This window comes from Sminthopsis crassicaudata, chromosome 6 (genome assembly GCF_048593235.1).
Source record: "Sminthopsis crassicaudata isolate SCR6 chromosome 6, ASM4859323v1, whole genome shotgun sequence".
NCBI lineage: Eukaryota > Metazoa > Chordata > Mammalia > Dasyuromorphia > Dasyuridae > Sminthopsis > Sminthopsis crassicaudata.
In genome coordinates, this window is record NC_133622.1 from 16,911,843 (window position 1) to 16,983,526 (window position 71,684).

General features: G+C 39.2%; 2 protein-coding genes and 2 long non-coding RNA genes across 4 annotated transcripts; all 4 read left to right on the forward strand.

Moving 5' to 3' along the window:
* Positions 1-15,848: 15,848 nt before the first annotated feature.
* LOC141546344 (uncharacterized) lies at positions 15,849-16,732 on the forward strand. Its single transcript, XR_012483275.1, has 3 exons — positions 15,849-15,960; positions 16,053-16,202; positions 16,610-16,732. It is a non-coding gene; the product is annotated as an uncharacterized LOC141546344 (long non-coding RNA).
* A 449-nt stretch (positions 16,733-17,181) lies between these two features.
* On the forward strand, positions 17,182-22,470 carry LOC141546379 (sodium-dependent phosphate transport protein 2B-like). Its single transcript, XM_074274151.1, has 10 exons — positions 17,182-17,200; positions 17,573-17,716; positions 18,205-18,316; positions 18,667-18,862; positions 19,437-19,532; positions 19,907-20,027; positions 20,303-20,470; positions 21,059-21,175; positions 21,299-21,423; positions 22,044-22,470. The coding sequence occupies exons 1-10, from the start codon at positions 17,182-17,184 to the stop codon at positions 22,161-22,163; spliced, it is 1,218 nt and encodes a 405-aa protein (XP_074130252.1). The 3' UTR covers positions 22,164-22,470.
* Positions 22,471-23,883: 1,413 nt separating this feature from the next.
* Positions 23,884-33,865, forward strand: LOC141546990 (uncharacterized). The gene is made up of 5 exons (XR_012483485.1): positions 23,884-23,964; positions 30,223-30,525; positions 32,341-32,455; positions 32,548-32,712; positions 33,259-33,865. It is a non-coding gene; the product is annotated as an uncharacterized LOC141546990 (long non-coding RNA).
* A 13,209-nt stretch (positions 33,866-47,074) lies between these two features.
* Positions 47,075-55,439, forward strand: LOC141546558 (sodium-dependent phosphate transport protein 2B-like). Its single transcript, XM_074274489.1, has 13 exons — positions 47,075-47,303; positions 48,991-49,105; positions 49,198-49,347; positions 49,894-50,022; positions 50,857-51,000; positions 51,475-51,586; positions 51,936-52,131; positions 52,706-52,801; positions 53,177-53,297; positions 53,574-53,741; positions 54,328-54,444; positions 54,568-54,692; positions 55,309-55,439. Exons 2-13 carry the CDS (start codon positions 48,994-48,996, stop codon positions 55,426-55,428), a joined length of 1,590 nt encoding a protein of 529 aa, XP_074130590.1. The 5' UTR covers positions 47,075-47,303; positions 48,991-48,993; the 3' UTR covers positions 55,429-55,439.
* Positions 55,440-71,684: the final 16,245 nt, after the last annotated feature.

Consider the following 71,684-nt stretch of genomic DNA (forward strand, 5'->3'; position numbering starts at 1 on the left):
AGAAGAAAAGGCAAAGGGACAAACAAAAATGAGAAAATACTATGCTTCAATCCACATTCGGTGTCCATGGTTGTTTCTCTGGACATGGATAATTTATTTAACCCATTTTTAAGTCCTTCTTGTAATTGAAATATTTTGAATAAATAAGTTTTTCTAGAAATAATTTTTTAAGGATAGGAGAAAAGCCTGTGTTGTAGGATAGAGTAAAATGTGTTCTTTTTTATCATCTTTATTGATAAACTATATAGTACATATTCTAAATATGCATTTCAAGATTCTGGATTACAAAAATAATGTATGTTATGAAAACTTATTACGCTAAATGAAACTTCAGAAAACTTTAAAATTAAATTTCAAAAAACACAATATCTGATGGTCAAGAGTAGATAAATCATGACTTTATATACAAATTACTCAAGCATTAAGAAAATAGCTGCTTTAATATTGCACCGTGTGTATATTCTTAAACAATTGATAAACATATATGGAATCTTTTATAGGACAGACCACCAATGAAAAAGTATTATAAACCACTTTACTAATAAAGTTTGAAGAAAACTCCCAATGTAATTGTGGGGTAAACAATAGAAAACACCTATTTTATTACTGTGACTTTTTCAGTTGTATCTCAACTCTCCATGACTCTGTTTGGGATTTTCTTGGCAGAGATAGAGGAGTGCTTTGCCATTTTCTTCTCCCGTTCATTTTTTGTACTATCTTTTAAACTTGTCCATAAGCATACTATAAATACAGAAATTTAGTGCCTCTTGGCTCTCCTTTACACTTTCTATGTCTTTTTTTTCCATTTGGATTGGTCATGTGATCTGTGTACTTGGTGTGCTTTGACATATTTTCAGAAAGACAGATTGTTCTTGAACTAATTCAAAAGACTGAATTGCAGAGGTTATTTGACTATTTTTTTCTCTTAGAGTTCAGATATCCCTGAAGGACTGTAATTTTTGACATGAGTTGTCTTAAATGTAGTTTTAAAGGTGCACAGACATTGATATTTAGAGGAAATAGGAAGTTCTCTTCCTCAATATGAAAAATAATGTCATGTGATCAAGGAAGAGGCGAATAAGACATTTTTAGATCCAAAAAGGAGTTGAAATGAGAATTGTCAAGCTCGTCTCAGGAGGAAGAACACTCCTAGATGGTTAGAGGGAGGAGGAACTCTAGCTGTATTTGTTGGTTGACACGTGTAATCCTTGCTCCTAGGGAGCTGAGGCTGGTGGATTCTTGGAGCCCTGAAGTTCTAAGATGTTACAAAGTTAATGAGCCCATCAGGTGTCTCCACTAAGTCTGGCATCAATAGGATGAGCTTCCACACATGTGGGAAACCACCAGGGTGCCCAGGGAGGGCCAACAGGCTCAGGTGAAGAGTGAGTGGTTGTTACACTTCCAATGTGAGTGAGATAGGATAACTCTCTGGTATGGAGGAAGGAAGCCAGGAAAGAAAATAAAGAAGAAAGGAACTTCAGAGATGATATAGTATCTTCCTTTTTTTTTTTTTTCACTTACTATTTTGATCAGGACTTATCCTTTACAATAGATGAACAGGAATTCAAACATTTAGTTAACAGATAGCCAAACCTGGAGTAATTATACTCTGACATATCATTACTTTTAAAAGTTTATTTATTTTAATACACATTGTTTTATGAATTATGTTGAGAGAAAGAATGAAGGAAAAAAAGGGGGAAAAAAGGAGAGATAGAGAGAGAAGGAGGGAAGGGGCTTTACAGATGATCCTTTTCCTCCTAAAAGACAAAAAGAAAAAAGAGAGAGATGGAAAGAAGGAAGGAAAGAAAAAAAAGGAAGGGAGGAACTTCATAGATCTTGTCCAGTCCTCTGATTTTATAAATGAAGAATCTGAGCACCACAGATGAAAAAACTGCATGAGGTCCCATGGTATGTAGCAGAGCTAAAATCCGAATTGTGTTCTTTTGCCTTCTAGACTAGTGTCTTTCTCTAACAATACCTTACCTAGAATTGTGATTCTTTTTTGTTTGTTTGTTTTGGATATTTGGGCGCAATAGGCGTCAAGTGACTTGCCCTTGGCTTCCTTAGCATGGCCCCTGTCCTACTGCTTGGACAACTACTTGGTTTCCTTTTCTCTCTCCTTTTTCCTCTAGCATTCTAGGAATTATCTGAGATAAGATTTGAACTCATGTCCTCTTGAGTGTACTTTGTCACCTTGCTTCCCCTTGAATCAGCCATTCTTAATCATTTTGTGTTTTATGGACCTTTGGGGCAATGTATGGATTCTGTTCCGAAGAATACTTGAAAATATATAAAATAGAACGCATAGAATTACAAGAAAAATCAATTACATTAAGAGGCAGTGACCCAATAATTTATTTTATTTTAGAAATTCACAGACCCAGAATAAGAACTGCTGGAGGAAAATTAGTGGTGAAATGTGTGGCTACTTTAAGTGAAGGAATAGAAAAGGTTGTTTTTTTTAAAGTCAAAATTCATAACAGAATTTCATTAGAATGGAAACTCATTGAGTGAAGGCCTTTTTATTTTCATTTCATTTTACTTTTATTTACTTTCATTTCTCATTTTACTTTGGTTTTCCCAGTGTCTGATAGAGGGTTTTGCACTTATGTTTAAGTAATTCTTTGTTGAATTGAAATCAGTTAAAGGTAACAAGTATAAAACTATGAGAACATTTTCATTTCTTTCTTGGGGCCAGTGCTAAATGTAAAGAGATTTAATTCTTTCTTTATTCATTCAACTATATTTGTCAAGCACCTACTAAGTGCTAACCTACTGTGAGCCCTGCAAGTGACTGAGGCATCAGAGAAAGCAGGGTTACATCACTAGTAGAATCATAGAATTTCAGAGCTGGGAGAAACATTGTAAGTCATCTAGTCCCTGTAAGAATCTGTTTTTTTTTTTTTAATATGAACCTTGCCCAAAGGGCTATAAAATCATGTATATCTTTTAACCTAGCAATACCACTAGGAGACATGAATCCTGAATAAAATTTTTAAGAAAGAAAAGGAACCTATAGGTCCTACAAAAATATTTTCAGCAGCTTGTAAAGAGCAGCAACTTTGGAGAAATATACTTAAGGCTCAGTAGGATGGATTTAATCCTACAACAAAGTGTCAACTTGTAGAACTATACTAAGTACATGTAAAGTAGGTAACCATTGTCTTCTCAATTCCACTGAGTTAACACCTTTTTGTGCTCTCATTTTGGGGGTTCCCACCTCCCTGAGAAGTTAGGGAGGGCATGCCTACCTATGTTCGAAAACAAAGGAATGTGGGTGATGTAGTGAGCCAGAACTTTAGAGAAATATATTCAAAATAAGGTTTAACACCTCAGTGGAATTGATAAGATAAAGGTTATTTACTTTACCTGCACTTAGTATACTTCTACAAGTTGACACTTGGCAGTAGAATTAATTCACTCATACTGAGCCTTAATTATATGTCCCCAAAGTTCCTGCCCTTTACAGCAGCTCTCTTCTCAGAACAAAAAACTGGAAACTGAGGGGATACCCCTCAATTGGGGGATGGATGAATAAATTATGTCATGTGATTCTGATAGAATATTATTGCTCTATGAAAAATGATGAGCAGGATGTTTTCAGAAAAACCTGGAAAGTCGTCCACAAATTCAAGCAACGTGAAAAACAGTGAAGTAATAACAAACTTTAAGCATGATCAGATGGGAATGACTTTGGGATTTTGTAACAATCAAATTAGATGTTTGTAAAGTTTTTAAAACAGTGCCTAGAACATAGTAAATGCTGTATACCTGTTAGCTATAACTGTTCTCCAAAGTCACAGAGAAAGTTAGGAACAAGTGCTCTAACTTTAGATCCAGAGTTTATTCTCCCATTCCACAGAGAGCCCCCAAGTTCATAGTTCCTGTCCACTTTTTGCCCACTTTTACTCTGCCAATAATATTGTTGTTTTTCCAGTCATGCCCAACTCTTTATCACTTCATCTGGGGTTTTCTTGGTAAAGATCCTAGAGTGGTTTGCATCTCCTCTTCCAGCTCATTTTATAGTTAAGGAACTGAGGCAATCAGGATCCCAAACTATTATGTGTCAGAGATTAGATTTGAAAGCCTTCCTCATTCCAAGTGCAGCATTATTTGCAGTGCAGCACCTAGATTTTCCTAATAATAGTATTTGTACTTTGTTAGAGATTCATGTCTGGGGCAGCGAGAGATGGAGGGAGGGGACAGAGAGAGAGAGAGAGAGAGAGAGAGAGAGAGAGAGAGAGAGAGAGAGAGAGAGAGAAAGAGAGAGAGACAGAGACAGAGACAGAGAGACACACACAGAGAGAAAGACAGAGACAGAGAAAGTTCAGGGAAAGTTTCAAGTAAAAGGCTATTTTTGAGCTGACCTTTGAAGAACTATAGTGATTATGTGCAAGAATAGAAAATAGCACATCCATAGTCCTTAGTTAATTTAGTTAACACAGTGCTGAAAGAATGATAACTGATGGGTAAATGGGGAAAAATGGCTTCCCATCTGAAATGATGATGTTTAAAGGAAAAGTTGTTGATTGATTAGTTGGGTGACACTTCACCTCACATACTCATCCTTCCTCCCCCTCAAATTCTCTCTGAAATTGTTATTGAAGGGTTAAGACAAGTACTCAAATTCTAAAAGTCCACTGTTCCAATAGAACAATAATAGCACTCAATCAAGTTCTCTTCTCAATATCAAAGTATGGTCTACAATTTGCTGGAGAGATTGTCTTCACTAATTGAGCCAAGGTCACCACTGTGTATTTGAATGTTGGAGGTCCCATTTCCCAGTCTGGAATAATAATGTGGAAAGACAGTAGGTGCAGATCAGGCCCAGTGAGGGCTTTCTGGTTTATCACTGGGGATTCCCTCCAGAATTGGAAGATGATAGATTGGTCCTGCAACTCCTTGAGGAGAAGGGAAGCCTCTACTGACCAGGACAGTTTGGTCCTTTCTGAAGCTGTTGGGTAGGGAATAAGTACATATGATAGAAGTCCCATGGAAGCTAAGAAGATACTTCTGTTGCAACTCTTGATTCCCTCTCCAATATTTATTTTTTCCAATGACATGTACAGATAATTTTCAACATTCACTTTTTTAACATTCTGAGCTACATTTTCCCCTCTGCACCTCTCCCAGATGACAAGCAATGTGATAGAGTTTGCTATCTAGGTGCAGCATTTCTTTTCCGAGTCTGTTTTTGTTTGGGTTGTTTGGAAGGCTGTTTTGGGAGTAGACCTGTGAACTCATCAATAAAGGGAATGGAGGATGAAGGACATGCCCACCAAGGCTAGTTGACACCTCTTCAACTTGGATAGTTAGGCAATGGTGAGGGCCACTAGGAAGTTCAGTGATGTGCCTTGAGTGAAAAAGATACTAAAGTGAAAGGTGAACCAAGTGATCAGCCCAAAGTCTTGAAATTCTTGATTGAGCCCCACATGAACACCAACAGATTCTCATTACACATAAACCTTTTAATATACTGGACCCCCTGCTCTGCTTCTCTCTAGTTTGCATATTTATAACATTATACAATAAAAATCTGATCAATTCAATCCACATTCAGTGTCCATGGTTTTTTCTCTAGTTATGGATGATATTTACTTCTTTTTTTAGCTATACTTTTCAGGTGCAAGGTGTAAGGTATAAGTTTTCAAGAATATGAGAAACACCTATGTTGTAGGATAGAGTAAAATTTGTTTTTATCATCTTTATTGATAGAGATTATTTACATATTCTTAATATACCTTTCAAGCTTTTGAATTACAAAAATAATGTACCTTATGAAAAGTTATTGCACAAAGTGAAACTACAGAAAACTTTCTTTTTCCCCCTGAGGCTGGGGTTAAGTGACTTGCCCAGGGTCACACAGCTAGGAAGTGTTAAGTGTCTGAAACCAGATTTGAACTGGGGTCCTCCTGAATTCAAGGTGGGTGCTCTATCCACTGGGCCACCTAGCTGCCCCTCCAGAAAACTTTAAAATTAAATCTCAAAAAACACAATATATCTGAGGGTCAAGAGGAGATAAATTAAATCACAACTTTATATACAAATTATTAAAACATTAAAGAAAATAAGATGCCTCAATATTGCACCATGTATATATTCTTATACAATTGATATATATGATAAATGAAACCTATATGGAACATTTTATAGGACACACCACCAATGAAAAAGTATTGTAAACAAGTTTACTAATAAAGTTTGAAGTAAACTCCCTATGTATTTGTGGGGTAAACAATAGAAAACACCCATTTTGTTACTGTGACTTTTTCAGTTGTGTCGCAACTCTCCATGAGTCCATTTGGGATTTTCTTGACAGACATATTGGAGTAGTTTGCCATTTTCTTCTCATGTTCATCTTTTATACTTGTTCGTAAGCATACTATAAATACAGAACCTAAGTACCTCTTTGATCTCCTTTACACTTTGTCTTTTTCCATTTGGATTATTCCTGTGATCTGTGTACTTGGTATGCTTTGACATACTTTTGGAAAGACATTGTCCTTGAACTGATTGGTCAAGAAGAATGGATCACAGAAGTTATTTGATTTTTCCCCCCTTAGAGTTCCATGCTCAGATATCCCTGAAGGATTGTAACTTTTTTTTTGCTTTTCAAGGAACTTTATTGGAACTTGTCAGTCTGATATTTCAAGTTTAATCTTTTCTCTAAAAATAGAAAAAAAAATAACAATCACAACAAGACCAAACCCCAAACTTTGCTTATTTCCAGCTTCTTTAGAGTGACTGTGAATAGTTGACAGTGTCCTATACAATGGAAAAAAATATTAAACATCCATATGTTTTCTTACCCTTGTATGGAAGAAAGCAATAAGTCATGGGCCTGTTTCCATTCACACACATGCCCATTGTCACCCTCAAGTACCAAATCAAAAAATTTCATTAAAAACATTTTTAAGCATAATCATGTTAAGAAAGTTGCGTTTTTCCTAATGAAAAAAGCCACAATTATATTAGAGAAATAAGTAATCACTGAATTAAATGACAATTTTACTATGAAAGATTGTTTTGAATAAAGCTATAAAAAGTAGTTCATTAAAAGCATCAGTAATACAGAACAGAAGGAGTGTAATTTTTGACAAAATTTATCTTAATTTGCTATTTATGTAGTTTAAAGGTGCACAGACATTGATATTTAGAGGAACTAGGAAGTTCTCTTTCTCAGTATGAAAAATAAGGTCATGTGATCAAGAAAGAGGCAAGTAAGACACTTTTAAGTCCAAAAAGGAGTTGAAGCTCATCTCAGGAGAACTAGCACTCCTAGATTGTTGAAGGGGAGAGGAACTGGCTGTGTTTGTTGGTTGACATGTGTAGTCCTTGCTCCTAGGGAGCCGAGGCTGGTGGATCCTTGGAGCCCTGAATTCTAAGGTGTTATAAAGCTCATGAGCCCATCAGGTGTCTCCATTAAGCCTGGCTTCAATAGGATGAGCCTGCAGAAGTGGAAAACCACCACGCCTAAGGAGGGACACCAGGCTCAGGTGAACAGTGAGTGGCTGTTACACTTCCAATCTGAGTGAGATAGGATAACTCACTGGTATGGAGGAAGACAGGAAAGAAAAAAGAAGAAAGGAACTTCAGAGATGATAGAGTATCTTCCTTTTTTTTTAACTTTCTATTTTGATCAGGACTTACCCTTTATTATAGATGAACAGGAATTCAAACATCTCCATTTTAGTTAACAGACAGCCAAAGCTGGAGTAATTAAACTCTGACATATCTTTACTTTTAAAAGTTTATTTATTTTTAATATACATTGTTTTATGAATTATGTTGAGAGAAAGAATGAAGAAAAAAAGGAAAAAGGGAGAGACAGAGACAGAAGGAAGGGGCTTTACAGATGACCTAGTCTGCTCCTAAAAGAAAGAAAAAAGAATACAGGGAGGGAAGGAAAAGAAGGAAGTAAGGGAAAGGAAGGAAGCGAGGGAGGGGCTTCATAGATCTTGTCCAGTTCTCTGAATTTATAAATGAAGAAGCTGACCACCACAAATGAAAAAACTGCACGAGTTCCCATGATATGTAGCAGAACTAAAATTGGAATTCTGTTCTTCTGCCTTCTAGTCTAGTGTCTTTCTCCAACAATATCCTACCTGGAATTGTGATTGTTTTTTGTTTGTTTTGGGTATTTTGGGGACAATAGTGAGCAAGCCACTTGCCCTCAGCTTCCTCAGCATGGCCCCGGTCCTATGTTTCAGACACCTATTTGGTTTTCTCTTCTGTCCCTCCTTATTATTTCTCCAGAATTATGGGAATTAATTGACATAAGATTTGAACTCATGTCTTCTTCATTGTACTTTGCCACCTTGCTTCCCCTTAAATTAAGCCATTCTTAATTTTTTTGTGTTTTATGGACCTTTTGGTCAATCTTTGTATTCTTTTAATAATTCAAAATTTCAGCAAAGTGGCAGGATACAAAATAAATCCACATAAATCCTCGGCATTTTTATATATCACTAACAAAATGCAACAGCAAGAGATACAAAGAGAAATTCCATTCCAAACAAATGTTGAGAGTATAAAGTATTTGGGAATCCATCTACCAAAGAAAAGTCAGGAATTATATGAGAAAAATTACAAAACACTTGCCACAAAAATAAAATCAGATTTAAATAATTGGAAAGACATTCAATGCTCTTGGATAGGCCGAGCGAATATAATAAAGATGACAATACTCCCCAAACTAATCTATTTATTTAGTGCTATACCAATCAGACTCCCAAGAAACTATTTCAATGACCTAGAAAAAATAACAACAAAATTCATATGGAAGAATAAAAGGTCGAGAATTGCAAGGGAACTAATGAAAAAAAAACTCAGAGGAAGGTGGTCTAAGTGTACCTGATCTAAAGCTATATTATATAGCAGCAGTCACCAAAACCATTTGGTATTGGCTAAGAAATAGACCGGTAGATCAGTGGAACAGATTAGATACAAAGGACAAAAAAGGGTACATCTATAGCAATCTAGTCTTTGACAAACCCAAAGATACCAACATTAGGGATAAAAATTCATTATTCGGAAAAAACTGTTGGGAAAACTGGAAATTAGTATGGCAGAAATTAGATATGGATCCACACTTAACACCATATACCAAGATAAGATCAAAATGGGTCCATGATTTAGGCATAAAGAGGGAGATAATAAATAGATTAGAGGAACAGAGGATAGTCTACCTCTCAGACCTGTGGAGGAGGAAGGAATTTATGACCAGAGGAGAACTAGAGATCATTATTGATCACAAAATAGAAGATTTTGATTACATCAAACTAAAAAGTTTCTGTACAAATAATACTAATGCAAACAAGATTAGAAGGGAAGTAACAAATTGGGAAAATACTTTTAAAAACAAAGGTTCTGACAAAGGTCTCATTTCCAAAATATATAGAGAACTGACCCTGATTTATAAGAAACCGAACCATTCTCCAATTGATAAATGGTCAAAGGATATGAACAGACAATTCTCAGATGAAGAAATTGAAACTATATCCACTCACATGAAAGAGTGTTCCAAATCACTACTGATCAGAGAAATGCAAATTAAGACCACTCTGAGATACCACTACACACCTGTCAGATTGGCTAAGATGACAGGAACAAATAATGATAAATGTTGGAGGGGATGTGGGGAAACTGGAACCCTGATACATTGCTGGTGGAGTTGCGAAAGAATCCAGCCATTCTGGAGAGCAATCTGGAATTATGCCCAAAAAGTTATCAAACTGTGCATACTTTGACCCAGCAAGCAGCGCTACTACTGGGCTTATATCCCAAAGAAATACTGAGGAGGGGAAAGGGACCTGTATGTGCCAAAATGTTTGTGGCAGCTCTTTTTGTTGTAGCTAGAAACTGGAAGATGAATGGATGTCCATCAGTTGGAGAATGGTTGGGTAAATTGTGGTATATGAAGGTTATGGAATATTATTGCTCTGTAAGAAATGGCCAGCAGGAGGAATACAGAGAGGCCTGGAGAGACTTAAATCAACTGTTGCTGAGTGAAATGAGCAGAACCAGAAGATCACTGTACACTTCAACAACAATACTGTATGAGGATGTATTCTGATGGAAGTGGAAATCTTCAACATAAAGAAAAGCCAACTCACCTCCAGTTGATCAATGATGGACAGAGGTAGCTACACCCAGAGAAGAAACACTGGGAAGTGAATGTAAATTGTTAGCACTAATATCTGTCTACCCAGGTTGCATGTACCTTCGGATTCTAATGTTTATTGTACAACAAGAAAATGATATTCACACACATGTATTGTACTTAGACTATATTGTAACACATGTAAAATGTATGGGATTGCCTGTCGTCGGGGGGAGGGTAATAGAGGGAGGGGGGGTAATTTGGAAAAATGAATACAAGGGATAATATTATAAAAAAAATCTATGTATTCTTTCTCCAAATAATATTTTGAAATAGATAAAACAGAACACATAGGATTACAAAAGAAATCGATTACATTGAAATGTCATGAATCAATAATTTATATCATTTTTTAAAAATTCACCGACCCAGAGCAAGAACTGCTGGAGAAAAATTAGTGGTGAAATATGAGGCTACTTTCAGTGAAGGAATAGAAAAGCTTGTTTTTTTTTTTTTTTAAGTAAAAATTCATAGCAAAATTTCAGTATTATGTAAGCTCATTGAATGAAAGCCTATTTATTTATTTATTTATTTTTACCTTCATTTCATTTTACTTTAATTTGCTTTCATTTGTCATTTTACTTTCATTTACCCAGTGTCTAATAGAGGACTTTACACATAGCTGATTCTTACTAACTCTTTGCTGAATAAATTAAAGATAACGTGTATAAAACTATGAGAACATTTTCATTTCTTTCTTGGGGCCAGTGCTAAATGAAAAGACATTTACTTCTTTCTTTATTCATTCAACTAATATTTGCCAAGAACCTACCAAGTGCTAACCTACTGTGAGCCCTGCAAGTAACTGAGGCATCAGAGAAAGCAGGGTTACATCACTACTAGAATCACAGAATTTCAGAGCTGGGAGAAACATAAGTCATCTAGTCCCTGTAAGAATCCCCTTTTTAAAAACATGAACCTTGCCCAAAGGGCTATAAAATCATGTATATCCTTTAAAACTAGCAATACCACTAGTAGGCATGAATCCTGAATGAAATATTTTAGAAAAGAAAAGGAACCTCTAAGTTCTACAAAAATATTTTCAGCAGCTTGTAAAGAGCAGCAACTTTGGAGAAATATACTTAAGGCTCAGTAGGATTGATTTACTCCTACAAGGTGTTAACTTTTAGAACTATACTAAGTACATGTAAACTAGGTACCTATTGTCTTCTCAATTCCACTGAGTTAGCACCTTGTGTGTAGTATATTTTGGGCTCTCATTTTGGGGGTTCTCACCTTCCTGAGAAGTCAGGGAGGACATGCCTATCTATGTTCAAAAACAAAGGAATGGGCGTGATGTAGACAGCCAGAACTTTAGAGAAGTATACTTAAAATAAGGTATTATTGTTTTTTGTTTATTTAGTCAAAATTCATAGCAAAATTTCATTAGTATGTAAGCTCATTGAATGAAAGCCTTGGAATTGATAAGATAAAGGTTATTTACTTTACCTGCACTTAGTATATTTCTACAAGTTGACACTTTGCAGTTGAATTAATTCACTCATACTGAGCCTTAATTATTTGTCCCCAAAGTTACTGCCCTTTACAGAAGCTCTCTTCTCAGAACAAAAACTGGAAACTGAGGAGATGACCATCGATTAGGGAATGGATGAATAAATTATGGCATGTGTTTCTGATAGAATATTATTGCTCTATTTAAAATGATGAGCAGGATGTTTTCAGAAAACCCTGGAAAGTTGTACACAAATTCAAGCAAAATGAAATACACTGAAGTGATAGCAAACTTCTAGGATGATCAGATGGGAATGACTTTGGAATTTTGTAAGAAACAAATGAGATGTTTGTAAAGTTTTTAAAACAGTGCCTAGAACATAGTAAATGCTGTATACCTGTGAGCTATAACTGTTCTCCAAAGTCACAGAGAAAGTTAGGAACAAGTGCTCTAACTTTAGATCCAGAGTTTATTCTCCCATTCCACAGAGAGCCCCCAAGTTCATAGTTCCTGCCCACTTTTTGCCCACTTTTACTCTGCCAATAATATTGTTGTTTGTCCAGTCATGCCCAACTCTTTATCACTGCATCTGGGGTTTTCTTGGTAAAGATCCTAGAGTGGTTTGCATCTCCTCTTCTAGCTCATTTTATAGTTAAGGAACGGAGGCAATCAGGATCCCAAACTATTATGTGTCTGAGGTTAGATTTGAAAGCCTTCCTCATTCCAATTGTAGCATTATATGCGGCGCAGCACCTAGATTTTTCTAATATTAGTATTTGTATCTTGTTAGAGATTCATGTCTGGGAGAGGTACAGGTGGAGGGAAGACAGAGAGAGACAGAGAAAGACAGACAGAGACAGACAGATATAGAGAGAAAGACAGAAAGTTCAGGGAAAGTTTCAAGTAAAAGGCTATTTTTTGAGCTGACCTTTGAAGGACTTTAGTGATTATGTACAAGAATAGAAAATAGCTCATCCATAGTCCTTAGTTAACTTAGTTAGCACACAGTGCTGAAAGAATGATAACTGATGGGTAAATGGGGGAAAATGGTTTCCCATCTGAAGAGGATGTTGTTTAAAGGAAAAGTTGTTGATTGATTATTGGGTGACACTTCACCTCACATACTCATCCTTCCTCCCCCTCAAATTCTCTCCTCAAATCTCAAAGTATGATCTACAATTTGCTGGATAGATTCTCTTCACTAATTAAGCCAATGTCACCACTGTGCATTTGAATGTTGGAGGTCACATTTCCCAGTCTGGAGGAATAATGTGGAAAGACAGTAGGTGCAGATCAGGCCCAATGAGGGCTTTCTGGTTTATCACTGGGGATTCTTCCAGAACTGGAAGATGATAGATTGGTCCGGCAGCTCCTTGAGGACAAGGGAAGCCTCTACTGACCAGGACAGTTTGGTCATTTCTGACTAGTGGCTTGAAGTGAAAGAGGAATCGGCCTGGAAGTCACAGATAGTTCCAGCATTCCCGGCAGAAGCTCTGAGCTGCAAAGCTTTTGGGTAGGGAGTAAGTACATATAATAGAAGTGCCATGGAGGCCAGGAAGATACTTCTGTTGCAACTCCAGATTCCCTCTCCAGCCCCCTTCTCCCCCATAGTAGTTTATTTTTTCCAATAACATGTAAACATAATTTTCAACATTCACTTCTATAAGATTTTGAGCTACACTTTTTCTCCCTTCCCCTCTCCAAGATAACAAGCAATGTGATAGAGTTTGCTATCTAGGTGCAGCATTTCTTTTCCGAGTCTGGTTTTGTTTGGGTTGTTTGGAAGGCTGTTTTGGGACTAGACCTGTGAACTCATCAATAAAGGGAATGGAGGATGAAGGACTTACCCACCAAGGCTAGTTGACACCTCTTCAACTTGGATAGTTAGACAGTGGTGTGGGCCACTAGGAAGTTCAGTGATGTGCCTTGAGTGAAAAAGATACTAAAGTGAAGGGTGAACCAAGTGATCAGCCCAAAGTCTTGAAATTCTTGATTGAACCCCAATAAAGACCAATGGATGCTCATTAGACATCAACCTTTTAATGCACTGGACCCCCTGCTCTGCTTCTCCCTAGTTTGCATTTCTTTCTGCAAAATGAATGAAAACCTGAGGAAAACGTTGGCTTGGAAATGTGCTGATGGTGGGTGGGGGGTTCTAGGAGGTGAGAACAGGAGCCTGATTAGGTAAACAGTTTTGGCTTTTGTCCAGAGGGCTCCAATCAGCCAGCCTTCCCACCCACTCCTTCTCAAATCCTGCTATAAAAAGCTGTCCTCCAGGCTCATGAAGCCAGATCAGAAGAAGAAGCTCCTTTGGCGTCACCTTCCCTTCTTCTGAAGGAACGTTCCTGGGCCTCCGGGGAGACTCGCACCGAAGTATCCACAACTCTCAGTGGGCCGAATTGAGCTCCCAGCTCCTGTGGCCGGGCTAAGGGTTGGAAAGAGAAGGGACCCTGGTGACCGAGAACGAGGGTGAGAGTCTGCGGGCCCCTTCCCTGGACTGCCCCCCCTGCCCTGTGCTGAGAAGCCAGCTCCCACTACAGCTCACATCTGGGCCACTTTAAGCACCTTGGACAGATCCTGCAGACCTCAGGTAAGCTTGGCTGGAGTTTGGCGCTCCTTCAGCTGCCCCTAGCCATCGTGGGCCGTCCCTGCTGGCCTTCGCCAGGGAGAAAGCTTTTCTTTTCTCTGCCAGTCATTGAAAGGTTCTCTCTACTTTTTTTTTTCTCCACAAAGCTCTACTTCTTGCTGGCCGAGACCGTACGGGGTATTTTCTAGCATTTCTGGGGAGCACGAAGGGAGGTTTAAAAATTGTAGCCCAATTGCTTTTTGTCCGATCTGAGCGTTCTTTCACCCATCTGTGGGTTTTATAGTAAAACTACTGCAGGGTGGTGTTCCGTTTCATTTTCCAGCTCAATTTACCGATGAGGAAACTGAGGCAAACAGCATTAAGTGACTTGCCCAAGGTCACAAAGCTGGTGGTTGGAACTACATTTGAATTCAGGAAGTTGTCTTCCTGACTCCAGGCCTAGCATTCAATCCACTGTGGCACCTCCCTACCTCTTTTTTAATCACCAGATTTCTTTTTTTTTTTTCCCTGAGGCAATTGGGGTTTTCACTAATCAGTTTTCACTAATCACTAAATTTCAGCTTTTGATTCTTTAGGTTTTGAGATTAAAGAAGCACAGGCTATTTATTAGACATCCACATATTTCTCTCTGCTGTCTATTGAGTGGGCAGATTGTGCCCACAGCCCAGATCCCCAGGGATTTCACAAGGTTATCCTGAGGGGGGATCAGGGCTTGTGGGGAAGGGATGGTTGGCTATTTGCTCTCCCTGGAAGGAGGGTTTTTTTCTGAATGGAAGAATGGCAGCTAGGAGGCTCAGTGGATCCAGCACCAGCTCTGAAATCAAGAGGATCTGAGTTCAAATCTGACCTCAGACACTTAACACTTCCTATCTGTGTGACCCTAGGCAAGTCCCTTAGTCCCAATTGCCTCAGCAGGAAAAAAAAATGGAGTCATAGAGCTATCACTTTTCAGTAGCTTTGGGGCTTTGATGTGGGTCAATTATCAGACTTATGGGGAGGCAGTTTTTATAGGGGAATATGCACATGGGAAGGATTGATCCCCTTGGTTGTTAGAAGGGTGCAGAAGCTCCAGGCTTCTGTAGGTGAGGGCAGTGGGCTAATTAATGCCAAGAGAGAAAGGATCCAAAATTTTAATGCAGTGTTGATGACAAGGATGGCCAGAGGGAGCAGAAGTTAGGAGTAGGAATGGGGCTGGCTGTGGAGGCAGAAGATCTGTTATTTCCCATCTGGAAGATATTGGGACTCCTTCTGCAGTAGCCTCAGTTCCTTCATCTGTAAAATGATACTTGAATGAGACACTTACACGTTAGACATTAATGAGGAAGAGTAGAGGAATCCAGGAAGGCAATGACTAAGACCAGGATTAGTGATTTATTATGAAGTTGGGGCAGGAGGAAAGAAAGAATGAATGCAGGGAGAAGGGATGATTTAATAGCAAAGCCGAATGTATGGATGAAATTTACAAAATGGCCCCATGAGTTCACCCTTTGTTTCTTTGTTTTTTAATGAGTTTTAATGAGCTCTAGAACTTATTTTTTGGTTTTTGTTTTGTTGATGCTATTATTGTGTGATTAATTGTCCTGCTGTCCATGGTGATCTAAAATGGTGATGCATATTTTGTTTTAAATTTCATTATTCAGACCATGGCAACTCCACCTCTATCTCCATTGGAAAACTCCCACTGTGATGCTAAGAAGAGCACTGAAGATCCACTATATCTGGAAAAGACAAAGTTAGATAAAAGAAGCCCTAGCAGTGAGTACTGTTCTCTCATGACATTGCCATCTTCCACTCCTCCCCTGGGGAAATAGACCTTATTCCTGATGGTTTTTTACTTTCTTTGGCAGATAATGCCCATTCTCCTATAAGTAAGATAGAAGTTCTGTCATCTTTTTGTGAAATTGCATTGATGGAAGAGCCAGTGGTGGAAGAGCCAGTGGTGGAGCAAGACCTACAGGATGTTCCTGACTTTAGGGACTCAGGGATGGAGTGGTCAGGTATCGCCAGCTCCCCTTCTGTTATTGTTCAGTTCTCTCTGCAATTTTCCTAACAGAGCCTAGAATGCTTTGCCATTTTCTGTAGATTAACAGCAGCTAAGGGCTGAACCTCCTAGACCTGGCTAGCATCATTGGGAACATTTACAAAAGCAAAACCCCAGCCTGCCTTCCCCTGGCTAGCAAGAGATGGGACAAGATTCCAGAAAATGCCAGATCCTTTGTGTGTGTGTGTGTGTGTGTGTGTGTGTGTGTGTGTGTGTGTGTGTGTGTGTATGTGCACCTGCACAAGAGCAAGCTTTACATATATGGACACAATAACTAAAGCAATTTGTATAGCTTTTAGCACAGGGGCTGGCACAGAGTAAATGTTGAATAAAAGCTTATTCTCTTCCTCTTTGTTTTTGCAGAGAAAGACACCACAGGGAAAATAATTGCTGTCTTCAGAGAGTTCGGAAAAGGGATCCTCCTCCTGGGATTTCTCTACTTCTTTGTATGTTCCTTGGATGTTCTCGGCAGCGCTTTCCAACTGGTTGGAGGTATGAGACGCGATATCAGCACAGATCAAAAGTTTGTGCGTGGCTTTTGTAGCTTAAGAGTTGCTTTTGGTTCAGCATGTAGCCAACCAACTGGCCAACTCAACCCAAGTAATGTCCCCTTTCTTAAACTCTTCCTGGCCAAGATGTCTCATCTTTTCATCCACTCCAGAGACATGGATGCTTCTCCATTCTTTCTGCCCTTCTCTCTTCCCTCTTCCCTACTTACACTCTAATCTTTGGGGAAAAGACACTTTAGGGAATAGGAATCAAAAATTTGTGTGGAAGAATGTGATAGTTGGGCACCTTAGGTCATCAGATAAAAGTTGTGTTGAGGGTGACCCTCTGTATCTTTGCATTGATGTCTGAATCATAGCTTTGGATTCAGAGATTGGCATCTGTGTTAGATGCATATTTGGATGTTAGATGTTGTGTTGGCAACAGAAATGGTTTCAAGTGGAAAGAGTGAGAAGTCAAATTTGTCCCCGGAAAGCAACTAGAAAATTGGGGTCGTTTTGGTCCAAATCAGCCTCCCGGAGACCTTCCTTAACCCCCTCTCCACAGATTCTTCCCAGTCTCCCTCCCTTTGTGTCTGTCTCTCTCTTTCCTCTAATAACCCATATCAGGAAAGGGAATAAGCATTTCTAGATCATTTATGTGTCAAGCCCCGCTCTAAGCAAATTCAGCCCTCACTGTCCTCTGCCACATTGCCTTCCTCAGCAGCCAGTGACTCTTCTTCACTCCTCCTTCCCCCACAGGGGCCTCTAAATTTGGTCTATGGCCCAGAAGTCCCTAATATAACCACATATAATTTAAAATTTTCCATTCTCTTTGCAGGGAAAATGGCTGGGAAGATTTTCCAAGATGGTTCAGTGTTGAACAACCCTGTGGCTGGCTTGATGATTGGCATGCTGTTGACAGTCCTGGTGCAGAGTTTCATCACCTCTACATCCATCGTTGTCAGCCTGGTATCCTCTTCACGTGAGTCAGCAGGGTCCCCTCTCCCCCAGTGCCCCAGTCCCTATGCCAAACTGGATCTCTTGAAAGAACTTCATGCCAAATTTTAGAACTGTGAAATTGTTCCCTATGTGCCCCAGAGTCATCATCTCCCCGATTTTCCATCCTTCCAAGCTTGGGACAGAGCTCTTGCTACAGTCTCGATCCGAGCCATGCCCACATATCCCAACATTGCTGCCAGTGGTCTCGTTTTTTGCTATGGGTAAAGGTCCAGTTGCCCTGCCCCACTTAGAGCCGTGGGCACCTGGTTGCCGCTGTAGGGAGTTGTTCTTCACCCAGATCTTCAAGCAAAGACTGGGTGACTGACTGGTTGGAGACATTGTAGAAAAGATTCCTCTTTCTTGGTCTTCATAGTTTCCCTAACTTTTTGCTAAGTTAATTCCTTGGCTTGTTGAAGCTTTTCCCTACGAATTTCCCTAGTTTATTTTCATTTTCTTTTTTTCCTTTGACAGTGCTGACAGTAAAGGCAGCCATTCCCATCATCATAGGAGCCAGTATTGGGACTCCAGTGACCAAGACCATCGTGGCCCTCATGCAGGCTGGAGACAGAAATGGGTTCCGAGGGTATGAAGCTTTTTTTTTTTTTTTTTTAATCACTGCTGTAACTGTATTTTATAAAGGTGAGAATCTTTACTCTGCTCTAGATACTCATCTTGCTCTTCCAGTGGTTCTTTCAGAGTGTGGAATAACTACTCAGAAGTTCACATAATTCAGCTGAGTTTTCAATAACCTTGAATTGATAATGATTTCATTAAGATTAAGAAGAATAGTTAAAATCTGGCCTCAGACATTCTTTATGTCATATGATTGTGATGGAATGCTATTGGGCCATAAGAAAGGATGGGGGGGGGTATAATTTCAGAGTGAAAAAAACCCATCCCATTAATTGCTTTGTTTTTTTCTCCCTGCTTTAGGGCTTTTGCTGGAGCGACTGTCCACGATTACTTTAACTGGTTGTTAGTGCTGGTGCTGCTGCCCGTGGAGGTGGTCACTGGCTACCTCTACCACCTCACCGATCCCATCGTGGAAACCTTTAATATCAATAGCGAGGAAAATGTCCCTGACCTCCTGAAAGTCATCACCGATCCCTTCACCCAACTCATTATCCGGGTGAGCATCAAGACTCCCTCTGATTTTAATATGAGAATGAAATGGTGCCAGTGGTGGACTAGGTTCCTGTGAAAGCAGAGCTCTAAGTCTCTTCCCCCAATCTGTAGTGCCGGTTAGACATGCCTTTCCTTGCTCTGACTCCCCCATTTTATTTGAGGGAGTGGAGCTAAGGGGCTTGCTTGACCCTCCACATTGGCAGTTGTGTTCTTCAGAACCTCCATTCTGCCATTTGGGGCCCAATCACTGTTTTGTTGGTTGCTTTGTTGCCTTTCTGAACCAGGCACTGGGAGATATGATGACCAAATGCGAGCCCCTTCAAGGCTTCCAGGAGCTGGTGGTACTGGCCCCCCAGAATAGGGCAAAAGGGTCTATCTGGCCTGATGCGGGTCAGGTTAAGATGAGACAGTCCCATGTAGAAGTGAGGTCCTTGGGGAACGAGACCAATTTGTGTCCCTTTTATGTACATCAGGGTTTTGTCTTCTGTGCACTGGAGCCCCTGGGAGAGTAACTTTTCAGTCACAAATTATAGGTGAGGAACAAGCTAACTCTTTCCTCATGTGTGTTGCTTTTCCAGCTGGATAAAAAAGTCATAAATGAAATTGCTATGGGAAATGAGGCAGCCAAAAACAAGAGCCTGATAAAGACTTGGTGTAAAACAGTAAAATATGTGGTAAATATCAGCCCTATACCAAAGCTCTCCTCACCCTGCCTTAGTTCTACCTCAGACTCTGTGGAGCAGAATGCTTCTCTAAGACAGAGCTAAAGCAAGTGATGCTCAGGTCCCCATTCCAGGGTAACAGTGCTCAGGCTGAGCACAGCTGGGCTGACCTTCAGAAGTAACCCAGAGTCTGGACTTTAGATGCTCCATGGTCTATGGACCAAGCACAGAGACAGAAGGCCTTTTCTAAGCATTATGGGAAAGGTGGAGTAGAGAAGACGGGGAAAGTGAGGATTCATTGGCTAGTACGCCATGTGCAATGAAATCGAATTTTCCAAAATGCCATTTTCAATAACAAGCTTTTTTTCCTTTATTGTGTCATTTAGGCATTAAGAAATGTTACTGTTCCCTCACCAGAAAACTGCACCTCTCCCAGCTTCTCCTGGACCAATGGGAACATGACCTGGACCGTCATGAACACAACATCTAAACAGAACATTGCAAAGTGTGAGTAGGAAATCGTTCAGTTAACCCTCATGTCCTCACATTTTAAGTCTTTTTAGAAATCCAAAATGGCTTTTTATAAAATCTGTGTGGGACCAGGGTTAAATGTTATTTGTATTTAATTTCAATATCTCCTGAGATCTTTTGGGGGGAATTATATAAACCTGTGAATTACAACCACTTTCTGTAAGAGCTTGTGCTCTATAGAACGCTCTGTATCTGGGTTAAGTGATGAAGAAGAGAGAGATGATGACGGGTGGCTGCTCTGGTTCCCACAGGCAAACACGCATTTGTGGATGTCGGTCTCTCTGACCTGACCATTGGACTCATTCTCCTGGCCCTCTCCTTGCTGGTCCTGTGCACCTGTTTGATCCTGATGGTCAAGGTCCTGAACTCTATGCTCAAGGGACAAATTGCTTCGGTGATTAAGAAGACCATCAATACAGGTAGAATTCCTCCCTTCCTGGGCCTTCCTCTGGTCCTCTACTTTTTCTGTCTCTAAGTTTGAAGATTCTATGTTCTGATAAAATGAATTTGTAAATAAAGAAATCATCGCTAAGGTCATTGTAAATACAAAAGGGCTCTAGAAATGTCACTGTCCTCAGTAGTTGGCCAGGGAAGATAGTCCCATGCTGCTCCATCTCCCTCCTACCTTATACACAAACACAGAAGAAGAATGTCCAAGGAAAAGGAATCAAGCGGGCAGAGCATGGCTGTGGTGGCCCTCTCTGGCCACCCAAAATAATCAGAGACATTCTCATTAAAATCCTAAAAATCATCAAAGTTATTAATAAAATTAAAGAGCAGTTATTAGGCAAGAAGGAATGGGCTGACTGTAAGAGATAGCACAGAGGGCCTAGAGAAAGGAATATGAATTCAAATCCTACAAGTAAGTCACTTGACTTCTGTTTACCCCACTTTCCTCCTCTGTTAGGATGAGGATAAAATCTACCTTCCAGAGTTTTTTTTGTTAGGATGAAATAGCGATTTGTCAGGACACTTGGACAAACGGGGCCTTTTCTTCTTTCCCCCAGATTTTCCTTTTCCTTTTGCCTGGCTGAAGGACTACCTCACCATTCTTGTAGGAGCTTGGAGTACATTTCTGGTGCAGAGCAGCTCTGTGTTCATGTCTACCATCATTCTTCTGTTTGGTGAGTTCTCCCTTTTCCCCCCATTTCCCCTTGCCCATGTCCATGTCTCCATTTTTACATTGGTCTTGCCATGCTGAGTCATTCCCAGCCAGGACTGAACCTGTATTCCCTCTCCCCCCTTAGGCATCAGAGTGATCAGCCTGGAGAGAGCGTACCCCTGGACCCTGGGCTCCAACTTCGGCACCACCACCACGACCCTCCTGACTACTCTGGCCAGCTCTGGAAGCACTTTGCCAGATTCCCTCCAGGTCAGAATGCACAGTTGGGACCTTCTGTTCTTTCCTCAACTTCCCACTCCATCCTTCCCATAAGCACCGGGGTTCCTTTTTTGAAAGATCCTCCATATCCCAAAGGGTCGCTGGTTGCTGCCGAGGTCTCAGCTGCCTCTGAACAGTGACTTGGGGGCTAGAGAACCATCCCTAGCTCTTGTTCTCACAAGCTGAATTTCCTAAGAAATGACCAGATATCTACAGCTTGTGTCTTAATAAACAAATGAGGATGGTGAAGTTTCACCCCCATCTGCAACTAGTCCCCTGTCCCCCACATAGATTGGTATGGATAACTTCCCCCTTTGCCCTCCTCTGAGTCAGAAAACGAGAAAAGGTGGAAACAATGTCTGACTTGTTTGAAGTTTGAGTATGAATCTCAGCTGTTACTTGCTAGGTGACTGGTATAGATCCAAGCTCTGTGTGCAGTGGGGGGGGGGGGGGGGACAAAGGTCCCGGGAATATGGCAAGTGAACGAGCATCTTTTTAGATTCCAGTGAAGCTGGCATGGTGATGATGGCAGTACATACTTTTCTTCCCTCTGATTCCCTCCCACCTAATTCCAGCTAACTGCTCTCTCCCCAAATTTCCCATTTCCACAGAGTATGAAGGAAAGGGCCACCTGGACTGAGGAAGAACAAGCATTCCTCCAATCCCCTGTCACCTATTTGAGGACATATGGACCCTTATCCTGGTCTTCCACTGTATGTAACTCTACCTGAACAGATGTATAGTCAGCGAATTGTATAGTTTTTCTATTGGATAGTAAATAACGTGTATGAGTCAGATTTTATATTGCTCACCTTTGGAAGGAAATATTTAATTACAAAATATCTTTATCTAAATAGTCAATATAAGCAAGAACATCTGTATATATTGTCAATTTTGTCATGTTTACAATAATTTTATTAAAAAAATTTCAACAATCACTACCATTCATTCTTTTTGCTTAGTAGAATGTGTCATATAGGAAAAGTCCTCAGCCAACTCCTTTTTACTTCATTTCTTTCTTTTTTGTTTACATGTATAATTCCACATATATTTCCATATTTGTAACATTGTGCAATAAAAATCAGATCAATTCAATCCACATTCAGTGTCCATGGTTTTTTCTCTAGGTATGGATAACATTTACTTATTCCTTTTTTAGGTGTACTTTTAAGGTGTAAGGTGTAAGTCATAAGTTTTTCTAGAAAAATTTAAGATTATGAGGAAACACCTGTGCTGTACGATAGAGTAAAATGTGTTCTTTTTCATATCATCTTTATTGGTAGAATTATGTAACATATATTCTAAATCTACATTTCAAGCTTCTGAATTACAAAAACAATAGGTTATGAAAAGTTATTACACGAAGTGAAACTGCAGAAAACTTTAAAATTAAATCTGAAAAACACAACATATCTGATGGTCAAGAGGAGATAAATCACAACTTTGCATACACATTATTAAAACATTAAAGAAAATAAGATGACTCAACACTGCACCATGTATATATTCTTAAACAATTGATATATATGATAAATGAAACCTATATGGAACCTTTTATAGGACAGACCACTAATGAAATAGTATTGTAAACAACTTTACTAATAACGTTTGATGTAAACTCCCAATGGAATTGTGGGGTGAACAGTATAAAACACCCGTTTTATTACTGTGACTTTTTCAGTTCTGTCCCAACTCTCCATGACTCTATTTGGGATTTTCTTGGCAGAGATATTGGGGTGGTTTGCCATTTCCTTCTCCCGTTCATTTTTTGTACTATCTTTTAAACTTGTTCATAAGCATAGTATAAATACAGAAGCTAAGTACCTCTTTCATCTCCTTTACACTTTGTGTGTCTTTTTCCATTTGGATTATTCATGTGATCTGTGTACATGGTGTGCTTTGATATATTTTTGGAAAGACATTGTCTAAGAAGACTGGATCACAGAAGTTGCTTGATTATTTTTTTCCTTTAGAGTTCCATGCTCAGAGATCCCCAAAGGACTGTAATTTTTGACCAAAGTTATCTTAATTTGGTATTTATGTAGTTTTAAAGGTGCACAGACATTGACATTTAGAAGAAATAAGAAGTTGTCTTCCTCTGTATAAAAAATAATGTCATGTGATCAAGAAAGAGGCGAGTAAGACACTTTTAAGTCCAATAAAGAGTTGAAGTGAGAGAATTGTCAAGCTCGTCTCAGGAGGCGACTCCTACATTATTAAAGGGGAGAAGAACTGGCTGTGTTTGTTGGTTGACATGTGTAGTCCTTGCTACTAAGGAGCTGAGGCTGGTGGATCCTTGGAGCCCTGAAGTTCTAAGGTGTTACAAAGCTCATGAGCCCATCAGGTGTCTCCATTGAGGCTGGCTTCAATGGGAAAAGCCTGCAGAAGTGGAAAACCATCATGCTTAAGGAGGGGCACCAGGCTCAGGTGAATAGTGAGTGGCTGTTACACTTCCAATCTGAGTGGAATAGGAAAACTCACTGGTATGGAGGAAGACAGGAAAGAAAAAAGAAGAAAGGAACTTCAGAGATGGTATAGTACCTTTTTTTTTCACTTACTATTTTGATCAGGACTTACCCTTTATTATATCTGAACAGGAATTCAAACATCTCCATTTTACTTAACAGATAGCCAAGGCTGGAGTGATTAAACTGTGACATATCATTACTTTTAAAAGTTTATTTATTTTTAATATACATTATTTTATGAATTATGTTGAGAGAAAGAATGAAGAAAAAAAAAGCAAAAAGCGAGAGACAGAGACAGAAGGAAGGGGCTTTACAGATGATTCAGTCTGCTCCTAAAAGAAAGAAAAAAGAAGACATGGAAGGAAGGAAAGGAAAAGAAGGAAGGGAGGGAAGGAAAAGAAGGAAGGGAGGGAGGGGTTTCCTAGATCTTGTCCAGTCCTCTGATGTTATAAATGAAGAAACTGAGCACCACAGATGAAAAAACTGCATGAGGTCCCATGGTATATAGCAGAGCTAAAGTCAGAATTCTGTTCTTCTGCCTTCTAGCCAGTGTCTTTCTCCAACAATATCCTACATGGAATTGTGATTCTTTTTTGTTTGTTTTGGGTATTTTGGGGAAAATAGGGAGTGAGTCACTTGAACTTGGTTTCCTCAGCATGGCCCCTGTCCTATGTTTCAGACACCTATTTGGTTTTCTCTTTTGTCTCTCCCTGTTTTCCTCCAGAATTCTAGGAATTGAGATAATATTTGAACTCATGTCCTCTTCACTATACTTTGTTTATCTTGCTTCCCCTTAAATTAGCCATTCTACATCTTTTTGTGTTTTATGGACCTTTTGGGCTATCTATAGATCCTTTCTCCAAATGATATATGTAAATAGATAAAACAAAACACATAGGATTACAAAAGAAATCAGTTACACTGAAATGCCATGATCCAATTATTTATTTTATTTAAAAAATTCAGAGACCCAGAGCAAGAACTGCTGGAGAAAAATTAGTGGTGAAATGCGAGGCTATTTTCAATGAAGAAATAGAAAAGCTTGCTTTTTTAAAAAGTCAAAATTCATAGTAGAATTTCTTTTTTTTTACATTAAATTTTTTAAAATTAATTTTTAAAATTATATCATTTTCTTTGACAGTACATATGCATAAGTAATTTTATTTTTTACAACATTATCCCTTGTACTCCCTTGTATTCTGAATTTTCCTCTCCTTACCTCCACCTCCTCCCCTAGATGGCAGGCATTCCCATACATATTAAATATGTTATAGTATATCCTAAGTACAATATATATGTGCAGAACCGAATTTTGTTTTTGTTGTTGTTGCAAAGGAAGAATTGTATTTGGAAGGTAAAAATAATCTAGGAAGAAAAACAAAAAAAAAAATGCTCACAGTTTACACTCATTTCCCAGTGTTCCTTCTCTAGGTGTAGCTGATTCTGTCCATCATTGATCAATTAGAATTGCATTAGCTCTTCTCTATGTTGAGATATCCACTTCCATCAGAATACCTCCTCATACAGTATCATTGTTGAAGTGTATAATGATCCCCTAGTTCTGCTCTTTTCACTCAACATCAGTTGGTATAAGTCTCTCCAAGCCTCTCTGTATTCCTCCTGATGGTCATTTCTTACAGAACAATAATATTCCATAACATTCATATACCATAATTTACCCAACCATTCTCCAATTGATGGACATCCATTCATTTTCCAGTTTCTAGCCACTATGAAAAGGACTGCCACAAACATTTTGGCAAAGACAGGTCCCTTTCCCTTCTTTAGTTAATTTCCTTGGGATATAAGCACAGAAGAAACACTGCTGGCTCAAGGGGTATGCACATTTTGATAACTTTTGGGGCATAATTCTAGATTGCTCTCCAGAATGGCTGGCTTTTTTCAGAACTCCACTAACAATGCATCAGTGTCCCAGTTTTCTCACAGCCCCTCCAACATCATCGTTATTTGTTCCTGTCATCTTAGCCAATCTGACAGTTGTGTAATGATAACTCAGAGTTGTCTTAATTTGCATTTCTCTGATCAGTAGTGATTTGGAACCCTCTTTCATATGAGTGGAAATAGTTTCAATTTCATCCTCTGAAAATTGTCTGTTCATATCCTTTGACCATTTGTCAATTGGAGAATGGCTTGATTTCTTATAATTAAAGTCAATTCTCTGTATATTTTGGAGATGAGGCCTTTATCAGAACCTTTAACTATAAACATGTTTTCCCAATTTATTTTTTCCCTTCTAATCTTGTTTGCATTAGTTTTGTTTGTGCAGAAACTTTTTAATTTGGTTTAACCAAAATTTTCTATTTTGTGATCAATAATGGTCTCTAGTTCTCCCTTGGACACAAACTCCTTCCTCCTCCACAAGTCTGAGAGGTAAACCATCCCATGTTCCTCCAATTTAATTAAGATTTCGTTCTTTATGCCTAAATCTTGGACCCATTTTGATCTAATCTTAGTATGTGGTGTTAAATGTAGATCCATGCCTAGATTCTGCCATACTAATTTCCAGTTTTCCCAGCCATTTTTGTCAAATAATGAATTCTTATCCCAAAAGTTGGGATCTTTGGGTTTGTCAAACACTAGATTGCTGTTTTTATTCACTAAGTGAGTTTTTTCCTTCTATGGAATTTTTTCCCATTTTATCCATTTTATTTTTTAGAGAGCTGTTTTCTTCATCCAGCTCACTAATCCTGTTTTCCTTAGAGTTGTTAACTTTTCCAATTCACTAATTTTGTTTCTGAATGATTTGATCTCTTTATCCACTCTGGATAACTTCTCCAGGCTCTCTTGCCAAGCTTCCCTTTCCTTTTCCCATTTCTCTTCCAGCTCTCTTGTGAGAGCCTTTTTGATTTCCTCTATGAGATTCTTTTGTATTGAGGAGCAGATCATATCCCCTTAAGGGATTCCTCTGGGGACAGTCTGTTTTTAGTCTCCTCAGTATTTGAAGTCTACTCTCTCTCCATACAGAAGCTGTCAATGCTTAAAGCCCTTTTGAATTTTTTGTTCATTTTGTCAGAGGGGAATCGAAGAAAACAAATTGACAAGACAAACAATTGATCTGTTTTTGGGGGATGGGGCTGGATGGTGTTAAAGGGCTTCTTCTACAGACTGGGGGGGGAAGAATTTCAATATAATGTAGGCTCTTTGAAGGAAGACTTTTTTTTACTTTCATTTATGTTCATTTTTCATTTTACTTTCATTTACCCAGTGTCTAATAGAGGACTTTGCACATCGCTGATTCTTAGTAACTCTTTTTTGAAGTAAATAAAAAGTAACATGTAAAAACTATCAGAACATTTTCATTTCTTTCTTGGGGCCAGTGCTAAATAAAAAGAGATTTAATTCTTTCTTTATTCATTCAATTAATGTTTGCCAAGCACCTACCAAGTGCTAAGCTACTGTGAACCCTATAAGTAAATGAGGCATTTACAGGGTTACATCACTACTAGAAGTATAGAATTTTAGAGCTGGGAGAAACATTATAAGTCATCTAGTCCCTATAAGAATCCCCTTTTTAAAAATATGAACCTTGTCCAAAAATAATATAAAATAATGTATATCCTTTAACCTAGCCATAGCATGAGTAGACATGAATCCTGAATAAAATTTTTAAGAAAGAAAAGGAACCTATAAGTCCTACGAAAATATTTTCAGCAGCTTGTAAAGAGCAGCAACTTTGGAGAAATTTACTTGAGGCTCAGTAGGATTGATTTAATCTTCCAAGGTGTTAACTTGTAGAACTATAGTAAGTTCATGTAAACTAGGTAGCTATTATCTTCTCAATTCCACCGAGTTAATACCTTTTTTGTGCTCTCATTTTGGGGATTCCCACCTCCCTGAGAAGTCAGGGAGGGCATGCCTACCTATGTTCAAAAACAAAAGAAATGGGGTGATGTAGAGAGCCAGAACTTTAGAGAAATATATTCAAAATAAGGTTTAACACCTCAGTGGAGTTGATAAGATAAAGGTTATTTACTTTACCTGCACTTAGTATAGTTCTACAAGTTGACACTTGGCAGTAGAATTAAATCACTCATACTGAGCCTTAATTATATGTCCCCAAAGTTCCTGCCCTTTACAGCAGCTCTCTTCTCAGAACAAAAAACTGGAAACTGATGGGATGCCCCTCAATTGGGGAATGGATGAATAAATTATGTCATGTGATTCTGAAAGAACATTATTGCTCTATGAAAAATGATGAGCAGGATGTTTTCAGAAAAACCTGGATAATTGTACACAAATTCAAGCAAAGTGAAATACACTGAAGTGATAGTAAACTTCTAGGATGATCAGATGGGAATGACTTTGGGATTTTGTAACAATCAAATGAGATGTTTCTAAAGTTTTTAACACAGTATGTAGAACATAGTAAATGCTGTATACCTGTGAGCTATAACTGTTCTCCAAAGTCACAGAGAAAGTTAGGAACAAGTGCTCTAACTTTAGATCCAGTGTTCATTCTACCATTCCACAGGGAGCCCCCAAGTTCATAGTTCCTGCCCACTTTTTGCCCAATTTTACTCTGCCTCGAATATTGTTGTTTGTACAGTCATGCACAACTCTTTATAACTTCATCTGGGGTTTTCTTGGTAAAGATCCTAGAGTGGTTTGCATCTCCTCTTCCAGCTCATTTTATAGTTAAGGAACTGAGGCAATCAGGATCCCAAACTATTATGCGTCTGAGATTAGATTTGAAAGTCTTCCTCATTCCAAGTGCAGCATTATATGCAGTGCAGCACCTAGACTTTCCCAATAACAGTATTTGTACTTTGTTAGAGATTCATGTGTGGGGCAGCGAGAGATGGAGGGAGGGGACAGAGAGAGACAGAGAAAGACAGACAGACAGAGAGAGACACACATAGAGAGAAAGACAGAGAGAGATAGAAAGTTCAGGGAAAGTTTCAAGTAAAAGGCTATTTTTGAGCTGACCTTTGAAGAACTATAGTGATTATGTGCAAGAATAGAAAAGAGCACATCCATAGTCCTTAGTTAATTTAGTTAACACACAGTGCTGAAAGAATGATAACTGATGGGTAAATGGGGAAAAATGGCTTCCCATCTGAAATGATGATGTTTAAAGGAAAAGTTGTTGATCGATTAGTTGGGTGACACTTCACCTCACATACTCATCCTTCCTCCCCCTCAAATTCTCTCTGAAATTGTTATTGAAGGGTTAAGACAAGTACTCGATAAATACTAGAAGTCAAGTGTTCCAATAGAACAATAATGGGACTCAATGAAATTCTCTCCTCAATCTCAAAGTATGATCTACAATTTGCTTCATAGATTGTCTTCACTAATTGAGCCAAAGTCACCACTGTGCATTTGAATGTTGGAGTTCACATTTCCCAGTCTGGAGGAATAATGTGGAAAGACAGTAGGTGCAGATCAGGCCCAGGGAGGGTTTTGTTTTTTATCACTGGGGATTCTTCCAGAATTGGAAGATGATAGATTGGTCCGGCAACTCCTTGAGGAGAAGGGAAGCCTCTACTGACCAGGACAGTTTGGTCCTTTCTGACTGGTGGCTTGAAGTGAAAGAGGAATCGGCCTGGAAGTCACAGATAGTTCCAGCATTCCCGGCAGAAGCTCTGAGCTGCAAAGCTTTTGGGTAGGGAGTAAGTACATATAATAGAAGTGCCATGGAGGCTAGGAAGATACTTCTGTTGCAACTCTTGATTCCCTCTCCAGCCCCCTTCTCCCCCATAGTAGTTTATTTGTTCCAATAACATGTAAACATTATTTTCAGCATTTACTTCTATAAGATTTTGAGCTACACTTTTTCTCCCTTCCCCTCTCCTAGATGACAAGCAATATGATATAGTTTTCTATCTAGGTGCAGCATTTCTTTTCCGAGTCCGTTTTTGTTTGGGTTGTTTGGAAGGCTGTTTTGGGACTAGACCTGTGAACTCATCAATAAATGGAATGGAGGATGAAGGACTTACCCACCAAGGCTACTTGACACCTCTTCAACTTGGATAGTTAGACAGTGGTGTGGGCCACTAGGAAGTTCAGTGATGTGCCTTGAGTGAAAAAGATACTAAAGTGAAGGGTGAACCAAGTGATCAGCCCAAAGTCTTGAAATTCTTGATTGAACCCCAATAAAGACCAATGGATGCTCATTAGACATCAACCTTTTAATGCACTGGATCCCCTGCTCTGCTTCTCCCTAGTTTGCATTTCTTTCTGCAAAATGAATGAGAACCTGAGGAAAACGTTCACTTGGAAATCCGCTGATGGTGGGTGGGAGGTTCTAGGAGGTGAGATCAGGTGCCTGAGGAGGTAAACAGTGTTGGCTTTTTTCCAGAGGGCCCCAATCAGCCAGCCTTCCCACCCAATCCTTCTCAAATCGAGAAGCGGTCCTCCCGGTGGATGAAGCCAGAGCAGAAGACGAAGCTCCTTTGGCGTCTCCTTCCCTTCTTCTGAAGGAACGTTCCTGGGCCTCCGGGGAAACTCGCACCGAAGTCTCCACAACTCTCAGTGGGCTGAATCGGGCTCCTGGCTCCTCTGGCCGGGCTAAGGATTGGAAAGTGAAGGGACCCTGCTTGAGTCTCAGCGCACGTTGCGGCCGCTTTCAGCACCGTGGACAGAGATCCCCCTCTGACCACAGGTAAGCTTGGGCTGAGTTTGGAGCTCCTTCACCTGCCCCTAGGCAGCCTGGGCTGTCCCTGCCTGCCTTGGGCAGGGAGAAAGGAAAGCACTGCTTTCTCCTGGAGACCTGGGGTGTGGGACAAAGCTTTTCCTTTCTCTGCTAGTCATCCAAAGGATCTCTTTACTTTTTTCTTCTCCATAAAGCTCTACTTCTTGCTGGGCGAGGAGGTACGGGGTATCCTCTAGCATTACTTGGGAGTACAAAGGGAGGTTTAAAAATTTTAGCCCTGTCGTTTTCTGTCTGATGTGAGCGTTCTTTTACCCATTTGTGGGTTTTGTGGTAAAACTACTGTAGGGTGGTGTTGGGTTTCTTTTCCAGCTCAATTTACCGACAAAGAAACTGAGGCAAACAGCATTAAGTGACTTGCCCAAGGTCACAAAGCTGGTGGTTGGAAGTACATTTGAATTCAAGAAGTTGTCTTCTTGACTCCAGGCCTAACATTCAGTCCACTGTGGCACCTCCCTACCTCTTTTTAATCACCAGATTTCTTTTTTTCCCCCTGAGGCAATTGGGGTTTTCACTAATCAGTTTTCACTAATCACTAAATTTCAGCTTTTGATTCTTTAGGTCTTGAGATTAAAGTAGCACAGGCTATTTATTAGATATCCAAACAATTCTCTCTGCTGTCTATTGAGTGGGCAGATTGTGCCCACAGCCCAGATTCCCAGGGATTTCACAAGGTTATCCTGAAGGGGAATCAGAGCTTCTGGGGAAGGGATGGTTGGCTATTTGCTCTACCTGGAAGGAGGGTTTTTTCTGAATGGAAGAATGGCAGCTAGGAGGCTCAGTGGATCCGAGGACCAGCCCTGAAATCAAGACTATCTGAGTTCAAATTTGACCTCAGACACTTAACACTTCCTACCTGTGTGACTCTGGGCAAGTCTTTTAGTCCCAATTGCCTCAGCAGGAAAAAAAATGGAGTCATAGAGCTATCACTTTTCAGTAGCTGTGGGGCAATGATGTGGGCCAATTATCAGGCTTATGGGCAGTTTTTATAGGGGAATAGGCACATGGGAAGGGTTGATCCCCTTGGGTGTTAGAAGGGTGCAGAAGCTGCAACCTTCAGGCGGTGAGGGCAATAGGTTAATTATAATAGAGAAAGTGATCCAAAATTTTAATGCAGTGTTGATGACATGGATGGCCAGAGGGAATAGAATTTAGGAGTAGTAATGGGACTGGCTATGGGGGCAGAAGATCTGCTATTTCCCATCTGGAATATATTGGGTCTCCTTCTGCAGTAGCCTCAGTTCCTTCATCTGTAAAATGATACTTGAATGAGACACTTACACGTTAGACATTAATGAGGAAGAGTAGAGAAATCCAGGAGGGCAATGACTAAGACCAGGAGTAGTGATTTATTATGAAGGGGCAGCTAGGTGGCACAGTGGATAGAGCACCAGCCTTGAATTCAGGAGGACCTGAGTTCAAATGTGGTCTCAGACACTTAGCACTTCCTAGCTGTGTGACCCTGGGCAAGTCACTTAACCCCAGCCTCAAAAAAAAAGTGATTTATTATGAATTTGAGGCAGGAGAAGAGAAAGAATGAATGCAGGGAGAAGGGATATGATTTAATAGCAAAGACAGATGTATGGATGAAAATAAAAGTTTTAAATTTATAAAATGGCCCCATGAGTTCACCCTTTGTTTGTTTGTTTGTTTTTAATGAGTTTTAGAACATCTTTTTTTTTTTTTTTGGTGCTATTGTTGTGTGACTAATTGTCCTGATGCAAAATCCAGTCGGTACATATTTTCTTTTAAATTTTATTAATTCAGACCATGGCAACTCCACCTCTATCTCAATTGGAAAACTCCCACTCTGCTGCTAAGAAGAGCACTGAAAATCCACTGTATCTGGAGAAGATAAAGGAAGATAAAGGAAGCCCTAGCAGTGAGTACTGTTCTCTCATGACATTGCCATCTTCCACTCCCCCCCTGGGGAAATAGACCATATTCCTGATGGTTTTTTACTTTCTTTGGCAGATAATGCCCATTCTCCTATAAGTAAGATAGAAGTTTTGTCATCTTTTTGTGAAATGTCATTGATGGAAGAGCCAAAGATTAAAGACCTAGTGATGGAAGAGCCAGTGGTGGAGCAAAACCTACAGGATATTCCTGACTTTAGGGACTCAGGGATCAAGTGGCCAGGTAACACCAGCTCCCCTTCTGTTATTTTTCAGTTCTCTTTACTGAGAGCCTAGTATGCTTTACCCTTTTCTGTAGTGACCCTGTTTATCGATAAGGAAATGAGCTAAGAAAGAATTGACTTGCCCAGGGTCATACAATTAGTAAGCATGTGAGATTTGATTTTAATTCAGGAAGATGAGGCAGGTAGCATTGTTCGGCTATAGAGAAGAACTGGGGCAGGACTAACAGCAGCTAAGAGCTGAACTTCCTAAGGGTGGCTAGCATCATGGGGAACATTTGGGGGCCAAAACTTCTTTACAAAAGGAAAACCCCAGCCTGCCTTTTCCTGGCCAGAAAGAGATGGGACACGATTCCAGAAAATGCCAGATCCTCTGTGTGTGTGTGTGTGTGTGTGTGTGTGTGTGTGTGTGTGTGTGTACCTGCCTAAGAGCAAGCTATACATACGTGAATACAATAAACAAAGCAATATTTGGATGGCCCTTAGCAAGGGGCTGGCACATAGTAGGTGTTGAATAGAAGCTTATTCACTTCCTTTTATTTCGGCAGAAAGAGACATCACAGGGAAAATAATTGCTGTCTTCAGAGGGGTTGGAAAAGGGATCCTCAGCTGCTGGTCATGCTGCAGGCTGAACGGATGCTGCAAGAGACACAAGAAATGTCCAGAAATGGAGGAAGATCAGGAAAAGTCATGTAAAATCCCCCTCAGGGGCCATGAGGGACATGAGGAAACTGCAGAAACAACTATGGAATTCCAAGCCAGGTATCCAGACACAGAAGGAAAGCTCAGAAGACCAGGAAGGATGGGAGAACCCTTGCGTTATTGTGGCAGCTCAGAAATCTTTGCTCTGCCTCTTTATAAGAGCGATGACTTTTTATATTCATTTTGCCAAATACATACTCTTTTCTGAATCTCTGATTCCCTCCCACCTAATTCCAGCTCACTCCTCTCTCCCAACAATTTCCCATTTCCAAAGAGTGTGAAGGAAAGGGGCACCTGGACTGAGGAAGAACAAGCCGTCCTCAAATCCCATGTCACCTATTTGAGGTCATAGGGAGCCTTAGCCTGATCTTGCACTTTAAATAAATCTTCCAAAACACATGTATAGTCAGGAAATTGTATAGGTTTTCATTGGATAGTAAATTACTTTTATGATTCTGGTTTTATATTGCTACCATTGGAAAGAAATATTTAATTAGTAAATATCTTTATCTAAATCTATAGTCAATATAAACAAGAACATCTGTATTATATATTGTAAATTTTGTCATGTTTACGATAATTTCATTAAAAAAATTTTCAGCAATCACTGCCATTCTTTTTGCTTAGTAGATTGTGTACATAGGAAAAGTTCCTAGCCAACTCCTTTTTACTTTCTTTCTATTTTATTTACATGTACAATACTTCCAAATACATTTCCGTATTTGTAACACTGTACAATAAAAATCAGAGATAGAAAAAAACATGAAGAAGAAAAGGCAAAGGGACAAACAAAAATGAGAAAATACTATGCTTCAATCCACATTCGGTGTCCATGGTTGTTTCTCTGGACATGGATAATTTATTTAACCCATTTTTAAGTCCTTCTTGTAATTGAAATATTTTGAATAAATAAGTTTTTCTAGAAATAATTTTTTAAGGATAGTAGAAAAGCCTGTGTTGTAGGATAGAGTAAAATATGTTCTTTTTTATCATCTTTATTGATAAACTATATAGTACATATTCTAAATATGCATTTCAAGATTCTGGGTTACAAAAATAATGTATGTTATGAAAACTTATTACGCTAAATGAAACTTCAGAAAACTTTAAAATTAAATTTCAAAAAACACAATATCTGATGGTCAAGAGAAGATAAATCATGACTTTATGTACAAATTATTCAAGCATTAAGAAAATAGCTGCTTCAATATTGCACCGTGTGTATATTCTTAAACAATTGATAAACATATATGGAATCTTTTATAGGACAGACCACCAATGAAAAAGTATTATAAACCACTTTACTAATAAAGTTTGAAGAAAACTCCCAATGTAATTGTGGGGTAAACAATAGAAAACACCTATTTTAAATGTGACTTTGTCAGTTGTATCTCAACTCTCCATGACTCTATTTGGGATTTTCTTGTCAGGGATAGAGGAGTGCTTTGCCATTTTCTTCTCCCGTTCATTTTTTGTACTATCTTTTAAACTTGTCCATAAGCATACTATAAATACAGAAATTTAGTGCCTCTTGGCTCTCCTTTACACTTTCTATTTCTTTTTTTCCATTTGGATTGGTCATGTGATCTGTGTACTTGGTGTGCTTTGACATATTTTCAGAAAGACAGATTGTTCTTGAACTAATTCAAAAGACTGAATCGCAGAGGTTATTTAACTATTTTTTTCTCTTAGAGTTCCATGATCAGATATCCCTAAAGGACTGTAATTTTTGACATGAGTCGTCTTAAATGTAGTTTTAAAGGTGCACAGACATTGATATTTACAGGAAGTAGGAAGTTCTCTTCCTCAATATGAAAAATAATGTCATGTGATCAAGGAAGAGGCGAATAAGACATTTTTAGTTTCAAAAAGGAGTTGAAATGAGAGAATTGTCAAGCTCGTCTCAGGAGGAAGAACACTCCTAGATTGTTAGAGGGAGGAGGAACTCTAGCTGTATTTGTTGGTTGACACGTGTAATCCTTGCTCCTAGGGAGCTGAGGCTGGTGGATTCTTGGAGCCCTGAAGTTCTAAGATGTTACAAAGTTAATGAGCCCATCAGGTGTCTCCACTAAGTCTGGCATCAATAGGATGAGCCTCCACACACGTGGGAAACCACCAGGCTGCCCAGGGAGGGCCAACAGGCTCAGGTGAAGAGTGAGTGGTTGTTACACTTCCAATCTGAGTGAGATAGGATAACTCTCTGGTATGGAGGAAGGAAGCCAGGAAAGAAAATAAAGAAGAAAGGAACTTCAGAGATGATATAGTATTTTCCTTTTCTTTTTTTTTTTCACTTACTATTTTGATCAGGACTTATCCTTTACAATAGATGAACAGGAATTCAAACATTTAGTTAACAGATAGCCAAACCTAGAGTAATTATACTCTGACATATCATTACTTTTAAAAGTTTATTTTTAATACACATTGTTTAATGAATTATGTTGAGAGAAAGAATAAGGAAAAAAAGGGGGAAAAAAAGGAGAGATAGAGAGAGAAGGAGGGAAGGGGCTTTACAGATGATCCTGTTTACTCCTAAAATAAAGAAAGAAAAAAGAGAGAGATGGAAAGAAGGAAGGAAAGAAAAAAAAGGAAGGGAGGAACTTCATAGATCTTGTCCAGTCCTCTGATTTTATAAATGAAGAAACTGAGCACCACAGATGAAAAAACTGCATGAGGTCCCATGGTATGTAGCAGAACTAAAATCCGAATTGTGTTCTTTTGCCTTCTAGACTAGTGTCTTTCTCCAAAAATACCTTACCTAGAATTGTGATTCTTTTTTGTTTGTTTGTTTTAGATATTTGGGGGGCAATAGGGGTCAAGTGACTTGCCCTTGGCTTCCTTAGCATGGCCCCTGTCCTACTGCTTGGACAACTACTTGGTTTCCTCTTCTCTCTCCTTTTTCCTCTAGCATTCTAGGAATTATCTGAGATAAGATTTGAACTCATGTCCTCTTGAATGTACTTTGTCACCTTGCTTCCCCTTGAATCAGCCATTCTTAATCATTTTGTGTTTTATGGACCTTTGGGGCAATTATGGATTCTGTTCCGAAGAATACTTGAAAATATATAAAATAGAACCCATAGAATTACAAGAAAAATCAATTACATTAAGAGGCAGTGACCCAATAATTTATTTTATTTTAGAAATTCACAGACCCAGAATAAGAACTGCTGGAGGAAAATTAGTGGTGAAATGTGTGGCTACTTTAAGTGAAGGAATAGATAAGGTTGTTTTTTTTAAAGTCAAAATTCATAACAGAATTTCATTAGAATGGAAACTCATTGAGTGAAGGCCTTTTTACTTTCATTTCATTTTACTCTTATTTACTTTCATTTGTCATTTTACTTTGGTTTTCCCAGTGTCTGATAGAGGGTTTTGCACTTATGTTTAAGTAATTCTTTGTTGAATTGAAATCAGTTAAAGGTAACAAGTATAAAACTATGAGAACATTTTCATTTCTTTCTTGGGGCCAGTGCTAAATGTAAAGAGATTTAATTCTTTCTTTATTCATTCAACTATATTTGTCAAGCACCTACCAAGTGCTAAGCTACTGTGAGCCCTGCGAGTAACTGAGGCATCAGAGAAAGCAGGGTTACATCACTACTAGAATCATAGAATTTCAGAGCTGGGAGAAACATAATAAGTCATCTTGTCCCTGTAAGAATCTGTTTTTTTTTTTTTTTAATATATGAACCTTGCCCAAAGTTCTATAAAATCATTTATATCCTTTAACCTAGCAATACCACTAGTAGACATGAATCCTGAATGAAATTTTTTAAGAAAGAAAAGGAACCTATAGGTCCTACAAAATATTTTCAGCAGCTTGTAAAGAGCAGCAACTTTGGAGAAATATACTTAAGGCTCAGTAGGATGGATTTAATCCTACAACAAAGTGTCAACTTGTAGAACTATACTAAGTACATGTAAAGTAGGTAACCATTGTCTTCTCAATTCCACTGAGTTAACACCTTTTTGTGCTCTCATTTTGGGGGTTCCCACCTCCCTGAGAAGGCAGGGAGGGCATGCCTACCTATGTTCGAAAACAAAGGAATGTGGGTGATGTAGTGAGCCAGAACTTTAGAGAAATATATTCAAAATAAGGTTTAACACCTCAGTGGAATTGATAAGATAAAGGTTATTTATTTTACCTGCACTTAGTATACTTCTACAAGTTGACACTTGGCAGTAGAATTAAATCACTCATACTGAGCCTTAATTATATGTCCCCAAAGTTCCTGCCCTTTACAGCAGCTCTCTTCTCAGAACAAAAAACTGGAAACTGAGGGGATACCCCTCAATTGGGGGATGGATGAATAAATTATGTCATGTGATTCTGATAGAATATTATTGCTCTATGAAAAATGATGAGCAGGATGTTTTCAGAAAAACCTGGATAATTGTACACAAATGCAAGCAAAGTGAAATACACTGAAGTGATAGTAAACTTCTAGGATGATCAGAAGGGAATGACTTTGGTATGTTGTAACAATCAAATGAGATGTTTGTAAAGTTTTTAACACAGTATGTAGAACATAGTAAATGCTGTATACCTGTGAGCTATAACTGTTCTCCAAAGTCACAGAGAAAGTTAGGACCAAGTGCTCTAACTTTAGATCCAGAGTTTAGTCTCCCATTCCACAGGGAGGCCCAAAGTTCATAATTCCTGCCCACTTTTTGCCCAATTTTAGTCTGCCAATAATATTGTTGTTTGTACAGTCATGCCCAACTCTTTTTTTTTTTTTTTTTTTGGCAGAAATATATCTTATTATTTGTCATCTTCAGTCAATAATTTCTAAGTCAGGAAGTGGGTAGAAACTCCATCTTCAATAATCTGGAATCTTAGTGATAATTACATTGGTCAGAACTCTTAAGTTTTTCAAAGATATTTTCGTTTACACTGTCATTACTATATAAATTATTTTTCATATTTTGTCATTTATTCTGCATTAATCTATGTAAGTCTTCCGAAGACTTTTTTTTATTATATATATATATATATTTTATAATATTATCCCTTGTATTCATTTTTCCAAATTACCCCCCTTCCCTTTATTCCCTCCCCCCGACGACAGGCAATACCATACGTTTTACATGTGTTACAATATAGTCTAGGTACAATACATGTGTGCGAATATCATTTTCTTGTTGCACAATAAACATTAGAATCCGAAGGTACATGCAACCTGGGCAGACAGATATTAGTGCTAACTATTTTCATTCCCCTCCCAGTGTTTCTTCTCTGGGTGCAGCTACCTCTGTCCATCATTGATCAACTGGAAGTGAGTTGGATCTTCTTTATGTTGAAGATTTCCACTTCCATCAGAATACATCCCCATACAGTATTGTTGTTGAAGTGTACAGTGATCTTCTGGTTCTGCTCATTTCACTCAGCATCAGTTGATTTAAGTCTCTCCAGGCCTCTCTATATTCCTCCTGCTGGTCATTTCTTACCGAGTAATAATATTCCATAACCTTCATATACCACAATTTACCCAACCATTCTCCAACTGATGGACATCCATTCATCTTCCAGTTTCTAGCTACAACAAAAAGAGCTGCCACAAACATTTTGGCACATATATGTCTCTTTCCGCTCTTTAGTATTTCTTTGGGATATAATCCCAGTAGTAGCGCTGCTGGGTCAAAGGGTATGCACAGTTTGATAACTTTTTGCATGCCCAACTCTTTATGACTTCATCTGGGGTTTTTGTAAAGATCCTAGAGTGGTTTGCATCTCCTCTTCCAGCTCATTTTATAGTTAAGGAACTGAGGCAATCAGGATCCCAAACTATTATGTGTCTGAGATTAGATTTGAAAGCCTTCCTCATTCCAAGTGCAGCATTATATGCAGTGCAGCACCTAGACTTTCCCAATAATAGTATTTGTCCTTTGTTAGAAATTCATGTCTGGGGCAGCGATAGATGGAGGGAGGGGACAGAGAGAGACAGAGAAAGACAGACAGACAGACAGAGAGACACATAGAGAGAGAAAGACAGAGAGAGATAGAAAGGTCAGGGAAAGTTTCAAGTAAAAGGCTATTTTTGAGCTGACCTTTGAAGAACTATAGTGATTATGTGCAAGAATAGAAAATAGCACATCCATAGTCCTTAGTTAATTTAGTTAACACACAGTGCTGAAAGAATGATAACTGATTGGTAAATAGGGAAAAATGGCTTCCCATCTGAAATGATGATGTTTAAAGGAAAAGTTGTTGATCGATTAGTTGGGTGACACTTCACCTCACATACTCATCCTTCCTCCCCCTCAAATTCTCTCTGAAATTGTTATTGAAGGGTTAAGACAAGTACTCGATAAATACTAGAAGTCAAGTGTTCCAATAGAACAATAATGGGACTCAATGAAATTCTCTCCTCAATCTCAAAGTATGATCTACAATTTGCTTCATAGATTGTCTTCACTAATTGAGCCAAGGTCACCACTGTGCATTTGAATGTTGGAGTTCACATTTCCCAGTCTGGAGGAATAATGTGGAAGGGCAGTAGGTGCAGATTAGGCCCAGGGAGGGTTTTATTATTCATCACTGGGGATTCTTCCAGAATTGGAAGATGATAGATTGGTCCTGCAACTCCTTGAGGAGAAGGGAAGCCTCTACTGACCAGGACAGTTTGGTCCTTTCTGAAGCTGTTGGGTAGGGAATAAGTACATATGATAGAAGTCCCATGGAAGCTAAGAAGATTCTTCTGTTGCAACTCTTGATTCCCTCTCCAATATTTATTTTTTCCAATGACATGTACAGATAATTTTCGACATTCACTTCTTTAAGATTTTGAGCTACACTTTTCTCCCCTCCAGCTCTCCTAGATGACAAGCAATGTGATAGAGTTTGCTATCTAGGTGCAGCATTTCTTTTCCGAGTCTGGTTTTGTTTGGGTTGTTTGGAAGGCTGTTTTGGGACTATACCTGTGTACTCATCAATAAATGGAATGGAGGATGAAGGACTTGCCCACCAAGGCTAGTGGACACCTCTTCAACTTGGATAGTTAGACAATGGTGAGGGCCACTAGGAAGTTCAGTGATGTGCCTTGAGTGAAAAAGATACTAAAGTGAAGGGTGAACCAAGTGATCAGCCCAAAGTCTTGAAATTCATGATTGAGCCCCACATAAACACCAACAGATTCTCATTACAAATAAACCTTTTAATGTACTGGACCCCCTGCTCTGCTTCTCTCTCGTTTGCATATTTGTAACATTATACAATAGAAATCTGATCAATTGAATCCACATTCAGTGTCCATGGTTTTTTCTCTAGATATGGATGATATTTACTTACTTCTTTTTTTAGCTATACTTTTCAGGTGGAAGGTGGAAGTTATAAGTTTTTTTAGAAAAAAATTTTCAAGAATATGAGAAACACCTATGTTGTAGGATAGAGTAAAAATTGTTTTTATCATCTTTATTGATAAAGATTATTTACATATTCTTAATATACCTTTCAAGCTTTTGAATTACAAAAATAATGTACCTTATGAAAAGTTATTGCACAAAGTGAAACTACAGAAAACTTTTTTTTCCCTGAGGCTGGGGTTAAGTGACTTGCCCAGGGTCACACAGTTAGGAAGTGTTAAGTGTCTGAAACCAGATTTGAACTGGGGTCCTCCTGAATTCAAGGTGGGTGCTCTATCCACTGGGCCACCTAGCTGCCCCTCCAGAAAACTTTAAAATTAAATCTCAAAAAACACAATATATCTGAGGGTCAAGAGGAGATAAATTAAATCACAAATTTATATACAAATTATTAAAACATTAAAGAAAATAAGATGCCTCAATATTGCACCATGTATATATTCTCATACAATTGATATATATAATAAATGAAACCTATATGGAACATTTTATAGGACACACGACCAATGAAAAAGTATTGTAAACAAGTTTACTAATAAAGTTTGAAGTAAACTCCCTATGTATTTGTGGGGTAAACAATAGAAAACACCCATTTTGTTACTGTGACTTTTTCAGTTGTGTCGCAATTCTCCATGACTCCATTTGGGATTTTCTTGACAGATATTGGAGTAGTTTGCCATTTTCTTCTCATGTTCATCTTTTATACTTGTTCGTAAGCATACTATAAATACAGAACCTAAGTACCTCTTTGATCTCCTTTACACTTTGTCTTTTTCCATTTGCATTATTCCTGTGATCTGTGTACTTGGTATGCTTTGACATGTTTTTGGAAAGACATTGTGCTTGAACTGATTGGTCAAGAAGAATGGATCACAGAAGTTATTTGATTTTTCCCCCCTTAGAGTTCCATGCTCAGATATCCCTGAAGGATTGTAACTTTTTTTTTTGCTTTTCAAGGAACTTTACTGGAACTTGTTAGTTTGATATTTCAAATTTAATCTTTTCTCTAAAAATAGAAAAAAAATAACAATCACACAAGACCAAACCCCAAACATTGCTTATTTCCAGCTTCTTTAGAGTGACTGTCAATAGTTGACAGTGTCCTATACAATGGAAAAAAAATACTAAACATCCATATGTTTTCTTACCCTTGTATGGAAGAAAGCAATAAGTCATGGGCCGGTTTCCATTCACACACATGCCCATTGTCACCCTCAAGTACCAAATCAAAAAATTTCATTACAAACATTTTTGAGCATAATCCTGTTAAGAAAGTTGTGTTTTTCCTAATGAAAAAAGCCACAATTGCATTAGAGAAATAAGTAATCACTGAATTAAATGATAATTTTACTATGAAAGATTATTTTGATTAAAGCTATAAAAAGTAGTTCATTAAAAACATCAGTACTATAGAACAGAAGAAGTGTAATTTTTGACAAAAGTTATCTTAATTTGGTATTTATGTAGTTTAAAGGTGCACAGACATTGATATTTAGAGGAACTAGGAAGTTCTTTTCTCAGTATGAAAAATAAGTTCATTTGATCAAGAAAGAGGCAAGTAAGACACTTTTAAGTCCAAAAAGGAGTTGAAGCTCATCTCAGGAGAACTAGCACTCCTAGATTGTTAAAGGGGAGAGGAACTGGCTGTGTTTGTTGGTTGACATGTGTAGTCCTTGCTCCTAGGGAGCCGAGGCTGGTGGATCCTTGGAGCCCTGAAGTTCTAAGGTGTTACAAAGCTCATGAGCCCATCGGGTGTCTCCATTAAGCCTGGCTTCAATAGGATGAGCCTGCAGAAGTGGAAAACCACCATGCCCAAGGAGGGACACCAGGCTCAGGTGAACAGTGAGTGGCTGTTACACTTCCAATCTGAATGAGATAGGATAACTCACTGGTATGGAGGAAGACAGGATAGAAAAAAGAAGAAAGGAACTTCAGAGATGATAGAGTATCTTCCTTTTTTTTCACTTTCTATTTTGATCAGGACTTACCCTTTATTATAGATGAACAGGAATTCAAACATCTCCATTTTAGTTAACAGATAGCCAAAGTTGGAGTAATTAAACTCTGACATATCTTTACTTTTAAAAGTTTATTTATTTTTAATATACATTGTTTTATGAATTATGTTGAGAGAAAGAATAAAGAAAAAAAAAGCAAAAAGGGAGAGACAGAGACAGAAGGAAGGGGCTTTACAGATGATCCAGTCTGCTCCTAAAAGAAAGAAAAAAGAATACAGGGAGGGAAGGAAAAGAAGGAAGTGAGAGAAAGGAAGGAAGCAAGGGAGGGGCTTCATAGATCTTGTCCAGTTCTCTGAATTTATAAATGAAGAAGCTGACCACCACAAATGAAAAAAACTGCATGAGTTGCCATGATATGTAGCAGAGCTAAAATCGGAATTCTGTTCTTCTGCCTTCTAGTCTAGTGTCTTTTTCCAACAATATCCTACCTGGAATTGTGATTGTTTTTTGTTTGTTTTGGGTATTTTGGGGACAATAGTGAGCAAGCCACTTGCCCTCAGCTTCCTCAGCATGGGCCCTGTCCTATGTTTCAGACACCTATTTGGTTTTCTCTTCTGTCCCTCCTTATTATTTCTCCAGAATTATGGGAATTAATTGACATAAGATTTGAACTCATGTCTTCTTCATTGTACTTTGCCACCTTGCTTCCCCTTAAATTAGCCATTCTTATTTTTTTTGTGTGTTTTATGGACCTTTTGGTCAATCTATGTATTCTTTCTCCAAATAATATTTGTAAATAGATAAAACAGAACACATAGGATTACAAAAGAAATTGATTACATTGAAATGTCATAAATCAATAATTTATTTTATTTTAAAAATTCACCGACCCAGAGCAAGAACTGCTAGAGAAAAATTAGTGGTGAAATATGAGGCTACTTTCAGTGAAGGAATACAAAACCTTGTTTTTGTTTTTGTTTTCTGTTTTTTTTTACTCAAAATTCATAGCAAAATTTCAGTAGTATGTAAGCTCATTGAAAGAAAGCCTTTTTATTTATTTATTATATTTTTAAAACTCATTTGCTTTCATTTGTCATTTTACTTTCATTTACCCAGTGTCTAATAGAGGACTTTGCACATAGCTGATTCTTACTAACTCTTTGCTGAATAAATGAAAGATAACATGTATAAAACTATGACAACATTTTCATTTCTTTCTTGAGGCCAGTGCTAAATGAAAGGAGATTTACTACTTTCTTTATTCATTCAACTAATATTTGTCAAGCACCTACCAAGTGCTAACCTACTGTGAGCCCTGCAAGTAACTGAGGCATCAGAGAAAGTAGGTTACATCACTACTAGAATCATAGAATTTCAGAGCTGAGAGAAACATTATAAGTCATCTAGTCCCTGTAAGAATCCCCTTTTTAATAACATGAACCTTGCCCAAAGGGCTATAAAATCATTAAAACTGGCAAAACCACTAGTAGGCATGAATCCTGAATGAAATTTTTTAGGAGAGAAAAGGAACCTATAAGTTCTACAAAAATATTTTCAGCAGCTTGTAAAGAGCAGCAACTTTGGAGAAATATACTTAAGGCTCAGTAGTATTGATTTAATCCTACAAGGTGTTAACTTGTAGAAGTATACTAAGTACATGTAAACTAGATACCCATTGTCTTCTCAATTCCACTGAGTTAACACCTTGTGTGTAGTATACTTTGGGCTCTCATTTTGGGGGTTCTCACATTCCTAAGAAGTCAGGGAGGGCATGCCTATCTCTGTTCAAAAACAAAGGAATGTGGGTGATGTAGAGAGCCAGAACTTTTGTAAAGTCTACTTAAAAGAAGGTGTTAACTCAGTGGAATTGATAAGATAAAGGTTATTTACTTTACCTGCACTTAGTATAGTTCTACAAGTTGACACTTAACAGTAGAAGTAAATCACTCATACTGAGCCTTAATTATATGTCCCCCAAATTACTGCTCTTTACAGCAGCTCTCTTCTCGGAACAAAAAACTGGAAACTGAGGGGATGCCCATCAATTGGGGAATGGATGAATAAATTGTGTCATGTGATTCTGATAGAATATTATTGCTCTATGAAAAATGATGAGAAGGATGTTTTCAGAAAAACCTGGATAACTGTACACAAATTCAAGCAACGTGAAATACACTGAAGTAATAGAAACTTTGAGGATGATCAGATGGGAATGACTTCGGGGTTTTGTAAGAATCAAATGAGATTTTTGTAAAGTTTTTAAAACAGTGCCTCGAACATAGTAAATGCTGTACACCTGTGAGCTATAAGTGTTCTCCAAAGTCACAGAGAAAGTGAGGATCAAGTGCTCTAACTTTAGATCCAGTGTTTATTCTACTATTCCATAGGGAGCCCCCAAGTTTATAGTTCTTACCCACTTTTTGCCCAATTTTACTCTACCAATAATATTGTTGTTTGTACAGTCATGCCCAGCTCTTTATAACTGCATCTGGGGTTTTCTTGGTTAAGATCCTAGAGTGGTTTGCATCTCCTCTTCCAGCTCATTTTATAGTTAAGGAACTGAGGAAATCAGGGTCCCAAACTATTATGTGTCTGAGATTAGATTTGAAAGTCTTCCTCATTCCAAGTGCAGCATTATATGCAGTGCAGCACCTAGATTTTCCTAATAATAGTATTTGTATCTTGTTAGTGATTCATGTCGGGGGGAGGAACAGGTGAAGGGAGGACAGAGAGAGACAGAGAAAGACAGACAGACAGACAGATATAGAGAGAAAGACAGAGAGAGACAGAAAGTTCAAGGAAAGTTTCAAGTAAAAGGCTATTTTTGAGCTGACCTTTGAAGGACTTTAGTGATTATGTACAAGAATAGAAAATAGCACATGCATAGTCCTTAGTTAACTTAGTTAACACGCAGTGCTGAAAGAATGATAACTGATTGGTAAATGGTGAAAAATGGCTTCCCATCTGAAAAGGATGATGTTTAAAGGGAAAGTTGTTGGTTGATTAATTGGGTGACACTTCACGTCACATACTCATCCTTCCTCCCTCTCAAATTCTCTCTGAAATTGTTATTGAAGGGTTAAGACAAGTACTCGATAAATACTAGAAGTCGTGTTCCAATAGAACAATAATGGGACTCAATGAAATTCTCTCCTCAATCTCAAAGTATGATCTACAATTTGCTTCCTAGATTGTCTTCACTAATTGAGCCAAAGTCACCACTGTGCATTTGAATGTTGGAGGTCACATTTCCCAGTCTGGAGGAATAATGTGGAAGGGCAGTAGGTGCAGATCAGGCCCAGTGAGGGCTTTCTGGTTTATCAGTGGGGATTCCCTCCAGAATTGGAAGATGATAGATTGATCCTGCAACTACTTGAGGACAAGGGAAGCCTCTCCTGAGCAGGACAGTTTTGTCATTTCTGACTAGTGGCTTGAAGTGAAAGAGGAAGTCACAGATAGTGCCAGCAGTCTCTCTGAGCTGCAAAGCTGTTGGGTAGGGAGTAAATACATATAAGAGAATTCCCATGGAGGCTAGGAAGATAATTCTGTTGCAACTCTTGATTCCCTCTCCAGCCCCCTTCTCTCCCATAGTAGTTTATTTGTTCCAATAACATGTAAACATAATTTTCAACATTTAATTTTATAAGATTTTGAGCTATATTTTTCTCCCTTCCCCTCTCCTAGATGACAAGCAATGTGATAGGGTTTGCTATCTAGGTGCAGCATGTCTTTTCCTAGTCTGTTTTTGTTTGGGTTGTTTGGAAGGCTGTTTTGGGACTAGACCTGTGAACTCATCAATAAAGGGAATGGAGGATGAAGGACTTGCCCACCAAGGCTAGTTGACACCTCTTCAACTTGGATAGTTAGACAATGGTGTGGGCTACTAGGAACTTCAGTGATGTGCCTTGAGTGAAAAAGATACTGAAGTGAAGGGTGAACCAAGTGATCAGCCCAAAGTCTTGAAATTCTTGATTGAACCCCAATAAAGACCAATGGGTGCTCATTACATATCAACCTTTTAATGCACTGGACCCCCTGCTCTGCTTCTCTCTAGTTTGCATTTCTTTCTGCAAAATGAATGAGAACCTGAGGAAAACGTTCCCTTGGAAATGGGCTGATGGTGGGTGGGTGGGTTCTAGGAGGTGAGAACAGGAGCTGAGGTGGTAAATGGTGTAGGCTTTTGTCCAGAGGGCCCCAATCAGCCAGGCTTCCCACCCACGCCTTCTCAGTAGTGCTATAAAAAGCGGTCCTCCAGGTGGATGAAGCCAGAGCAGCAGAAGAAGCTCCTTTGGCGTCTCCTTCCCTTCTTCTGAAGCAACATTCCTGGGCCTCTGGGGAGACTGGCACCGAAGTATCCACAACTCTCAGTGGGCTGAATCGAGCTCCCGGCTCCTGTGGCCGGGCTAAAGATTGGAAAGAGAAAGGACCCTGGTGATCGAGAACGAGGGTGAGAGTCTGTGGGCCCCTTCCCTGGACTGCCCCCCCTGCCCTGTGCCGAGAAGCCAGCTCCCACTACAGCTCACATCTGGGCCACTTTAAGCACCTTGGACAGATCCCTCAGACCACAGGTAAGCTTGGCTGGAGTTTGGCCTTCCTTCAGCTGCCCCTAGCCAGCCTGGGCCGTCCCTGCCGGGATTCGGCAGGGACAAAGGAAAGCACTGCTTCCTCCTGGAGACCTTTGGTGCAGGACAAAGCTTCTCCTTTCTCTCCTAGTCATCCAAAGGTTCTTTCTATTTTTTTTTCTTCTCCATAAAGCTCTACTTCTTGCTGGCCGAGAGGGTTCCTGGTATCCTCTAGCATATCTGGGGAGCACAAAGGGAGGTTTAAAAATTTTAGCCCAGTCGTCTTCTGTCTGATCTGAGCGTTCTTTCACCCATTTGTGGGTTTTATGGTAAAACTACTGCAGGGTGTTGTTGGGTTTCCTTTTCCAGCTCAATTTACCAATGAGGAAACTGAGGCAAACAGCATTAAGTGACTTGCCCAAGGTCACAAAGCTGGTGGTTGGAACTACATTTGAATTCAGGAAGTTGCCTTCCTGACTCCAGGTCTAGCATTCAATCCACTGTGGCACTTCCCTACCTCCTTTTTTAATCACTAGATTTCTTTTTTTTTTTTTTTCCCCTGAGGCAATTGGGGTTTTCACTAATCAGTTTTCACTAATCACTAAATTTCAGCTTTTGATTCTTTAGCTCTTGAGATTAAAGTAGCACAGGCTATTTATTAGACATCCACATATTTCTCTCTGCTGTCTATTGAGTGGGCAGAGTGTGCCCACAGCCCAGATCCCCAGGGATTTCACAAGGTTATCCTGAGGGGGAATCAGAGATTGTGGGGAAGGGATGGTTGGCTATTTGCTCTCCCTGGAAGGAGGGTTTTTTTCTGAATGGAAGAATGGCAGCTAGGAGACTCAGTGGATCAGAGCACTAGCTCTGAAATCAAGAGGATCTGAGTTCACATGTGTACTCCCACACTTAACACTTCCTATCTGTGTGACCCTAGTCAAGTCCCTTAGTCCCAATTGCCTCAGCAGGAAAAAAAAATGGAGTCATAGAGCTATCACTTTTCAGTAGCTTTGGGGCTTTGATGTGGGCCAATTATCAGACTTATGGGGAGGCAGTTTTTATAGGGGAATATGCACATGGGAAGGATTGATCCCCTTGGATGTTAGAAGGGTGCAGAAGCTCCAGGCTTCTGTAGGTGAGGGCAGTGGGCTAATTAATGCCAAGAGAGAAAGGATACAAAATTTTAATGCAGTGTTGATGGCAAGGATGGCCAGAGGGAGCAGAAGTTAGGAGTAGGAATGGGGCTGGCTGTGGAGGCAGAAGATCTGCTATTTCCCATCTGGAAGATATTGGGACTCCTTCTGCAGTAGCCTCAGTTCCTTCATCTGTAAAATGATACTTGAATGAGACACTTACACGTTAGAGATTAATGAGGAAGAGTAGAGGAATCCAGGAGGGCAATGACTAAGACCAGGATTAGTGATTTATTATGAAGTTGGGGCAGGAGGAAAGAAAGGATGAATGCAGGGAGAAGGGATGATGTAATAGCAAAGCCGAATGTAGGGATGAAATTTACAAAATGGCCCCATGAGTTCACCCTTTGTTTCTTTGTTTTTTAATGAGTTTTAATGAGCTCTAGAACTTATTTTTTGGTTTTTGTTTTGTTGATGCTATTATTGTGTGATTAATTGTCCTGCAGTCCATGGTGATCTAAAATGGTGATGCATATTTTGTTTTAAATTTCATTATTCAGACCATGGCAACTCCACCTCTATCTCCATTGGAAAACTCCCACTGTGATGCTAAGAAGAGCACTGAAGATCCACTATATCTGGAAAAGACAAAGTTAGATAAAAGAAGCCCTAGCAGTGAGTACTGTTCTCTCATGACATTGCTATCTTCCTCTCCTCCCCTGGGGAAATGGACCTTATTCCTGATGGTTTTTTACTTTCTTTGGCAGATAATGCCTATTCTCCTATAAGTAAGATAGAAGTTCTGTCATCTTTTTGTGAAATTGCATTGATGGAAGAGCCAGTGATGGAAGAGCCAGTGGTGGAGCAAGACCTACAGGATGTTCCTGACTTTAGGGACTCAGGGATGGAGTGGTCAGGTAACGCCAGCTCCCCTTCTGTTATTGTTCAGTTCTCTCTGCAATTTTCCTGACAGAGCCTAGAATGCTTTGCCATTTTCTGTAGTGACCATGTGTATAGATAAGGAAATGAGGTAAGGAAGAAGTGACTTGCCCAAGGTCATACAACGAGTAAGCCTCTGAGATCCACTTTGAACTCGGGAAGATGAGGCATTGTTGGCCTCAGAGAAGAGCTGGGGCTGGATTAACAGCAGCTAAGGGCTGAGCCTCCTAGAGCTGGCTAGCATCATTGGGAACATTTACAAAAGCAAAACCCCAGCCAGCCTTCTCCTGGCTAGAAAGAGATAGGACAAGATTCCAGAAAATGCCAGATCCTTTGTGTGTGTGTGTGTGTGTGTGTGTGTGTGTGTGTGTGTGTGTGTGTGTGTGTGTATGTGCACCTGCACAAGAGCAAGCTTTACATATATGGACACAATAACTAAAGCAATTTGTATAGCTCTTAGCACAGGGGCTGGCACAGAGTAGGTGTTGAATAAAAGCTTATTCTCTTCCTCTTTGTTTTTGCAGAGAGAGACACCACAGGGAAAATAATTGCTGTCTTCAGAGAGTTTGGAAAAGGGATCCTCCTCCTGGGATTTCTCTACTTCTTTGTATGTTCCTTGGATGTTCTCGGCAGCGCTTTCCTACTGGTTGGAGGTATGAGAAGCGATATCAGCACAGATCAAAAGTTTCTGCGTGGCTTTTGTAGCTTAAGAGTTGCTTTTGGTTCAGCATGTAGCCAACCAACTAGCCAACTCAACCCAAGTAATGTCCCCTTTCTTAAACTCTTCCTGGCCAAGATGTCTCATCTTTTCATCCACTCCAGAGACGTAGATGCTTCTCCATTCTTTCTGCCCTTCTCTCTTCCCTCTTCCCTACTTACACTCTAGTCTTTGGGGAAAAGACACTTTGGGGAATAGGAATCAAAAATTTGTGTGGAAGGATGTGATAGTTGGGCACCTTAGGTCATCAGATAAAAGTTGCGTTGAGGGTGACCCTCTGTATCTTTGCATTGATGTCTGAATCATAGCTTTGGGTTCAGAGATTGGCATCTGTGTTAGATGCATCTTTGGATGTTAGATGTTGTGTTGGCAACAGAAATGGTTTCAAGTGGAAAGAGTGAGAAGTCAAATTTGTCCCCGGAAAGCAACTAGAAAATTGGGGTCGTTTTTGTCCAAATCAGCCTCCCGGAGACCTTCCTTAACCCCCTCTCCACAGATTCTTCCCAATCTCCCTCCCTCTGTCTCTGTCTCTCTCTTTCCTCTAATAACCCATATCAGGAAAGGGAATAAGCATTTCTAGATCATTTATGTGGCAATCCCCGCTCTAAGCAAATTCAGCCCTCACTGTCCTCTGCCACATTGCCTTCCTCAGCAGCCAGTGACTCTTCTTCACTCCTCCTTCCCCCACAGGGGCCTCTAACTTTGGTCTATGGCCCAGAAGTCCCTAATATAACCACGTATAATTTAAAATTTTCCATTCTCTTTGCAGGGAAAATGGCTGGGAAGATTTTCCAAGATGGTTCAGTGTTGAACAACCCTGTGGCTGGCTTGATGATTGGCGTGCTGGTGACAGTCCTGGTGCAGAGTTTCCTCACCTCTATATCCATTGTTGTCAGCCTGGTATCCTCTTCACGTGAGTCAGCACGTTCCCCTCTCCCCCAGTGCCCCAGTCCCTATGCCAAACTGGATCTCTTGAAAGAACTTCATGCGAAATTTTAGAACTGTGAAATTGTTCCCTATGTGCCCCAGAGTCATCATCTCCCCGATTTTCCATCCTTCCAAGCTTGCTACAGTCTCGATCCGAGCCATGCCCACATATCCCAACATTGCTGCCAGTGGTCTCGTTTTTTGCTATGGGTAAAGGTCCAGTTGCCCTGCCCCACTTAGAGCCGTGGGCACCTGGTTGCCGCTGTAGGGAGTTGTTCTTCACCCAGATCTTCAAGCAAAGACTGGGTGACTGACTGGTTGGAGACATTGTAGAAAAGATTCCTCTTTCTTGGTCTTCATAGTTTCCCTAACTTTTTGCTAAGTTAATTCCTTGGCTTGTTGAAGCTTTTCCCTACGAATTTCCCTATTTTCTTTTCATTTTCTTTTTTTCCTTTGACAGTGCTGACAGTAAAGGCAGCCATTCCCCTCATCATAGGAGCCAGTATTGGGACTCCAGTGACCAAGACCATCGTGGCCCTCATGCAGGCTAGAGACAGAAATGGGTTCCACAGGTAGGTAGCTTTGTTTTTTTTTTTTTTAATCACTGCTGTAACTGTATTTTATAAAGGTGAGAATCTTTACTCTGCTCTAGATACTCATCTTGCTCTTCCAGTGGTTCTTTCAGAGTGTGGAATAACTACTCAGAAGTTCACATAATTCAGCTGCGATTTCAATAACCTTGAATTGATAATGATTTCATTAAGATTAAGAAGAATAGTTAAAATCTGGCCTCAGACATTCTTTATGGCATATGATTGTGATGGAATGCTATTGTGCCATAAGAAAGGATGGGGGGGGTATAATTTCAGAGTGAAAAAAACCCATCACATTAATTGCTTTGTTTTTTTCTCTCTGCTTTAGGGCTTTTGCTGGAGCGACTGTCCACGATTACTTTAACTGGTTGTTAGTGCTGGTGCTGCTGCCCGTGGAGGTGGTCACTGGCTACCTCTACCACCTCACCGATCCCATCGTGGAAACCTTTAATATCAATAGCGAGGAAAATGTCCCTGACCTCCTGAAAGTCATCACCGATCCCTTCACCCAACTCATTATCCGGGTGAGCATCAAGACTCCCTCTGACTTTAATATGAGTATGAAATGGTGCCAGTGGTGGACTAGGTTCCTGTGAAAGCAGAGCTCTAAGTCTCTTCCCCCAATCTGTAGTGCCGGTTAGACATGCCTTTCCTTGCTCTGACTCCCCCATTTTATTTGAGGGAGTGGAGCTAAAGGGCTTGCTTGGCCCTCCACATTGGCAGTTGTGTTCTTCAGCACCCCCATTCTGCCATTTGGGGCCCAATCACTGTTTTGTTGGTTGCTTTGTTGCCTTTCTGAACCAGGCACTGGGAGATATGATGACCAAATGCGAGCCCCTTCAAGGCTTCAAGGAGCTGGTGGTACTGGCCCCCCAGAATAGGGCAAAAGGGTCTATCTGGCCTGATGGGGGTCAGGTTAAGATGAGACAGTCCCATGTAGAAGTGAGGTCCTTGGGGAACGAGACCAATCTGTGTCCCTTTTATATACATCAGGGTTTTGTCTTCTGTGCACTGGAGCCCCTGGGAGAGTAACTTTTCAGTCACAAATTATAGGTGAGGAACAAGCTAACTCTTTCCTCATGTGTGTTGCTTTTCCAGCTGGATAAAAAAGTCATAAATGAAATTGCTATGGGAAATGAGGCAGCCAAAAACAAGAGCCTGATAAAGACTTGGTGTAAAAGAGCAAAATATGTGGTAAATATCAGCTCTATACCAAAGCTCTCCTCACCCTGCCTTAGTTCTACCTCAGACTCTGTGGAGCAGAATGCTTCTCTAAGACAGAGCTAAAGCAAGTGATGCTCAGGTCCCCATTCCAGGGTAACAGTGCTCAGGCTGAGTGCAGCCCAGCTGACCTTCAGAAGTAACCCAGAGTCTGGACTTTAGATGCTCCATGGTCTATGGACCAAGCACAGAGACCGAAGGACTTTTCTAAGCATTATGGGGAAGGTGGAGTAGAGAAGACTGGGAAAGTGAGGATTCATTGGCTAGTAGGCCATGTGCAATGAAATCGATTTTTCCAAAATAACTATTTTCAATAACAAGCTTTTTTTCCTTTATTGTGTCATCTAGGCATTAAGAAATGTTACTGTTCCCTCACCAGAAAACTGTAACTCTCCCAGCTTCTCCTGGACCAATGGGAACACGACCTGCACCGTCATGAACACAACATCTAAACAGAACATTGCAAAGTGTGAGTAGGAAATCTTTCAGTTAAACCTCATGTCCTCACATTTTAAGTCTTTTTAGAAATCCAAAATGGCTTTTTATAAAATCTGTGTGGGACCAGGGCTAAATGTTATTTGTATTTAATTTCAATATCTCCTGAGATCTTTTGGGGAGGACTGTGTAAATCGCTGAATTACAACCACTTTTTGTAAGAGCTAGTGCTGGGTAGAACACTGTTTCTGGGTTAAGTGATGAAGAGGAAGAGAGAGATGATGACGGGTGGCTGCTCCGGTTCCCACAGGCAAACACACATTTGTGGATGTCGGTCTCTCTGACCTGACCATTGGACTCATTCTCCTGGCCCTCTCCTTGCTGGTCCTGTGCACCTGTTTGATCCTGATTGTCAAAGTCCTGAACTCTATGCTCAAGGGACAAATTGCTACGGTGATTAAGAAGACCATCAATACAGGTAGAATTCCTCCCTTCCTGGGCCTTCCTCTGGTCCTCTACTTTTTCTGTCTCTAAGTTTGAAAATTCTATGTTCTGAGAAAATGAATTTGTAAATAAAGAAATCATCGCTAAGGTCATTGTAAATACAAAAGGGCTCTAGAAATGTCACTGTCCTCAGTAGTTGGCCAGGGATCATTGTCCCAAGCTGCTCCATCTCCCTCCTACCTTATACACAAACACAGAAGAAGAATGTCCAAGGAAAAGGAATCAAGCGGGCAGAGCATGGCTGTGGTGGCCCTCTCTGGCCACCCAAAATAATCAGATATTCTCATTAAAATCCTAAAAATCATCACAGTTATTAATAAAATTAAAGAACAGTTATTAGGCAAGAAGGAGTGGGCTGACTGTAAGAGATAGCACAGAGGGCTTAGAGAAAGGAATATGAATTCAAATCCTCCAAGTAAGTCACTTGTCTTCTGTTTACCCCACTTTCCTCCTCTGTTAGCATGAGGATAAAATCTACCTCCCAGAGTTTTTTTTGTTAGGATGAAATAGCGATTTGTCAGGACACTTGGACAAACGGGGCCTTTTCTTCTTTCCCCCAGATTTTCCTTTTCCTTTTGCCTGGCTGAAGGACTACCTCACCATTCTTGTAGGAGCTTGGAGTACATTTCTGGTGCAGAGCAGCTCTGTGTTCATGTCTGCCATCATTCTTCTGTTTGGTGAGTTCTCCCTTTTCCTCCCATTTCCTCTTGCCCATGTCCATGTCTCCATTTTTACATTGGTCTTGCCATGCTGAGTCATTCCCAGCCAGGACTGAACCTGTATTCCCTCTCCCCCCTTAGGCATCAGAGTGATCAGCCTGGAGAGAGCGTACCCCCGGACCCTGGGCTCCAACTTCGGCACCACCACCATGACCATCCTGACTACTCTGGCCAGCTCTGGAAGCACTTTGCCAGATTCCCTCCAGGTCAGAATGCACAGTTGGGACCTTCTGTTCTTTCCTCAACTTCCCACTCCATCCTTCCCATAAGCACCGGGGTTCCTTTTTTGAAAGATCCTCCATATCCCAAAGGGTCGCTGGTTGCTGCAGAGGTCTCAGCTGCCTCTGAACAGTGACTTGGGGGCTAGAGAACCATCCCTAGCTCTTGTTCTCACAAGCTGAATTTCCTAAGAAATGACCATATATCTACAGCTTGTGTCTTAATAAACAAATCAGGATGGTGAAGTTTCACCCCCATCTGCAACTAGTCCCCTGTCCCCCACATAGATTGGTATGGATAACTTCCCCTCTTTGCCCTCCTTTGAGTCAGAAAACGAGAAAAGGTGGAAACAATGTCTGACTTGTTTGAAGTTTGAGTATGAATCTCAGCTGTTACTTGCTAGGTGACTGGTATAGATCCAAGCTCTGTGTGCAGTGGGGGGGGGGGACAAAGGTCCCGGGAATATGGCATGTGAACGAGCATCTTTTTAGATTCCAGTGAAGCTGGCATGGTGATGATGGCAGTACATACTTTTCTTCCCTCTGATTCCCTCCCACCTAATTCCAGCTAACTGCTCTCTCCCCAAATTTCCCATTTCCACAGAGTATGAAGGAAAGGGCCACCTGGACTGAGGAAGAACAAGCATTCCTCCAATCCCCTGTCACCTATTTGAGGACATATGGACCCTTATCCTGGTCTTCCACTGTATGTAACTCTACCTGAACAGATGTATAGTCAGCGATTGTATAGTTTTTCTATTGGATAGTAAATAACATGTATGAGTCAGATTTTATATTGCTCACCTTTGGAAGGAAATATTTAATTACAAAATATCTTTATCTAAATAGTCAATATAAGCAAGAACATCTGTATATATTGTCAATTTTGTTATGTTTACAATAATTTTATTAAAAAAAATTTCAACAATCACTACCATTCATTCTTTTTGCTTAGTAGAATGTGCCACATAGGAAAAGTCCTCAGCCAACTCCTTTTTACTTCATTTCTTTCTTTTTTGTTTACATGTATAATTCCACATATATTTCCATATTTGTAACATTGTGCAATAAAAATCTGATCAATTCAATCCACATTCAGTGTCCATTGTTTTTTCTCTAGGCATGGATAACATTTACTTACTCCTTTTTTAGGTGTACTTTTAAGGTGTAAGGTGTAAGTCATAAGTTTTTCTAGAAAAATTTAAGATTATGAGGAAACATCTGTGCTGTACGGTAGAGTAAAATATGTTCTTTTTCATATCATCTTTATTGGTAGAATTATGTAACACATATTCTAAATATACATTTCAAGCTTCTGAATTACAAAAACAATAGGTTATGAAAAGTTATTACACGAAGTGAAACTGCAGAAAACTTTAAAATTAAATCTGAAAAAACACAACATATCTGATGGTCAAGAGGAGATAAATCACAACTTTGCATACACATTATTAAAACATTAAAGAAAATAAGATGACTCAACACTGCACCATGTATATATTCTTATACAATTGATATATATGATAAATGAAACATATATGGAACCTTTTATAGGACAGACCGCCAATGAAATAGTATTGTAAACAACTTTACTAATAAAGTTTGAAGTAAACTCCCAATGGAATTGTGGGGTGAACAGTATAAAACACACGTTTTATTACTGTGACTTTTTCAGTTCTGTCCCAACTCTCCATGACTCCATTTGGGATTTTCTTGGCAGAGATATTGGGATGGTTTGCCATTTCCTTCTCCCTTTCATTTTTTGTACTATCTTTTAAACTTGTTCATAAGCATACTATAAATACAGAAGCTATGTACCTCCTGATCTCCTTTACACTTTGTGTGTCTTTTTCCATTTGGATTATTCATGTGATCTGTGTACATGGTGTGCTTTGATATATTTTTGGAAAGACATTGTCTAAGAAGACTGGATTACAGAAGTTGCTTGATTATTTTTTTCCTTTAGAGTTCCATGCTCAGAGATCCCCAAAGGACTGTAATTTTTGACCAACGTTATCTTAATTTGGTATTTATGTAGTTTTAAAGGTGCACAGACATTGACATTTAGAAGAAATAAGAAGTTGTCTTCCTCTGTATGAAAAATAATGTCATGTGATTAAGAAAGAGGCGAGTAAGACACTTTTAAGTCCAATAAAGAGTTGAAGTGAGAGAATTGTAAAGCTCGTCTCAGGAGGCGACTCCTACATTATTAAAGGGGAGAAGAACTGGCTGTGTTTGTTGGTTGACATGTGCAGTCCTTGCTCCTAAGGAGCTGAGGCTGGTGGATCCTTGGAGCCCTGAAGTTCTAAGGTGTTACAAAGCTCATGAGCCCATCAGGTGTCTCCATTAAGGCTGGCTTCAATGGGAAAAGCCTGCAGAAGTGGAAAACCACCATGCTTAAGGAGGGACAGCAGGCTCAGGTGAATAGTGAGTGGCTGTTACACTTCCAATCTGAGTGAAATAGGAAAACTCACTGGTATGGAGGAAGACAGGAATGAAAAAAGAAGAAAGGAACTTCAGAGATGGTATAGTACCTTTTTTTTTCACTTACTATTTTGATCAGGACTTACCTTTTATTATATCTGAACAGGAATTCAAACATCTCCATTTTACTTAACAGATAGCCAAGGCTGGAGTGATTAAACTGTGACATATCATTACTTTTAAAAGTTTATTTATTTTTAATATACATTATTTTATGAATTATGTTGAGAGAAAGAATGAAGAAAAAAAAAGCAAAAAGCGAGAGACAGAGACAGAAGGAAGGGGCTTTACAGATGATTCAGTCTGCTCCTAAAAGAAAGAAAAAAGAAGACATGGAAGGAAGGAAAGGAAAAGAAGGAAGGGAGGGAAGGAAAAGAAGGAAGGGAGGGAGGGGCTTCCTAGATCTTGTCCAGTCCTCTGATGTTATAAATGAAGAAACTGAGCACCACAGATGAAAAAACTGCATGAGGTCCCATGGTATATAGCAGAGCTAAAGTCAGAATTCTGTTCTTCTGCCTTCTAGCCAGTGTCTTTCTCCAACAATATCCTACATGGAATTGTGATTCTTTTTTGTTTGTTTTGGGTATTTTGGGGAAAATAGGGAGTGAGTCACTTGAACTTGGTTTCCTCAGCATGGCCCCTGTCCTATGTTTCAGACACCTATTTGGTTTTCTCTTTTGTCTCTCCCTGTTTTCCTCCAGAATTCTAGGAATTGAGATAATATTTGAACTCATGTCCTCTTCACTATACTTTGTTTACCTTGCTTCCCCTTAAATTAGCCATTCTACATCTTTTTGTGTTTTATGGACCTTTTGGGCTATCTATAGATCCTTTCTCCAAATGATATATGTAAATAGATAAAACAAAACACATAGGATTACAAAAGAAATCAGTTACACTGAAATGCCATGATCCAATTATTTATTTTATTTAAAAAATTCACCGACCCAGAGCAAGAACTGCTAGAGAAAAATTAGTGGTGAAATGTGAGGCTATTTTCAATGAAGAAATAGAAAAGCTTGCTTTTTTAAAAAGTCAAAATTCATAGCAGAATTTCTTTTTTTTACATTAAATTTTTTAAAATTAATTTTTAAAATTATATCATTTTCTTTGACAGTACATATGCATAAGTAATTTTATTTTTTACAACATTATCCCTTGTACTCCCTTGTATTCTGAATTTTCCTCTCCTTACCTCCACCTCCTCCCCTAGATGGCAGGCATTCCCATACATATTAAATATGTTATAGTATATCCTAAGTACAATATATATGTGCAGAACCGAATTTTGTTTTTGTTGTTGTTGCAAAGGAAGAATTGTATTCGGAAGGTAAAAATAATCTAGGAAGAAAAACAAAAAAAAATGCTCACAGTTTACACTCATTTCCCAGTGTTCCTTCTCTAGGTGTAGCTGATTCTGTCCATCATTGATCAATTAGAATTGCATTAGCTCTTCTCTATGTTGAGATATCCACTTCCATCAGAATACCTCCTCATACAGTATCATTGTTGAAGTGTATAATGATCCCCTAGTTCTGCTCTTTTCACTCAACATCAGTTGGTATAAGTCTCTCCAAGCCTCTCTGTATTCCTCCTGATGGTCATTTCTTACAGAACAATAATATTCCATAACATTCATATACCATAATTTACCCAACCATTCTCCAATTGATGGACATCCATTCAACTTCCAGCTTCTAGCCACTATGAAAAGGACTGCCACAAACATTTTGGCAAAGACAGGTCCCTTTCCCTTCTTTAGTTAATTTCCTTGGGATATAAGCACAGAAGAAACACTGCTGGCTCAAGGGGTATGCACATTTTGATAACTTTTGGGGCATAATTCTAGATTGCTCTCCAGAATGGCTGGCTTTTTTCAGAACTCCACTAACAATGCATCAGTGTCCCAGTTTTCTCACAGCCCCTCCAACATCATCGTTATTTGTTCCTGTCATCTTAGCCAATCTGACAGTTGTGTAATGATAACTCAGAGTTGTCTTAATTTGCATTTCTCTGATCAGTAGTGATTTGGAACCCTCTTTCATATGAGTGGAAATAGTTTCAATTTCATCCTCTGAAAATTGTCTGTTCATATCCTTTGACCATTTGTCAATTGGAGAATGGCTTGATTTCTTATAATTAAAGTCAATTCTCTGTATATTTTGGAGATGAGGCCTTTATCAGAACCTTTAACTGTAAACATGTTTTCCCAATTTATTTTTTCCCTTCTAATCTTGTTTGCATTAGTTTTGTTTGTGCAGAAACTTTTTAATTTGGTTTAACCAAAATTTTCTATTTTGTGATCAATAATGGTCTCTAGTTCTCCCTTGGACACAAACTCCTTCCTCCTCCACAAGTCTGAGAGGTAAACCATCCCATGTTCCTCCAATTTAATTAAGATTTCGTTCTTTATGCCTAAATCTTGGACCCATTTTGATCTAATCTTAGTATGTGGTGTTAAATGTAGATCCATGCCTAGATTCTGCCATACTAATTTCCAGTTTTCCCAGCCATTTTTGTCAAATAATGAATTCTTATCCCAAAAGTTGGGATCTTTGGGTTTGTCAAACACTAGATTGCTGTTTTTATTCACTAAGTGAGTTTTTTCCTTCTATGGAATTTTTTCCCATTTTATCCATTTTATTTTTTAGAGAGCTGTTTTCTTCATCCAGCTCACTAATCCTGTTTTCCTTAGAGTTGTTAACTTTTCCAATTCACTAATTTTGTTTCTGAATGATTTGATCTCTTTATCCACTCTGGATAACTTCTCCAGGCTCTCTTGCCAAGCTTCCCTTTCCTTTTCCCATTTCTCTTCCAGCTCTCTTGTGAGAGCCCTTTTGATTTCCTCTATGAGATTCTTTTGTATTGAGGAGCAGATCATATCCCCTTAAGGGATTCCTCTGGGGACAGTCTGTTTTTAGTCTCCTCAGTATTTGAAGTCTACTCTCTCTCCATACAGAAGCTGTCAATGCTTAAAGCCCTTTTGAATTTTTTGTTCATTTTGTCAGAGGGGAATCGAAGAAAACAAATTGACAAGACAAACAATTGATCTGTTTTTGGGGGATGGGGCTGGATGGTGTTAAAGGGCTTCTTCTACAGACTGGGGGGGAAGAATTTCAATATAATGTAGGCTCTTTGAAGGAAGACTTTTTTTTACTTTCATTTATGTTCATTTTTCATTTTACTTTCATTTACCCAGTGTCTAATAGAGGACTTTGCACATCGCTGATTCTTAGTAACTCTTTTTTGAAGTAAATAAAAAGTAACATGTAAAAACTATCAGAACATTTTCATTTCTTTCTTGGGGCCAGTGCTAAATAAAAAGAGATTTAATTCTTTCTTTATTCATTCAATTAATGTTTGCCAAGCACCTACCAAGTGCTAAGCTACTGTGAACCCTATAAGTAAATGAGGCATTTACAGGGTTACATCACTACTAGAAGTATAGAATTTTAGAGCTGGGAGAAACATTATAAGTCATCTAGTCCCTATAAGAATCCCCTTTTTAAAAATATGAACCTTGTCCAAAAATAATATAAAATAATGTATATCCTTTAACCTAGCCATAGCATGAGTAGACATGAATCCTGAATAAAATTTTTAAGAAAGAAAAGGAACCTATAAGTCCTACGAAAATATTTTCAGCAGCTTGTAAAGAGCAGCAACTTTGGAGAAATTTACTTGAGGCTCAGTAGGATTGATTTAATCTTCCAAGGTGTTAACTTGTAGAACTATTGTAAGTTCATGTAAACTAGGTAGCTATTATCTTCTCAATTCCACTGAGTTAATACCTTTTTTGTGCTCTCATTTTGGGGATTCCCACCTCCTTGAGAAGTCAGGGAGGGCATGCCTACCTATGTTCAAAAACAAAAGAAATGGGGTGATGTAGAGAGCCAGAACTTTAGAGAAATATATTCAAAATAAGGTTTAACACCTCAGTGGAGTTGATAAGATAAAGGTTATTTACTTTACCTGCACTTAGTATAGTTCTACAAGTTGACACTTGGCAGTAGAATTAAATCACTCATACTGAGCCTTAATTATATGTCCCCAAAGTTCCTGCCCTTTACAGCAGCTCTCTTCTCAGAACAAAAAACTGGAAACTGATGGGATGCCCCTCAATTGGGGAATGGATGAATAAATTATGTCATGTGATTCTGAAAGAACATTATTGCTCTATGAAAAATGATGAGCAGGATGTTTTCAGAAAAACCTGGATAATTGTACACAAATTCAAGCAAAGTGAAATACACTGAAGTGATAGTAAACTTCTAGGATGATCAGATGGGAATGACTTTGGGATTTTGTAACAATCAAATGAGATGTTTCTAAAGTTTTTAACACAGTATGTAGAACATAGTAAATGCTGTATACCTGTGAGCTATAACTGTTCTCCAAAGTCACAGAGAAAGTTAGGAACAAGTGCTCTAACTTTAGATCCAGTGTTCATTCTACCATTCCACAGGGAGCCCCCAAGTTCATAGTTCCTGCCCACTTTTTGCCCAATTTTACTCTGCCTCGAATATTGTCGTTTGTACAGTCATGCACAACTCTTTATAACTTCATCTGGGGTTTTCTTGGTAAAGATCCTAGAGTGGTTTGCATCTCCTCTTCCAGCTCATTTTATAGTTAAGGAACTGAGGAAATCAGGATCCCAAACTATTATGTGTCAGAGATTAGATTTGAAAGTCTTCCTCATTCCAAGTGCAGCATTATATGCAGTGCAGCACCTAGACTTTCCCAATAACAGTATTTGTACTTTGTTAGAGATTCATGTGTGGGGCAGCGAGAGATGGAGGGAGGGGACAGAGAGAGACAGAGAAAGACAGACAGACAGAGAGAGACACACATAGAGAGAAAGACAGAGAGAGATAGAAAGTTCAGGGAAAGTTTCAAGTAAAAGGCTATTTTTGAGCTGACCTTTGAAGGACTATAGTGATTATGTGCAAGAATAGAAAATAGCACATCCATAGTCCTTAGTTAATTTAGTTAACACACAGTGCTGAAAGAATGATAACTGATTGGTAAATGGGGAAAAATAGCTTCCCATCTGAAATGATGATATTTAAAGGAAAAGTTGTTGATCGATTAGTTGGGTGACACTTCACCTCACATACTCATCCTTCCTCCCCCTCAAATTCTCTCTGAAATTGTTATTGAAGGGTTAAGACAAGTACTCGATAAATACTAGAAGTCGTGTTCCAATAGAACAATAATGGGACTCAATGAAATTCTCTCCTCAATCTCAAAGTATGATCTACAATTTGCTTCCTAGATTGTCTTCACTAATTGAGCCAAAGTCACCACTGTGCATTTGAATGTTGGAGTTCACCTTTCCCAGTCTGGAATAATAATGTGGAAAGACAGTAGGTGCAGATCAGGCCCAGTGAGGGTTTTGTGATTTATCACTGGGGATTCTTCCAGAATTGGAAGATGATAGATTGGTCCTGCAACTCCTTGAGGAGAAGGGAAGCCTCTACTGACCAGGACAGTTTGGTCCTTTCTGACTGGTGGCTTGAAGTGAAAGAGGAATCGGCCTGGAAGTCACAGATAGTGCCAGCAGTCCCGGCAGCAGCTCTCAGCTGCAAAGCTGTTGGGTAGGGAGTAAGTACATATAATAGAAGTCCCATGGAGGCTAGGAAGATACTTCTGTTGCAACTCTTGATTCCCTCTCCAGCCCCCTTCTCCCCCATAGTAGTTTATTTGTTCCAATAACATGTAAACATTATTTTCAGCATTTACTTCTATAAGATTTTGAGCTACACTTTTTCTCCCTTCCCCTCTCCTAGATGACAAGCAATATGATATAGTTTTCTATCTAGGTGCAGCATTTCTTTTCCGAGTCTGTTTTTGTTTGGGTTGTTTGGAAGGCTGTTTTGGGACTAGACCTGTGAACTCATCAATAAATGGAATGGAGGATGAAGGACTTGCCCACCAAGGCTACTTGACACCTCTTCAACTTGGATAGTTAGACAGTGGTGTGGGCCACTAGGAAGTTCAGTGATGTGCCTTGAGTGAAAAAGATACTAAAGTGAAGGGTGAACCAAGTGATCAGCCCAAAGTCTTGAAATTCTTGATTGAACCCCAATAAAGACCAATGGATTCTCATTAGACATCAACCTTTTAATGCACTGGACCCCCTGCTCTGCTTCTCCCTAGTTTGCATTTCTTTCTGCAAAATGAATGAGAACCTGAGGAAAACGTTCACTTGGAAATCCGCTGATGGTGGGTGGGAGGTTCTAGGAGGTGAGATCAGGTGCCTGAGGAGGTAAACAGTGTTGGCTTTTTTCCAGAGGGCCCCAATCAGCCAGCCTTCCCACCCAATCCTTCTCAAATCGAGAAGCGGTCCTCCCGGTGGATGAAGCCAGAGCAGAAGACGAAGCTCCTTTGGCGTCTCCTTCCCTTCTTCTGAAGGAACGTTCCTGGGCCTCCGGGGAAACTCGCACCGAAGTCTCCACAACTCTCAGTGGGCTGAATCGGGCTCCTGGCTCCTCTGGCCGGGCTAAGGATTGGAAAGAGAAGGGACCCTGCTTGAGTCTCAGCGCACGTTGCGGCCGCTTTCAGCACCGTGGACAGAGATCCCCCTCTGACCACAGGTAAGCTTGGGCTGAGTTTGGAGCTCCTTCACCTGCCCCTAGGCAGCCTGGGCTGTCCCTGCCTGCCTTCGGCAGGGAGAAAGGAAAGCACTGCTTTCTCCTGGAGACCTGGGGTGTGGGACAAAGCTTTTCCTTTCTCTGCTAGTCATCCAAAGGATCTCTTTACTTTTTTCTTCTCCATAAAGCTCTACTTCTTGCTGGCCGAGGAGGTACGGGGTATCCTCTAGCATTACTTGGGAGTACAAAGGGAGGTTTAAAAATTTTAGCCCTGTCGTTTTCTGTCTGATGTGAGCGTTCTTTTACCCATTTGTGGGTTTTGTGGTAAAACTACTGTAGGGTGGTGTTGGGTTTCTTTTCCAGCTCAATTTACCGACAAAGAAACTGAGGCAAACAGCATTAAGTGACTTGCCCAAGGTCACAAAGCTGGTGGTTGGAAGTACATTTGAATTCAAGAAGTTGTCTTCTTGACTCCAGGCATAACATTCAGTCCACTGTGGCACCTCCCTACCTCTTTTTAATCACCAGATTTCTTTTTTTTCCCCCTGAGGCAATTGGGGTTTTCACTAATCAGTTTTCACTAATCACTAAATTTCAGCTTTTGATTCTTTAGGTCTTGAGATTAAAGTAGCACAGGCTATTTATTAGATATCCAAACAATTCTCTCTGCTGTCTATTGAGTGGGCAGATTGTGCCCACAGCCCAGATTCCCAGGGATTTCACAAGGTTATCCTGAAGGGGAATCAGAGCTTCTGGGGAAGGGATGGTTGGCTATTTGCTCTACCTGGAAGGAGGGTTTTTTCTGAATGGAAGAATGGCAGCTAGGAGGCTCAGTGGATCCGAGGACCAGCCCTGAAATCAAGACTATCTGAGTTCAAATTTGACCTCAGACACTTAACACTTCCTACCTGTGTGACTCTGGGCAAGTCTTTTAGTCCCAATTGCCTCAGCAGGAAAAAAAATGGAGTCATAGAGCTATCACTTTTCAGTAGCTGTGGGGCAATGATGTGGGCCAATTATCAGGCTTATGGGCAGTTTTTATAGGGGAATAGGCACATGGGAAGGGTTGATCCCCTTGGATGTTAGAAGGGTGCAGAAGCTGCAACCTTCAGGCGGTGAGGGCAATAGGTTAATTATAATAGAGAAAGTGATCCAAAATTTTAATGCAGTGTTGATGACATGGATGGCCAGAGGGAATAGAATTTAGGAGTAGTAATGGGACTGGCTATGGGGGCAGAAGATCTGCTATTTCCCATCTGGAATATATTGGGTCTCCTTCTGCAGTAGCCTCAGTTCCTTCATCTGTAAAATGATACTTGAATGAGACACTTACACGTTAGACATTAATGAGGAAGAGTAGAGAAATCCAGGAGGGCAATGACTAAGACCAGGAGTAGTGATTTATTATGAAGGGGCAGCTAGGTGGCACAGTGCATAGAGCACCAGCCTTGAATTCAGGAGGACCTGAGTTCAAATGTGGTCTCAGACACTTAGCACTTCCTAGCTGTGTGACCCTGGGCAAGTCACTTAACCCCAGCCTCAAAAAAAAGTGATTTATTATGAATTTGAGGCAGGAGAAGAGAAAGAATGAATGCAGGGAGAAGGGTTATGATTTAATAGCAAATCCAGATGTATGGATGAAAATAAAAGTTTTAAATTTATGAAATGGCCCCATGAGTTCACCCTTTGCTTGTTTGTTTTTAATGAGTTTTAGAACATCTTATATTTTTTTTTTTGGTGCTATTGTTGTGTGACTAATTGTCCTGATGCAAAATCCAGTTGGTACATATTTTCTTTTAAATTTTATTAATTCAGACCATGGCAACTCCACCTCTATCTCAATTGGAAAACTCCCACTCTGATGCTAAGAAGAGCACTGAAAATCCACTGTATCTGGAGAAGATAAAGGAAGATAAAGGAAGCCCTAGGAGTGAGTACTGTTCTCTCATGACATTGCCATCTTCCACTCCTCCCCTGGGGAAATAGACCTTATTCCTGATGGGTTTTTACTTTCTTTGGCAGATAATGCCCATTCTCCTATAAGTAAGATAGATCTTCTGTCATCTTTTTGTGAAATGTCATTGATGGAAGAGCCAAAGATTAAAGACCTAGTGATGGAAGAGCCAGTGGTGGAGCAAAACCTACAGGATATTCCTGACTTTAGGGACTCAGGGATCAAGTGGCCAGGTAACACCAGCTCCCCTTCTGTTATTTTTCAGTTCTCTTTACTGAGAGCCTAGAATGCTTTACCCTTTTCTGTAGTGACCCTGGTTATCGATAAGGAAATGAGCTAAGAAAGAATTGACTTGCCCAGGGTCATACAATTAGTAAGCATGTGAGATTTGATTTTAATTCAGGAAGATGAGGCAGGTAGCATTGTTCGGCTATAGAGAAGAACTGGGGCAGGACTAACAGCAGCTAAGAGCTGAACGTCCTAAGGGTGGCTAGCATCATGGGGAACATTTGGGGGCCAAAAACTTCTTTACAAAAGGAAAACCCCAGCCTGCCTTTTCCTGGCCAGAAAGAGATGGGACACGATTCCAGAAAATGCCAGATCCTCTGTGTGTGTGTGTGTGTGTGTGTGTGTGTGTGTGTGTGTGTGTGTGTGTACCTGCCTAAGAGCAAGCTATACATACATGCATACAATAAACAAAGCAATATTTGGATGGCCCTTAGCAAGGGGCTGGCATATAGTAGGTGTTGAATAAAAGCTTATTTACTTCCTTTTATTTCGGCAGAAAGAGACATCACAGGGAAAATAATTGCTGTCTTCAGAGGGGTTGGAAAAGGGATCCTCAGCTGCTGGTCATGCTGCAGGCTGAACGGATGCTGCAAGAGACACAAGAAATGTCCAGAAATGGAGGAAGATCAGGAAAAGTCATGTAAAATCCCCCTCAGGGGCCATGAGGGACATGGGGAAACTGCAGAAACAACTATGGAATTCCAAGCCAGGTATCCAGACACAGAAGGAAAGCTCAGAAGACCAGGAAGGATGGGAGAACCCTTGCGTTATTGTGGCAGCTCAGAAATCTTTGCTCTGCCTCTTTATAAGAGCGATGACTTTTTATATTCATTTTGCCAAATACATACTCTTTTCTGAATCTCTGATTCCCTCCCACCTAATTCCAGCTCACTCCTCTCTCCCAACAATTTCCCATTTCCAAAGAGTGTGAAGGAAAGGGGCACCTGGACTGAGGAAGAACAAGCCTTCCTCAAATCCCATGTCACCTATTTGAGGTCATAGGGAGCCTTAGCCTGATCTTGCACTTTAAATAACTCTTCCTAAACAGAGGTAGAGTCAGGAAATTGTATAGGTTTTCATTGGATAGTAAATTACTTTTATGATTCTGGTTTTATATTGCTACCATTGGAAAGAAATATTTAATTAGTAAATATCTTTATCTAAATCTATAGTCAATATAAACAAGAACATATGTATTATATATTGTAAATTTTGTCATGTTTACAATAATTTCATTAAAAAAATTTTCAGCAATCACTGCCATTCTTTTTGCTTAGTAGAATGTGTACATAGGAAAAGTTCCTAGCCAACTCCTTTTTACTTTCTTTCTATTTTATTTACATGTACAATACTTCCAAATACATTTCCGTATTTGTAACACTGTACAATAAAAATCAGAGATAGAAAAAACATGAAGAAGAAAAGGCAAAGGGACAAACAAAAATGAGAAAATACTATGCTTCAATCCACATTCGGTGTCCATGGTTGTTTCTCTGGACATGGATAATTTATTTAACCCATTTTTAAGTCCTTCTTGTAATTGAAATATTTTGAATAAATAAGTTTTTCTAGAAATAATTTTTTAAGGATAGGAGAAAAGCCTGTGTTGTAGGATAGAGTAAAATGTGTTCTTTTTTATCATCTTTATTGATAAACTATATAGTACATATTCTAAATATGCATTTCAAGATTCTGGATTACAAAAATAATGTATGTTATGAAAACTTATTACGCTAAATGAAACTTCAGAAAACTTTAAAATTAAATTTCAAAAAACACAATATCTGATGGTCAAGAGAAGATAAATCATGACTTTATGTACAAATTATTCAAGCATTAAGAAAATAGCTGCTTCAATATTGCACCGTGAGTATATTCTTAAACAATTGATAAACATATATGGAATCTTTTATAGGACAGACCACCAATGAAAAAGTATTATAAACCACTTTACTAATAAAGTTTGAAGAAAACTCCCAATGTAATTGTGGGGTAAACAATAGAAAACACCTATTTTAAATGTGACTTTGTCAGTTGTATCTCAACTCTCCATGACTCTATTTGGGATTTTCTTGGCAGGGATAGAGGAGTGCTTTGCCATTTTCTTCTCCCGTTCATTTTTTGTACTGTCTTTTAAACTTGTTCATAAGCATATAAATACAGAAATTTAGTGCCTCTTGGCTCTCCTTTACACTTTCTATGTCTTTTTTTCCATTTGGATTGGTCATGTGATCTGTGTACTTGGTGTGCTTTGACATATTTTCAGAAAGACAGATTGTTCTTGAACTAATTCAAAAGACTGAATCGCAGAGGTTATTTGACTATTTTTTTCTCTTAGAGTTCCATGATCAGATATCCCTGAAGGACTGTAATTTTTGACATGAGTCGTCTTAAATGTAGTTTTATAGGTGCACAGACATTGATATTTACAGGAAGTAGGAAGTTCTCTTCCTCAATATGAAAAATAATGTCATGTGATTAAGGAAGAAGCGAATAAGACATTTTTAGTTTCAAAAAGGAGTTGAAATGAGAGAATTGTCAAGCTCGTCTCAGGAGGAAGAACACTCCTAGATTGTTAGAGGGAGGAGGAACTCTAGCTGTATTTGTTGGTTGACACGTGTAATCCTTGCTCCCAGGGAGCTGAGGCTGGTGGATTCTTGGAGCCCTGAAGTTCTAAGATGTTACAAAGTTAATGAGCCCATCAGGTGTCTCCACTAAGTCTGGCATCAATAGGATGAGCCTCCACACACGTGGGAAACCACCAGGCTGCCCAGGGAGGGCCAACAGGCTCAGGTGAAGAGTGAGTGGTTGTTACACTTCCAATGTGAGTGAGATAGGATAACTCTCTGGTATGGAGGAAGGAAGCCAGGAAAGAAAATAAAGAAGAAAGGAACTTCAGAGATGATATAGTATCTTCCTTTTTTTTTTTTCACTTACTATTTTGATCACGACTTATCCTTTACAATAGATGAACAGGAATTCAAACATTTAGTTAACAGATAGCCAAACCTGGAGTAATTATACTCTGACATATCATTACTTTTAAAAGTTTATTTTTAATACACATTGTTTAATGAATTATGTTGAGAGAAAGAATAAGGAAAAAAAGGGGAAAAAAAGGAGAGATAGAGAGAGAAGGAGGGAAGGGGCTTTACAGATGATCCTGTTTACTCCTAAAATAAAGAAAGAAAAAAGAGAGAGATGGAAAGAAGGAAGGAAAGAAAAAAAAGGAAGGGAGGAACTTCATAGATCTTGTCCAGTCCTCTGATTTTATAAATGAAGAAACTGAGCACCACAGATGAAAAAACTGCATGAGGTCCCATGGTATGTAGCAGAGCTAAAATCCGAATTGTGTTCTTTTGCCTTCTAGACTAGTGTCTTTCTCCAAAAAATACCTTACCTAGAATTGTGATTCTTTTTTGTTTGTTTGTTTTAGATATTTGGGGGGCAATAGGGGTCAAGTGACTTGCCCTTGGCTTCCTTAGCATGGCCCCTGTCCTACTACTTGGACAACTACTTGGTTTCCTCTTCTCTCTCCTTTTTCCTCTAGCATTCTAGGAATTATCTGAGATAAGATTTGAACTCATGTCCTCTTAACTGTACTTTGTCACCTTGCTTCCCCTTGAATCAGCCATTCTTAATCATTTTGTGTTTTATGGACCTTTGGGGCAATTATGGATTCTGTTCCGAAGAATACTTGAAAATATATAAAATAGAACGCATAGAATTACAAGAAAAATCAATTACATTAAGAGGCAGTGACCCAATAATTTATTTTGTTTTAGAAATTCACAGACCCAGAATAAGAACTGCTGGAGGAAAATTAGTGGTGAAATGTGTGGCTACTTTAAGTGAAGGAATAGATAAGGTTGTTTTTTTTAAAGTCAAAATTCATAACAGAATTTCATTAGAATGGAAACTCATTGAGTTAAGGCCTTTTTACTTTCATTTCATTTTACTCTTATTTACTTTCATTTGTCATTTTACTTTGGTTTTCCCAGTGTCTGATAGAGGGTTTTGCACTTATGTTTAAGTAATTCTTTGTTGAATTGAAATCAGTTAAAGGTAACAAGTATAAAACTATGAGAACATTTTCATTTCTTTCTTGGGGCCAGTGCTAAATGTAAAGAGATTTAATTCTTTCTTTATTCATTCAACTATATTTGTCAAGCACCTACCAAGTGCTAAGCTACTGTGAGCCCTGCAAATAACTGAGGCATCAGAGAAAGCAGGGTTATATCACTACTAGAATCATAGAATTTCAGAGCTGGGAGAAACATAATAAGTCATCTTGTCCTTGTAAGAATCTGTTTTTTTTTTTTTTTAATATATGAACCTTGCCCAAAGTTCTATAAAATCATTTATATCCTTTAACCTAGCAATACCACTAGTAGACATGAATCCTGAATAAAATTTTTTAAGAAAGAAAAGGGACCTATAGGTCCTACGAAAATATTTTCAGCAGCTTGTAAAGAGCAGCAACTTTGGAGAAATATACTTAAGGCTCAGTAGGATGGATTTAATCCTACAACAAAGTGTCAACTTGTAGAACTATACTAAGTACATGTAAAGTAGGTAATCATTGTCTTCTCAATTCCACTGAGTTAACACCTTTTTGTGCTCTCATTTTGGGGGTTCCCACCTCCCTGAGAAGGCAGGGAGGGCATGCCTACCTATGTTCGAAAACAAAGGAATGTGGGTGATGTAGTGAGCCAGAACTTTAGAGAAATATATTCAAAATAAGGTTTAACACCTCAGTGGAATTGATAAGATAAAGGTTATTTACTTTACCTGCACTTAGTATACTTCTACAAGTTGACACTTGGCAGTAGAATTAAATCACTCATACTGAGCCTTAATTATATGTCCCCAAAGTTCCTGCCCTTTACAGCAGCTCTCTTCTCAGAACAAAAAACTGGAAACTGAGGGGATACCCCTCAATTGGGGGATGGATGAATAAATTATGTCATGTGATTCTGATAGAATATTATTGCTCTATGAAAAATGATGAGCAGGATGTTTTCAGAAAAACCTGGATAATTGTACACAAATGCAAGCAAAGTGAAATACACTGAAGTGATAGTAAACTTCTAGGATGATCAGAAGGGAATGACTTTGGTATGTTGTAACAATCAAATGAGATGTTTGTAAAGTTTTTAACACAGTATGTAGAACATAGTAAATGCTGTATACCTGTGAGCTATAACTGTTCTCCAAAGTCACAGAGAAAGTTAGGACCAAGTGCTCTAACTTTAGATCCAGAGTTTAGTCTCCCATTCCACAGGGAGGCCCAAAGTTCATAATTCCTGCCCACTTTTTGCCCAATTTTAGTCTGCCAATAATATTGTTGTTTGTACAGTCATGCCCAACTCTTTTTTTTTTTTTTGGCAGAAATATATCTTATTATTTGTCATCTTCAGTCAATAATTTCTAAGTCAGGAAGTGGGTAGAAACTCCATCTTCAATAATCTGGAATCTTAGTGATAATTACATTGGTCAGAACTCTTAAGTTTTTCAAAGATATTTTCGTTTACACTGTCATTACTATATAAATTATTTTTCATATTTTGTCATTTATTCTGCATTAATCTATGTAAGTCTTCCGAAGACTTTTTTTTATTATATATGTATATATATATATATATATATTATAATATTATC

Bases quoted from the DNA above. Each gene is read 5' to 3' on its own strand.
- LOC141546379 (XM_074274151.1), top strand. The intron at 20,028-20,302 runs GTGAGTAGGAAA...TGGTTCCCACAG, and splicing joins TAAACAGAACATTGCAAAGT to GCAAACACGCATTTGTGGAT. The intron at 21,176-21,298 runs GTGAGTTCTCCC...CTCCCCCCTTAG, and splicing joins TACCATCATTCTTCTGTTTG to GCATCAGAGTGATCAGCCTG.
- LOC141546558 (XM_074274489.1), top strand. From the start codon at position 48,994: ATGGCAACTCCACCTCTATCTCCATTGGAAAACTCCCACTGTGATGCT. The intron at 51,587-51,935 runs GTAGGTAGCTTT...TCTCTGCTTTAG, and splicing joins GACAGAAATGGGTTCCACAG to GGCTTTTGCTGGAGCGACTG. The intron at 53,742-54,327 runs GTAGAATTCCTC...TCTTTCCCCCAG, and splicing joins TAAGAAGACCATCAATACAG to ATTTTCCTTTTCCTTTTGCC.